At 45.4% G+C, this 70616-nt stretch overlaps 3 protein-coding genes and 1 non-coding gene across 5 annotated transcripts in view; 1 reads left to right on the top strand and 3 right to left on the bottom strand.

Annotated features, from left to right (window-relative positions):
* Positions 1-2597, top strand: part of ZBTB25 (zinc finger and BTB domain containing 25) — a 3443-nt gene extending 846 nt beyond the window's left edge. The window contains exons 1-2 of one of the 2 annotated variants that reach the window (XM_061998102.1): positions 42-125; positions 1035-2597. In XM_061998102.1, coding sequence (XP_061854086.1) covers positions 1099-2145 — 1047 coding nt within the window. In that variant the 5' untranslated portion in view covers positions 42-125; positions 1035-1098 and the 3' untranslated portion in view covers positions 2146-2597. Of the gene's footprint in view, positions 1-41; positions 126-1034 lie in introns of those variants that run through there. The other variant, XM_061998101.1, reaches the window with a different exon arrangement.
* An 11002-nt stretch (positions 2598-13599) lies between these two features.
* AKAP5 (A-kinase anchoring protein 5) lies at positions 13600-15287 on the bottom strand. Its single transcript, XM_010202817.2, has one exon. It carries the CDS (start codon positions 14983-14985, stop codon positions 13600-13602), a length of 1386 nt encoding a protein of 461 aa, XP_010201119.2. The 5' UTR covers positions 14986-15287.
* A 4347-nt stretch (positions 15288-19634) lies between these two features.
* MTHFD1 (methylenetetrahydrofolate dehydrogenase, cyclohydrolase and formyltetrahydrofolate synthetase 1) lies at positions 19635-61647 on the bottom strand. Its single transcript, XM_061997818.1, has 28 exons — positions 61502-61647; positions 53916-54000; positions 52572-52631; positions 51821-51874; positions 51323-51459; positions 50757-50857; positions 50305-50441; positions 48840-48951; positions 44887-45014; positions 44035-44132; positions 43171-43344; positions 42506-42642; positions 42168-42214; positions 39993-40100; positions 39817-39891; positions 37970-38072; positions 36742-36818; positions 35711-35851; positions 31056-31124; positions 30412-30523; positions 30083-30222; positions 29614-29655; positions 28512-28612; positions 27515-27692; positions 26326-26433; positions 25013-25165; positions 21086-21194; positions 19635-20931 (listed from the first exon to the last, which is right to left on the bottom strand). The coding sequence occupies exons 1-27, from the start codon at positions 61540-61542 to the stop codon at positions 21105-21107; spliced, it is 2808 nt and encodes a 935-aa protein (XP_061853802.1). The 5' UTR covers positions 61543-61647; the 3' UTR covers positions 19635-20931; positions 21086-21104.
* TRNAG-UCC (transfer RNA glycine (anticodon UCC)) lies at positions 33045-33116 on the bottom strand. Its single transcript has one exon. It is a non-coding gene; the product is annotated as a tRNA-Gly (tRNA).
* Positions 61648-70616: the final 8969 nt, after the last annotated feature.

The following is a 70616-nucleotide window of genomic DNA, read 5'->3' as shown; positions in this document are numbered from 1 at the left end:
GCTCTCTGAACGTTCCCAGTCCAGAGCGTACTGTCCTTTAAAACCACCCTCTTGGTCAGCATACACCAACATCAGGCTCCACGTTTCGGAGATGTGACGTTTCTGTGACCAGAGAAAATAAACGTGTAAGTACCACAGTCCTGCAGCAAGAACCACACAGGTTTGTGATCTAGGGACATCCGGGTACCCTTACACAGCGTGTCCATTAATTTGCATTGGCTTGTAGGCAAGCTGGCTGGGTAGAACTGTCCCATCTGGTAGAACCCACAGGCTTGAAGCGATTGAGAAGCCACGGGCTTATCGTAGTTCTTATACTTCAAAGTGTTAAGGCAGATAAGGGCTGAGACTGAGATCAATTTATTTCAAGGTGCTGTTCAGATGCTTGACTCATCTGGGTCAGGAGCGGTTCTGCAGGTATAAATATGGCTATGCCAAGATCTTGTAATCAATTAAACCCTTCTCCATTCCTCTTGCCTTTTTGAGGGTGGTCGTGGCCCTCGGCACCTTTGCAGCATAATCATTAGCCATTGTCTGCGTGGCGGTTTAGCTGGAAGTGAAGCAGTTAACTTCCTCCCCAAGAGATGTTATTTACTGACACTGAAGTGTAAAGCTCATAAAGATTACACTGTGAGGGCAGCTGAATTTGTTACTTAAACAGACAAATATTCTTTGCCTTGTGTGTTATTGGAGTGGCACACACCAGTGATTCCCGGCTTGCCAGGCACCACTATAGCCATTGGCTGTGAGTGCTGGGGTGAGCAGGAGCTGGCCTCTCACACCCACCCTGGCTGCATGCACGCACAGCCTTTGTAATCACAGGGATAGATCCACGCTTGGCCACTTTGCTGTGCATGTGCACAACAAAGGCATGTGCACTTCTGCAGGTCTCGGTGGGGGTTGCTGTTGGTGAACCAGGAGGCAGGCAGCAGCGCACAGGCTCCAGCAGCAAGCGTCAGTGCAGATGAGCGGGCGGGTAATGGATCAGGACTGTAATTCGGAGCCCTGTATGTACTTAATCATCTGTCTTGTTGCAGCGAGTGCATAAAGATTCAGCCTGCAGACATCCAGCCTGACATATTTAGTTACTTGTTGCATATCATGTACACTGGGAAAGGGCCAAAGCAGACTGTCAGCCAGAGCCGGCTGGAGGAGGGCATCCGCTTTCTCCATGCAGACCACCTCTCCCACATTGCCATCGAGATGAACCAAGTGTTCTCCCCAGAGCCCATCCAGTCTTCGAACTTGTACGGCATCCAGATCTCGACCACGCACAAGCCGGCCAAGGAGCACCTGGGAGCCAAGGAGGGGCTGTCCAAGGCAGGCAGCAGGTCGGCTCCCCAGGGCGACCACCCGCAGCTGCAGCTCTCCCTGGCCATCGGCCTAGACGATCCCTCCGCTCAGCCCGCTGCTCACGCCAAGCCGGCCGAGGAGCGGCCCAAGCTCTCCGTCTCCATAAAGCAGGAGCGGTGTGACTCGGAGCCTGCCGTGTCCCAGAGCTGCAGCCCTCCATCTCCAGAGGCAGCCAGCCCCAGCTTCACTAAGGGCAGCCTCAAGGTGCACCTGTGTCACTACTGCGGGGAGCGGTTTGACTCCCGGGGAGGGCTGCGGCAGCACTTGCACACCCATGTGTCGGGCTCGCTGCCCTTCGGCGTGCCGGCCTCCATCCTGGAGAGCAGCGACCTGGGGCAGGTGCAGCCTCTGGCCGAGGACAGGGGGGCTGCGGATGGCCACCGCTTTGGAGCCTTCCTCCTCAAGGAGGACGAGCATCAGCTGGAGCACCTGAGCTGCGGCGACCTGGAGCCTCTGCAGATCGGCCAGCTCTCCCTCATCTCCAAGGACCACGAACCGATGGAGCTGAACTGTAACTTTTCTTTCTCGAGAAAGAGAAAAGTCAGTTGCACCGTCTGCGGCCGCGCATTCTTCCGCAAGAGCCAGCTGCTGGAACACATGTACACTCACAGGGGCAAACAGCACAAGTACAGCCGCTGCCAGCGGCTCGAGAGCCCCACCACCCCCAGGTTCCATCCTTACTGTGACAGCGAGAGCGTGGGGAAGAGCTCCAGCTTGTCCCAAGACCACTTAGATGAATGTATACTGGAGTCAGATCTCATCCAAGAGAGCATTGATACTATCCTGGTAGAGTAGTTCTCCCCCTGTGTAGCCTGTAGATGCTAAAACTGGGTATTTGGACATTTTCCACCTAGTGAGCAGCTGCTCTCGGCAGCCACTTTCCTTCACCATTCCCACCACCTCTGAGATAACTGTGAAGAACCCTGTGCTTTGATTTGTGTACTTGCTTTTCTACTTAACTTTTAATCTCAAGCTATTGTCCATGCAAGTCCTTCTTGGAAGCCTCTGTGTAACTCACATTTTTCCTAAATGTAAACTCACTCCCCCCCTGCTTTACTAGAGGTGAAATTGTATCGCTGGGTGTGAGGCTTGAACGTTGTCTAATAACGCTGCGTGGTGCTTAGGACTGTTTGTATCCTGTAGAATTGCTCTTCTGGAACTAGATTGGGGCAAACGTAGAGGGAAATGTGGGTTGTGTTTCCCAAGCAGTTTGCTTTTCATTAAAATAAATATCTCGAGGAGATGAATCCTGAAGTTTGTGTTGTGCAGCTGCAGTTAATAAATCTCAGCATAAGTGCAGGAGCTGTAAGGCAGATCTCAAACTGGAACTGGTGGCATCGATGCAGGGGTGGCAACCTTCGCTTTGACAAGCCCTGCAGTCCTCACCAGCACAATCTTTTAAGTTTACTTTTAGACTCGAGAGGCTTGCCTGCCTTTTTCCTCTTTCCTGCCTCTCCCTTGTCAACCACTGCTTCATGTGCAGAGACAAATTCTGATGCCCCTCTCGGCACATCCTAACCTGAGTCTTGGCAGGATTCAATACCACACACAGGCTTTTCTCAGTGGAAATGATTTCTGTCCCTAAACAGCTTGGAGCAAACACGTCCTTAGATACTAGAGCTAAGAGCAAATATGGAATGTGTTATGACTTCTCTGCTTGTGGAGCTGCCATAAAACGGTTAAACCACAAGCTTCTTTGCCTTTTATTTATCATTACTTGAAATCTGAAGAGCAATCATTTATCCAAGGTTTAAAATTGTACACGTTCCCCTTGGCTTCATATTTTGTCCCTCTGTGGTTTTTCACCTGAGATCCCCCAGGCTTCCTACCACATGGTCTCCAACCCATCCCTCAAGAGATGCTCGTAATTGCACGGCCCCGAAGCAGCACGCAAAGTTTCTCTTCTAGCGCAGAGGTTTCACTTTCAGTGAAGAGCAAAAAGCCTTGTGAGCTGCTCCCGTAATCTCATTACCCAGTTTTTGAGAAGCTGGAGGCTCCCTGCCAGTCCTGGTGGGGTTGAGTCATTGCCTTTGGAAAGGAGGGGAGCCTAAACAATGGTGAGAACAGTTTACTGTCAAAGTGCCTGCTCCAAAGCTCTTTGTAGTCAGGACCCTTGAGCTGTCCTCATTGAACTGTCCTGGAGCAAGAGCTGCTGAATTAAAAGACCCATCTGAGGCTTTTTGTAAGGGCGGCTGCTGCTTCTCCTGGGCAGAGAGCTGCGCGCTCCAGGGGGTGGATTGGCCACTGAGAGCTGCCAAATTGTGTTTCAAGACAAAGGGGAAAAACAAACAGCCCCCAGAGCCTGGCTGGATGATGTTACACAATGGCTGCTGCGGTTCGGTGCGTGCGGGCCTCAGGGCTCCTCATGCTGCGGGTACTCGGAGAAGCTGCTCTGCTGTGGGTGCCTTTCAGCTCTGCTGGAAAAGAAGCTGCTCTGCTGTGGGTGCCTTTCAGCTCTGCTGGAAAAGAAGCTGCTCTGCTGTGGGTGCCTTTCAGCTCTGCTGGAAAAGAAGCTGCTCTGCTGTGGGTGCCTTTCAGCTCTGCTGGAAAAGAAGCTGCTCTGCTGTGGGTGCCTTTCAGCTCTGCTGGAAAAGAAGCTGCTCTGCGGTGGGTGCCTTTCAGCTCTGCTGGAAAAGCCTTTCTTGTAAAGCAGTGAGCAAACAAAATCCTGCTGCCATCCAGGCCTGCAGATGCGGCGTCTGAGCAGGGGGCCACTCACGCTGGGGATTTCCTATAAGAGACACTTGAGGGGTCTCCCCTCCCCGAGCTAAAAGTACCACCTAAATGACATCCAGCACAGCCTGGGGCAAATGCCCCGTGGCTTTCACTGAGCCCTGCTTCTGTGTTATTTTATGGCCATTCCCTGTTTGTGTGCAACACCTTACCAAGCAGGCTGGCCTCTCCTAGTGCTGCTGGCTTCATTTGAGTGCCTACATGGAACTGAAAAGGAGAGAGGAGCATCTGCTGGGTTGGATGTAGCTGTAGGGAAGAGCCAAGAGTGAGTTTTCACTGGACTATTCAGTCAGTAGACAAGCACCTTGGGACTTCAACTAGATGCCTAACTTGCCTGACCTAATTGATACTAAAAGTCAAAGGGTCCTTGATGTCTCTGCAGAGAGAACTGAGCAGTGGTACCAGAGCTCGATTTTGGGGACAGCAAGCAGCAGAGCCCGAAGATGTCTCTGGGACACGCTGTTTTTCTTCAGGTTTGTGAGCAGGATTGTCTTGGTTACTTCTTAGCCATTAAAAAAGGAGCTTTAATAAAGTAACTATGAACTTGGGTAGAAGACCAAGATGTTTATCAGCTATAGGTGTGTGTAGGAGTGACTCTGCTGTGGTGACTGCAGATACCTCAGCAAAGCTGAACTCACACTGAAGTGAGCACTGTGGTCATGTAACATATTCCATATGTCTGTGAAAAGGTACAACTGAAAGTGGGGCTTTTTTGGTATCATCACAGCCCTGTTCAGGGTATACTTTGGTTAAACTTTGCGGTACAGAACATCTGTGACACTTAAACATCTGCAAAAGGCATTTTTGGCATCACTTGCATTTTCATCAGTTTTCTGTTACAAGCATTAAAGTGTCATAATTAAAGCAGTACAAAAAAGCTTGGGGGACAGAAGCCATCAGCTCTGAGTTACGTTCGCTTGAAAACATCATTCTCTCCAAGTCTTACGAATAGAAAATGACTTTAGAAGACAGTTACATTTGCTAAGGGAGCCCAGCAGCTGCTCCTGGATACGTTTTAAGAAGTTTTATTGCTATGTGTAGAAGATGAATTACCGAGTGCTTAACCTTTCTGCCAGTGCCCCTGTGAAAATCAGCCTGCCTTGCACAGCTGGGCTTGGCAAATGCTCATTTCTTCTGGGTTGGTTTTTGTCATGAAAAGGTAAAAGGATTTGTCACAGCGTGTAGAATAATGACACTGGTGATTCCTTCATATCTCTATGATTGGCTGACAGATGCACACGGGCTTAGGCAAGGAAGGCCTTAGGGTGGAAATACCTGAAGGGTGTATACCCAGAGCTTTGCCCTGTGCTTTGTCGGGGGTCCCAGTGTCAGGGGTGCCTTGTCTGTGGGTTCTGCAGCTTCTGCTTTATGGAAACATGGGAAGGCTGGGGCTCAGACTCCTGCCAAAGCCCTGTAGCATGAGCAGACTCCTCAGCCAGCAGAAGTTTAGCTTCAGAAATGCCAGTAAGCGCTGCAGTGGCTGCCATCCCATGCATCTGGGTGCTGGCCTGCAGATTCACGGTCTCCACAACCAGAGCACGCTAAACAATTTCCAGAGAGGCATTCTGAAACATTTTTGGTGCTTTGATGTTGGACAGGACTGGTCCAACAGGAGCCATGTTTCTTGGGCTGCTTAAGGTGCAGTAAAGGGTATTCATCTCCCCCTTGCAGCATGAGGTCTAGGTATTTTACTGAGAAACTTGCTTTTCCCCACTTCCAGTGCTGGCTGGAGATGCCATTTGGTAGCACTTGTGCAATGAAAGTGTTAGACTGAGCTTCTGCTGCTTTACCAGTGCCAGAGGAGTGAGACATTGATGCCCGTTACTAGCACAAGTCATCCTTAAAAGGTGACCTGTCCCCTCTTAACATTCCCCTGCAAATGTTCAGGTTTTACCTCTCCCGCCTTGGATTTTTGGGTATCTAGGGCAGAGTGATGCTGTCACTTGCTGTTTGCTTGTGAGGTGATGCTGATGGCCAGGCCATGCTCACCTGATCTCCTCACAGGATAAAGGAAACACTTTTCAGCTCATTTTACCTTCTGCACAGACTGTGGTTACATGTATCTTCAGCCATCTGGCTACAGTAGCCACTCAGGCAGGTCCTTTGCTCACACAAGTGTCTGTCAAATCCCTGTGAAACCAGGCAGCAGCAGCTTGCAGGGGGTGTGGAGGGGCTGACAGCCCATCCCTGGGTACAGTGTCCCTCATCAGAGGGGACTGGGACGTTTCTGCACACTGCAAAGGTTAAAAGAGGAGAAGACACTTGCTGTCAGGATGTGAACCTGAAGCAGTGAGCACTGTAGTTAAAAGTAAATCCACTAAATACTGCTATCACAAGCTTTCTAGAAAAAAAAAAAGTGATGCTGATACTGAATAGCTGTCTACTAATCTGGAGACAGAAGGTATAAATCCTGTGTAAGCAAAGCCCTCGGAAGCACAGTGAGAAGTGACCTCAGCATATGCAATGCAGCATCAGTGAATGAGAACGTGGGCTAACAGTGGCCAAGGCAGGAGGCTGCTGCTTGGCTTGTCAAAGCCCTCCCACAGCAATCTGCCAACAGCAGGCCATGCCATACTACTGCAATCAGCTTCAGCTTCTCTGTTTATTAAACCCCAGCCTTTTCTTTCCCCTCCTGGCCACGGAATGCCAAAAAGGACTGCAATGGGGTGGCCTTCTCAGAAGTCCAGCTGTAGGAAAGTAGATTTTAAGCAGTAAGAAATAAGGAGGGAATAGATAATGAAGATGGGTCTGCCTGAAATGACATGCCAGTTAATTTACAGCAGGAGCTGTGTCAGGAGTCTCAGTTCCCCAAGACACAATCACAGCATTTACAGGATTTGCATGTTTCATTAAGAAAAAGCAATGCACAACTTCAAAGGCAGCCTAAGAAAGGAACTGTTCCCACTGAAGGTTCTAAATCAGATGCTGCACCCTCATAATACAGGTGTGACAAAGCTCTGCTGAATTAGTTTTCACCTGAGCTGAGATGCCCTTGGGAAGCTGAGCAGGGCTCTGGGCAGCATGGCAACCCATGTGTGGCTTTACCCTTTTTTACAGGGCAGTGGTACTAAAGGCTTCCAAGCAAAAGTTGGTCAGTGTTAACCCTCCTGGGACAAACAGCATAAGAAAATGTTGTGAAAAGCCCTCTGTCCCTCCTGGCACTGGATTTTCAACCCACCATTGCAGGATGTAAAGCCAGGTACAGGCACTGGGGCAGGGAAACCAGGGCTGTGATGCAGGAAAGGAGACTTCTCAGCAGGCAGAAGCATGATGCCAGCCATCAAGCCAGGCCTCTGTGGGGCCCATGCCAACATGGGGTGTCGTTGTCCAAGCCCCACAGCAACAAAGTACCAGGCAGCCACTCACTCACTCCTCCTCCCCACACCTCCTGTAGGATGGCAATTGGAAAAGAAAACCAAAACCTGTGGGTTAAGAACAAGTATAACAACTAAACTAAACTAAAATATAATAACAGTAGGGGGGAGTGAAGTATATCAATAGTAATTAAGAGAAATAAAACCTGGGAAACAGACAAGTGCTGCCCAGTGCAGTTGCTCCCCACCTGCTGACCGATGCCCAGGCAGTGATCTGCCCCTCCCAGCCAACCCCCCCAGTTTCTGCACTGGACATGACATCCTATGGTATGGTTTGGGTCAGCTCTTCTGGTCAGGTTCCCTCTCAGCTTCTTGTACAACCATTGGCCTCCTCACACCCCCAGCCCACTCCCTGGCAGGGCAGGGAGAGAAGCAGAAATGGCCTTGATGCTGTGCGAGCACTGCCCAGCAGTATCCAAAACATCCCTCTGTCACCTACGTTGTCTGCAGTGTAAACCCAAAATATAGCCCTGTAGCAGCTACCAGGAAGAAAACTAACTCTATCCCAGCTGATATCAGGGCACAGGGGTGGAGGCTGGTGCTCGGCATCACCCCCCTTTCCCCGCAGCCATGCCGAAGGGTCCCGTCGTGGCAGCAGTCGCCTCTGCCACCCCACAGCAACACCAGCCCCGACAGAGCAGGCACCAGAGCCTGTCATTAGGGCCCAGCATCCCCACCAGCCCCTGTTTATCCCAGTGGTGCGGTTGGGAGCCGCTTACTCATGGCTGTAATGAGCAGGGTGCAGGTGAGCGTTCCTGTTGTGCCTGTTGCACACGCCTGCCGGCCCCAGGCTGGCGAGCCGGCCAGCCCCCAGCCCGCTGCAGCCTGCCTGCAGCCTCATAGCTGCTCCCCAGAGCTCAGTGAGGTTGGGGCCGAGAGGCTTCCGTGGCCTCAGCCTTCCCTGCCTTGCTCCAGTGAGAGATGAGTAGATGGGAATTAGGTTGCAGGTTGCCTGGGCTGTGACGGCGTCCACCTGTGCCGCAGCCACAGAGCCCGACGGCTTCATGCAGCGGCAGCCCGGGGAGCTCTCAGCAGGCAGAATGTGGGTGGCAGAGGCTGCTGGCAGGAGCCAGGGGATGCATCGCTCCTCCTCCTCAGTGGGGATGCTCCAGAGCCCCGTAGGAGTGGGAGCATTTATGCTTCCCACCCAGCTGCCATCTCGTCAGCCTCACATCACACAGAGCTGTCACGGCACCGAGCTTTGACGCATCGGCACCCTCAGCCTTGTGGCTTCATGAAAATGGCAAATGGTGAGAGCAAATGTGACACCAATGACCAGCTTTGGGTCATAGACATGACACCTCTCCTGTCCCAAGATTTACCTTATTCTCTCTGTGACAATAGCAAAGTGATGCTCGGTATGTCTGTGCCCTGGTAAGGACTCGGTGCTGGAAAGGCACCACCTGAAAGGACAGCAGTGCCTGCAGAAGGGACCCTGCTGGGGCACCTACCTTGGTGGAGAGGATGGGTCTCCTCTTCCAGGATGCAGAAGTGTGAAAGGATGATTTGTGCTCAGTTTAAGTGAGGGACTGACAGGGTGACTGCCAGTCAGCTCTAGGTGCAGATGATACTTTCATCTTCGCAATCTGAATTGCAAAACGTGTTTTCCTAACATCTCCCACGCGTTTGTAGCCAGCATTTATGTAACAAAACCTATTTTAAAATGCTGGGTTTGGGTATTTTAGCTGAAACCTACTTTCCATCTAAATGGGCTTTCACCCCACTGCAGAAAAATTCCGTTATTTAGCACAGAAGAACTGCACTCCTCACAGTTCTCTGCAAGGAGAAACTTTTGCCTCCTAAGAAATGTTAACCTATATTGTTGCTTAAATAACTGTATAAGAAACAACTAATCCCTTGATTAGTTCTTTCCAAATCACATTGAATTTAAAGATTTCTAGCTGGTTGCAAATGAAAGTGTGTCATCATTTAATAGCACCCAATAAGAGCTAACAAAGAAGGTTTCTCTGGGAAATAAAGCTGCAGATGTAAAATGAAATTAAAGCCAATTATTTAAATCAATCTGTCCTCTTGGAACACTTCATCGTTTTGAGTCATTCCTGTTGAAACCCTGTGTCTATGACAAGCAAGATTAGGGCTTCAGTGCACTTAATGTACAAGCCCATCAGCAGGGCCTGGCTTCCACCCCTCCATCCTTCCATCCATCCACCCATCCCAGGCACAGACTCAATTTCTTATGTGCTTTTGTGAAAAGACTCTTGGGTTTTAATCTTTTATACGTAAGCACACATATGAAACTGCCCATCATTTGTACAGGGACAGCATCTTAAATTCAAACACTAGATTCCTGGCTGCTGTAGGTTTGGTCCTGTGAAGCTACAGTGACCTTTAGCAGCTGGAGCTCCGGCCCTGAGCAGCCTGTGTATTTCTCTTGGTGTCCCAGGGCAGGAAAGAAATGCAGTATCTGTTTGTGCCATCATTGTCTACCAGCACTTTCCACAAGGAACTTTTCAGTGGATACACTTGTTTTCTGCTGGGCTCAGTGTTGACATAACAGAAAAGCTTTTTATCCCCCTGGAAGCCTTCCTGAGCACAAGTTATACTATTTAAACACTCTTTGCTGCTAATATAAAAAAAGCTGTGGGAAATGAAAATACTAAAAATGACAAATGGCAAAGCAGGGACAGAGGACATGCTGAATACAGAGCCAAACTGCCCCCATTAAGGACAGCGCTGGAAACACCTGGAAGAAATGCAGCAGCACAGGCTGTAGGGTGAGCAGAAGAACCAAACAATTCATTGAGATGCTGCTGCAGAGCAATCACTTCCATAATTGAGAGGGACAGCAAGCAACAAACTCCTGAATACAGAGCCAGAGGGTGCAAGCCCAGGCTGAGTGGGACTACAACAAACCAAGGTTATGTATGGTTCTGGTTTATTACGGCTGTTGGTGAGGAATGTGGTCCTAAAGCCAGGCTGCCTTTCAGTGCTCTGGACAAACAGGTAGTCACTGGCCTGGTACTCCTTTACTATAATACATTTATCATTCCTTCTCCTAAAGAATTAATGTTTTATTCATATTCAACTCCCTAATTATAATGAAGGAGTAGAGAGTCTTAATTAAGTCATTAGTGGCTGTTGGGAGTCTGTGTTTTGTTCTGTAAACCTGGAGGAATAAATAGAATTAATACTATTAAAATGTATGACTTTTTATTCCCCCATATTTTCTGTATGTTGTAAAGTGCCTCGAGAAATGACATGAAAGATACCATGATGTGGAGCCCACCTGAGCCGTAACAGAAAGGGCTGAAACACTGAACTTACTGCTCCCCATCCCGAGGAGCCAGCAGCACCAAACCACATGCCTGGAAACAGCAACCTGGAGCCTTGGGAGCAGAAAACATGAACCAGGAGCTCAGAGAGAAACCAAACCACCCACGTGGGATCAGCCAGAGCTGTGCCTTTCCACACACGGTGGGGCTGGGTCCTGCTCAGGCTGCAGAGCCTCAAACACTTTCCTCTGGCACCTGATAGGGAATTGAACCGTTGGGGGCAGCAGGATGGCTTTTTTTAGCTGCTGGGGGTTTGTGAACCTTCACAAATACCTTGCAGCAGTCCCTAGGCAGCCAGGGCTCTGCAGTGGAAATGACTGGCCAGCAACTGAAAGGAAACCTCCTAAAAAGAGCACAGGTGTAGCAAGCCTCCCAGGAATTCAGGTCTGCTACCAAGATCTCCTTCTGCTCACCATACAGCTGGCTGAGAAAGCTGGACACAATGGAGCACCGCTGTGAGATTATCCTTTCATGTATAAAATCTCTGCCCACCCAATCACGAGGCGAGAAAAATAACAGGTACATTCAACTTTAATGAAATAATCATCAGTTATATGTACAGCTATAACAGAGGGAAACCAGCTACAGAAGGGATGCAAACACAATCCTGGATGTGGAGCAACAGTTGCGGGAGCCAGGCTGGACCAAAGCATTTCTGCCGTTCTCCTCCTCTTTTGAAGATGCGCTTTGTCTGAAAGGCAATACTGAAACACATGAAATCCTCCCAAAATGACTCAGTGGGCTGACAGATGCCAGCCTGGCCCCAGGGAGTCACCTTGTGTTTCTTTAGTAGAGCCTGGCCATCCTCCTCTGCAGCTGACAGCAGTAGGACCCCACAGGGATGCTCGACTGCGGTGCCCGGTGTGAGCCCATCGGCAGCGTCGTGTGGCTCTTGTTGGGGTGCTGCAGCTCCTCCAAAGGTACAGAGAAAAGTCCTTAAAGAGCCTCTTTCAAAACTATGGCAAAATACCTGGAAGGACCAGCATGAAGTCTGAAGCCATTAAAACTGTACACACGGGATTACTGATGTCTGACAACTCGTTAAATGAACTCACAGAAAGACTTTTTTTTTTTAACATCTGATTTTTCCTCACGTTTTGCTTGCACAGAAACAAGCCGTGGCACCCTCTGCTCTCAGTTCTCTCATAACAACGGAGGTGCTTTACCCAAGTTTAAGACGTGGGCGTGCACCAGGTGCTAGGAAAGTTTACAGCCCTTGTGTTTCAGCAGGAATCCAACCGCTAGGCTTGGGAAGGGAAATCTCAGCGCCCTGCCTGTGGTCAGTGAGCGATTGCCAAGGCGAGGCTGCTATTTCTGTATCAGCTGAGAAATAGGCAGGAGGATTTTCTCAGCCGGGCTGGCTGACTCGCCCGCAGCTGCACATAAATCCCAGCCACGCAGACGCAAACCCCAACTATTCAAAAGGCCCCTTTCTCTGGCTGGAGGCTGTGCTTGCACACACACGCCACGCTGGCGCAAACCCCCTCGGAGCAGGGCAGTTGGTGGGTTTTGATGGCGATTGGCCTGGCTAGGCATTTTCCAGCCATGTCCCCAGGCCCTCATCTCTAGATGTTTTTTTTCCCTGAGGACTTTGGTAAGAAGGCTCTGGCATTTCCCCACTTGTTTCAGAGCGAGAGACGTGGCACGCCAGAGCCAGGCAGCGCCCGGGAGCAGCAAACCGGGTGTAACACACGTTTCCCAAGGGATGCCCAGGCTGCTGATGCCAGGCAGGCTTTGCAGCCAGGCTGTGCAGGACAGGCTGTCCCCAGCACCTGGGGATGCCGACAGCGCTCACACCAAATCCTCTCCCCACTCTAAGTCCAGCGCTGGGAACACATTGCAGCCACCCAAATGATGTCGACACTGAGGCAATAGTTGAGTGCTTACACGCATGCAGCTCACTGCTATTTATAGCACATGCCATATATAAAAAATATGCTACATCTGAGGACATCTTCACCACCACAACGTGATTGGGATGGAAGAAGGCGAAGGAGAGGGGCTGCCCTCCTGCTCGGCCCGCTCAGCTGGTGCTGCTGGGAATTTTCCCCTTTGAGGTTAATGGTATGAGAACAGGCCTCTCCCCCGGCAAAGAGAGCGATGTTGTTTTCCTGGCACTTGTGCTGCCTGGGGTCAGTGAGGCGAGCAGCTGATGCTGTGCTTTAACATCTCTGGAAAGGCACAGGCTGCTTGTGACAGGAGAAGAGGCTGGGTGAAAAACGCTGCTCGCTACAACCATCCGGCTTCACGCGACCTGACAGCGGAAGTGACCGCCACTTCTGACATCCCTGTGTAGCGAGTACCTGTCTGCAATGCTAAACACCAGCCTCAGCCTCTCTGGCGTCGGTCGATGTCTCTATGTTAACGTTGAAGCCGACTCTCTCTCCCACATCTCTGCCAAACCCCAGGGCAAAGCTCCAGCTGCATCCAACACACCCCCAGTCTGGCCCAGCAGCGGGTGGGCCGCTTGTCACCTCTTGGGACCTTCTGCTGAGTGCACAGTACATACAGATCCACAGCACGAACAGCAGGGAAGCCTCACATGGACGACAGCAGAAATGTGGCCTTGATGCCAAGAAACGAAAAGCACAGTTGCTGCAACCCCACTGCTCTTCCCCAGCGAGGTCGATGGTGCTCTCTGAAGCCCCAGCCCCAGGGGACACGCCGTACGTAGCAGGGTCTGCCCCACATCCCAGGATCCGTTTCACACAGACACAAGACTGAACAGGCATGCAGGATTAACTACACCTCAGCCCCGGGAGCCCTTCAAGCTCTCCACGCACCCCCACAGGCCAAACGGAGCTTTAAATCACTCCCTGTACTCCTTCTCTTGGGGGGCACCGCTGCCATCACAGAAAACTGTTGTGTTTATTCTGTTCCAGGGCCATTTCGTTGACCAGCTGCTCTATGGACGACTGAATGGCCGCCTTCACGAGGGAAGAGGCGGTTTCTATGAGGAGCAATTCGTACTGCTCTCCAGTCCTGTGCCCCTGGTCACCCAGGCCTTTCTCCTCTGCCTGGGGTCCGCCACCAGCCTCGGGGCCTTCTTTTTTACCAACGTCAAAGCTCCCGCTTGATTTTTTGTTCCCTTTCTGCTTACTCCGGTGCAAAACCGGGGACGGCTCGTAGGCCTGGTCAGAGTCGGTGTTGTCAGAGTCCTCGGCCTCGGTGACAGTGATGACGATGCCGACGCTTGCGTTCGCTTCTAATGTCACCTGATGGCTGGAGCAGCCCTGCACGCTCACTGCATCGCCTTTAACCTGAACGAAGTCCATCACAGTCTCTTCGGCTTTGTGCTCCTCGGGAGGATTTACGCTCTTTTGTGACTTATCGCCTTCGGGCAGCTCTCGGCAGGTATTAGGGATTTCCTGCAGCTCAGTGGTTTCAGGGGTGCTGTCGGGTTGATCCTCGGGAAGGGGTGTTTCGGGAGCAACTTCCCTGCTTTCCTCATGGACTGGGGTTTGGGGCAGGCTCCCCTCCTGCAGCTTCTCCTGGGCTGTTTCATTAACCTCCTCGGAATCGGTTATCTCTGGCTGAGTGGTGCTCTCTGGATGTTCCTCTGCAGCAGGTGTGGGCTCTGTCAAGGGCTCACTCTTCCCAACAGAGCCGTCACTTTCCTTTGCTGTACCCTGGTCATCCTCCACAGCCACGGGGCTGAAGGATTCGGACTTGTCCGTCGGGGCCAAATCCTCCAGCTCTTCAGTAGCTTTACTCAAAACACCCATCACCTCGTTTGCTTGAACGCTGCCCTCCGACTCCTCCACTGCTTCGGAGGGGCTGGGTTTTTTCTTGCCTCTCGAGAACCGTACACAGGGCATCTTCACCCCAGAGCTCGGCCGTTTCTTTGGCAGGCCTTGGGCACAGCCCTCCTCAGTATCCACCTCCAGCTGCACTTGGCAATCGGAAGACGCCTTCTTCCGCGAGGAGGATTTCTGCCTTCTCCGAGGCCTCGTGAGGTTTCTGATGGCTGCCCAGGCTCCTTTGGAGGATTGTGGCTGGTTAGAAGCTTTTGCCTCCCCGTGGTCAGTGCTGACACCTTGGCTTTTCTCCTCCGAGGCTCCTTCACACGCATCCTTCACTGTCAGCCCCTTCTTACAGTGCTTCTTCCGCTTCTTAAAGCAGAGCATGGAAGGTTTTTCTGTCTGCTCCTCTGGTGGGGAGCAAGTCGCCCCTGTGCTGGGAGCCTCTGCCTCTCTTGGGTTCTCCATTTGGATTTCCTTAGCTGCCTTCACCATCTTTGCTCCCCTCCTTCGTTTGCGGTCTGTATGGCCGATTTTCTGGATTCCTGCATCAGACACAGGAACTGCAGAGATGCTCAAAGTGCATTTTTGCCTCCAATTGTTCTCAAGACAACGTCAGTTGCGTTTTAACGAGCGGATGTGGCAGCAAAGAGGAGTTCTGCTGAAGCTATCACATCTGCTTTATAACTCCTACTTTGGCTTATTGCTCACTTCATCTCTTCTCCGAGGAATCCTGAGTAGATGTGAAGTCGAATAGGCTTCTCCTGGGCTTTGCTGGCCACAGTCACTCACCTCCGGGACAACCCACTTCAAGTTGCTCTCAGTCTAACAGCACGACTACTTAATTGCCAGGCTGACATTACTTACTTATTTTTTCCCCCAAAGGATGACAAATCAAGCCAAGAGTTAACAATTTTTATTCACCCCACGGACCTGGCAAGAACTTGCACTTCCTTGAGCTCTCTGCGATTCCAGACTGCACAGGGAGCTTGATTGAAGCACCAGTAAAACCAGCGGCAGCCAGTGGCTGTTTCCTGCCCCCAGTGACAAGGTCAGATGCTGCTTTGTCTTGGCTTTGCTTTCTGCTTCAGTTCCCCTTGCAGGTTACGGGAGGTTTGCTGCGACGCATGGCCGACGCTTCCATCTTTTTATCTGTAACACAACAAAGAAATCATTAGACCCGTAGAGCAATTTATTTATCCTTTTAAGAAAGTATTTAAAAGTTTGGGTTGTTTTTTTTCACAAAGAACTATTTCCTTTTGGGAAGCAGGCCATGGCTGGAAAAGCAGTTCTACCTCTGGGTGCACCACGGCTGGCTTTTCCCCACTAATTAGCATCAATGCCCAAAGGCAAAATCAGGCCATCAAGACATCAACCCAGTGATGCTCCAGCACAGATTTATTTTGCCATTTTCTGTGGTAAAAAGGTGACTTTTCTCTTTCCATTTCAAACCATCCATATGATGGCAAACACATATTACACATGCACACGCATATATTTGCTTCTCCCACGGTTAGCTAAATCTTTTCCCCACCGCTCCATATGCACTCATAGTTCCAGCTAGGGAAATTACACCCTGAGACAGCAGATATTTTTATCTTTAATGCACCATATGACAATATGCAAAAGAAACACAGAATACAAAAAGCAGGCTTGTGGAATACAAAAGCCAAATCACATGGTAAAAAGGGAGCTTATTTATACTACGTGCATGCCTCCCATGGCAACCTCAATTAACACCGCGTGTGTTCATCGGGGAGATGATATCGTGAGATGTATGTCACACTTTAATCAAATTAAGTCAAATTAAAAAGCGCTGCCTTAAGCATCTCCAGAAACATTTCTGGACCCAAAGACGCCAAAACGTGTTACTGCAAACAGACCCAACTTCACCGGGATGGCTCGGGGACTCCAGGCAAGTCTCTTCACCCCGTTTTGCACTTTGCTGTTAAGTAGAAGGCTGGTGAGAGCGGGGCTGCGGCGGGGCGCGCTCCCCCCGGACACATTAGCGCTGATTTCTTTATGGGTTTTAATGACCACATTTTTTCCAGTGTCATTTTTTTTGAGGGGAGCACGATCCCGTGTGCCGCCCGGCCCCGCCGCAGCCTCCGCGGCCCCATAAGTTTGGGGACATTCGGGAGGGAGGATGTCGCCCCCGGCCCCGCCGCTCCCCTCCTCCCCGCAGCCCGGGTAAGCGCGGTCCTCCCCGAGCTGCGAACCCGTGCGAGCGGGGTGACGGGGGCGATGCTCCTCGGCGCCGCCGCCCCCGCCCGCCGCCCCCCGCCGCTGCGCGCCCGCGCCCTCACCTGCGCCCGCTCCGCTCCGCGCCCGCTCCGCCGTCTCCCGCCGCAGCCGCGCCCCCCGGGCCAGCGGGGAGGGCTCTGCCGCCCGCCCCGGCCCGCCCCGCCGGCCCCCGGCCCGCCCCCCGGCCCCCGCTCGCAGCCTCCCGACGGAAAGGGGAGGGGGCGCGGGACCACCCCGCGTGCGGGCAGCATCCCTCCTCCTGCGGGAACGCATCTCCGCCCTGCCCGCGGATCCGCAGCCTTTCCTTTCGCAAGGCGGCATCCCTGCTCCTGGGGCAGGAGCCCTCTCCCCTCTCATCTCCTCACAGGTCGTGCACAGCAGCAGACGCGCAAATCGCCAGCTATGCTCCAGGCGAAGGTCTCCCTCGGCGCCGAGCTGCGGTTCTCAGTTTGGGTTCCAATGGCACAGGGAGAGAGGGCACACACACCCCGGCGGAAGAGACCGCTGGCATCTGCGGATCCAGCTTTTGCCTGGCTCCGGGGGAAGGAAGGGGGGCTCGCTCCTGGCAGCTGGGCTTGTTCTTGGTCTTTTTTTTGTCCCACCAGGAACGTTTGCAGCTTTAAGCACACAGTTGGGGCTGCTGTGGGAGCTACACCTTCAAAGGTCGTGGCAAGGACCGTTCTTAGGCTTAAACTAACCCTTGCCCGAAACACCAGAGAAGTGCCTCTCTCGTATCAGCCTTTTTTCCTTCAGCTGAGAGCTGACTTTAAAAAAACTGCAACTCCAGCTGTTAGAGATTGATGTGAGGGCCTCCAGAAGAAGGACTTCCAAATGCCACCGATGAAACTACACATGAAACTATAGTTCTGACGCCTGAATGTCCCCATTCACCTCCACGGGGAGCTGCCTGACGCCCACAAACCTTTTAAGGACCTTAACTACTTCTCAGATTGTTTGCACATAAGAAGCCACACACAGAGCACACTTTGAACCTGCCAACAGCTTCCAGTGTAGGCCAGCCTTAGAAAAACACACATGGCCTCCCCCTCCCTTACCTTCTTTGCTGAAAAAAGGGTACAAAATGGGTTTGTTGGGCTGAAACATCAGGCAGGAGGGCAGAAACGGGGATTGAGCTACCACGAGAACTGCTGTTTCAAAAGCTCCCCTCTGAACCATGTTTGCTTGCTGCACTCAGGGTAACAACCCTCCTCTGGAAATCCCTCTTCTCCATGGCGTGGGCCAGAAGTTCTCATTACAGCCCCCTGCTGCATTACAGCCCAGCACGGCCCCTGTGTGTGAAGAAGCTTTCCCTCGTTGCAGTGGGAGGCAGGAGGGAGGAGAGAAGGGTGAGAAAAAGGGCTAAGGTGAGGAGGATAATGTGTGTGCTGCCTCAGGGCTGGCACAGCAGAGGCAGGCTGTCATCAATCCCCTTCAGAATCCAATTCTTCCTGCTGCTCCAGGGGAAGATGGCAGCACCAAAGGCTACGGTGCACGGGCAATAAATAACAGGGGCTATGGCAGTCAAAGGAGCTGGGCAGAAGATGGATAAGCTTGAAAGAAGAGCCAGGCCCAGCTGTAGGCTCTACTTTTCTTTCTAGGCCCACGCTGAAGCGCTGGTGACGTGCAGCAAGCCAGACACACCACACTTTCTCCTTTTGTCCCTGTCACTAAGTAAAGGAAAAAAACCCCTAACAGTCTGTGTTGTTTCTTAGCTAACACGATGCAGGACTCATTACGGCATGGCTGGGGAGCAGGCGGCTGCACTGCCAGCTTAGGGCTCTGGGCCTACAGACAACAAATTTGTACCTAATTAGTTTTTTCTCTAGGCAACAGGAAGAGAAGACAACCTTCGGATATTTAGTTAGAAGAAATTAAGTGTCCTTTGTGTCCTATTTGATAGGACAAGAAGTAGCTGGTGTTGTTAGCTGCAAAGGAGAGAGTTAAGAGAAAAACAACCTATTTCTGGATCAGCGCCGAAAGGTTGAGAGTAAGGATGCTGGAGGGCTGGCATCTGACAGGCTGAAAGCAGAGAGCAGAGGAAAACGTTCCCCACTAACCTCTAGAGATGCCTGGGGCTGTTTTTTGGCCCTAATATTTGTTGCCTCCAGCCCTGCCACGGCAGCAAACCCTGAGCAGCTGCATGATGGCCGAGCTGCTGCTTTGCCTCACTGAAGGAGGTGGACTAGCAACCCCTTGAACCATCTCTCTCAGGCACATGCCTATGATCTCATGCTAAACTAAAAGGAGGCTAATCTTAGCATAAATTTGCACTTCTCCCATCTTTCATAAGCATAAAATGAAGGTGGAACACAGAGCACTCGCAGGAAAGCAGTGTAGCAGGGAAGATTAATGTAGGAACTGACAGCAGACTTGGCAGCATCAGCTCTGGCAACCTGCTTCAAGGGAAGGCTGGGCCGAGGTACAGCGGGTGAGGAGGCACCTTCAGGCAGACAGAGGGGCTGGGGCAGCAACTGGGGAGCAGCCCTTCTGCCCCTCTGCCAGAAGCCCCCTGTGCTCCAGCCACCCTGGCTGCCAACTCATCCTCAGCCAAACACCAGCAAAAAGAAAATGTTAGGAGGCTGCGGCTGCATCTCAGCGGCTCGTGTGGTGACTGAAGCTGTTCTGGCTGCCTCTGTGAGAACCAGCTCATTTTAATATCATTATTCTCCCCTCATGAATAACTGGGGATATACAGATATCTCCTTCTCTATCTATACCCGGGATCTGTGTACTACAGCTGTGCCCTTACGCTGGTGCACACCTACGTCCCGATCCTCCCAGCTCTCACCAAAACCCGAGTGTTTTTAGATTCAGTTCTGCTGCCAGCAGATGGGCCTTGCAAGACTTAAAATTCAGATCTTTTGCAGCCAACCACAAGTGTCTCAAAATGCACAGAATAATTCAGGTAGTTTATTGCCTACAGATGACACACAACACCTAGGAAAGGAAACAAGACCAAACGCACGCACACGGTGGTGCATTGCAGGCGACTTATTGCTGCAATAATCACTCCTGCTTGTCAATACCAAGATTGCTGCTTTGTACAGTTAATCACACCAGTTCTGCTTCAGTAATCTCAGTGCATACATTAAAACCCCAAAAGCACTTGAAGTATTTACCGGTTTGTGTTAGTTAAAAAACTGGCAGCCATGATGTTTTTATGTCACAGGATGATTGTTTTTTGGCCTGCTCACAAAACCTGCTACAAGAGACTTGAGCACTACTCATGTCATCTCCTGTTCACCACAAAGGGACTGTAGGACACAAGGCTTGTCAACAGTGCAACCGTGGTCATGGTTGAGTGTAAAAATAGTTCAAAAGACACATTTGGTAGAAGTCACGGATAATGGCCCAAAGATCCAGTCCCTACAGATCTGATATCCACAGCTTCATAGAATGGTAGGGGTTGGAGGGGACCTTTAGAGATCATCCAATCCAACCCCTCTGCAGAAGCAGGTCCCACCTAGATCAGGTCACACAGGAACGTGTCCAGGTGAGTCTTGAAGACCTCCAAGGAAGGAGCCTCCTTGGTTTGATGTCTACTGACAGTAGAATATGGCACTCACAGACGAGCTTTCTAAACAGGGAACTGGATGTGGCTCAGGAGCCCACAGGAATAATGTGCAGTAGAAGCCAGGGTAAGCACTTCTGCAGAGAGATGAGAAGAGGGAAGGGGGATTCCGCTTTGCTCCCTCTTCTAAATGACACTGGTGCAGTTGCAGAGCCCAGTGGCCTCTCCCGTAGCGAGAGAAGTGGAATATCGAATTCAGTGCAGCAAACAGGAATATGCAGCTCACAAGACTTTCAAAGATAATATATGCTAAAAAAAACCCACCTATGGTTGAGACAATTAGGTCCCCAAGAGTGTTTCACACAGCTCCAGCTTTAGGATTTGTAATTATTAAAATCATGTTACTGAATCAAGAGAGGTCACTAAAGCCAAGCTTCTGTATTCTGCTTCAGCTACGATTAGGAAGCAGGAGGTCTGTAGAGGAAGTATGCATTAGATGCTCAGTGTCAACTAGCTTGGAACACAGCAGTTTAAAAATCATTACAGATTAAAAGTGGTCGATTCTTTAGCACCTCTCCTTCCAGTCCCTTCTTGCACTACACTCTCAGTCATCTTTGTTTTGACTTAAGAGAAGCACAACAGGGCATGGTTCCGTTTACGTGACTCATCAGGTGCTCTTCTGGCAGCTAAAAAGAAAAAGAAATTTAATTACTATTATATAGTTCTGCAGGCAACTTTCAGGCTGAATTATCACCAAATGCCATTTGGAAACATATGGTATAAATATGTGATTAACTCCATTCTCTTCAGATGAGAAATAAAGCTCAAGAAGGCACCTACCTCTGGTTAATAATTCCTTTCAAAAGAGCCCACTTACTGCTCCTGACACCGGGTCCAAGTCTATGTCATAGAAACAGGGTCTTGTAGGAAGTCCTGGCATGGTGCTCATCTGGACAACAAGAGATAAAATGTTAAAGTGGAAGCAGCATAGTTTCATGCAGAAGCTGTCACACAGTCCCAGCCAGTGCAGCTCCTTGCACACATACATACTAGTTGGATGTGTACCACTTTGAAGCATACTGTGACATTCAGCAACTCCTGGCTCAAGGAGACAGATCTGGGGTTTTTGGCTTTTTACAATGAGGATTTAGTTTGGCTTCTGCCTCTGCCCATGAGAGAGCCCAAGATCTAGCAAAGTGCTCTAGACATGCAGCTGACCAGGCATTTATGGACTTGGCTGTGGTGAGACAGCAATCACCTGTGGCAGTTTCTTGGTTATTAAAATGAGGAAACATGTTTTAATATGACTTTGCCAACTGTAAAGTCTCAGTTGATAAAAATTCCTTAAGAGTCTAGAAATGTGTAATAATTAGGAAGAATTGTTGTTCAGAAGAGTTTATTTTTTCATGAGATAAACTGAAATAGAGAGAGGACAGTTCTCCTGCCTGGAACTCCTCTGAGGTGTTCAAGTCAGAAGGGCTGTGCATTGGCAAAACAGCTCCCAGCACTACACCTACCTCAAGCCACTGTCCCACTGCCCAGTTCCAGAGCCACAGAACACAAAGCTGGTGGGATCTGCACTTGGCTTGAATTACTAATGCAGCTGGCAGGATTTCCCCTTCCCTAACTCAGCCAACGTGGGTGTTCTACAAAGGTGGGTGAGTCGTGACCCTGCTTGGCAGTTTGTGCCAGCAGTCATTCACCCCTTCAAGAAAAAGCTTTGAGGTCTCATTTTCTATCTGCAACATCCAGCCTCAGCTTTCACAATCAGTATTGTTATGCCTGTCTCCATTAGATTAAAGATCTCTCTGGCAACCTGGTATTTTCTCCCTGAGCAAGTATTTTGCACGCTAATCAAATTACCTCCCCATCTTCCTTTTGATAATAAGCTGAGCAGCAAGGAGGCAAAGCTTTGTTGGTTAGGCATTTTCTGCAGTTCTCAGAACTGTTCAAGGAGCTTTTGGAGTCTCATCCTATTTTCCCAAGCTGTTTACAAGTGCTAATGCCAGTCCAGCAACACACCACTGCAAACTTTGCATAGCTTACTTGGAGGTAAAAACCAAAAATCACTTAAAGCTTTCTCTTGGCAACGAATTCCAGGAGCTGCACGAGCTCTTTGTCAGAGCCACTGCTTTCCCAGACAGAGAATAGGGGGTCTACAGAGAATTAAGGGAGTTACAGAGAAGACCCTCATTCCTTGTCTTTCTGTTTAGCTGTGTAAATATTTTGCTCTCAAGAGGCAAGGTATTAAGAGACTCAAAATGCCCAGAAGGGTTTTCCTGTTCTCACCATAGTCACGCAGAGCAAGAAACCTCCTATTTATGTATGTGCCACTGAAGAATTGGAGCTTTACAGGTCTCTACCTACAGATTCAGAGGGCCACAGGAGAAGCTGGGATGGTCACATTCAATAGAGTGGTGGGGGCATATTGCTGAAGATGGGCCTGACTGTTTCTTGCACTTTCTATTTTGAAAGGAGTGGTCAATTTTCCTCTTTTCAGTACAGGATCATTTCCATTTAGGCTACTGATTCACTGTACAAGTGTCTACAGTGCTTAATGTGCTCAGCTACTTTCAGAACTGAATAAAGGAACTTTTCCTCCATTATCCTCCTGCCCTTCAATACCCCACGTGCTCAGCTAGAACACAGGGCAATTCACACTATTTACTTACATGACAAAATTAGACCACATGTTTATCATCAATCCTTTTGGCAAGACTTCCAACAAAACAAATCCCAACTGAACATGGATTATTTACTGCACTTGTGGAACTTCCTAAAATAAATACCATTCAGGAACTGAAAAAACAGAGCTGAATAAACAATTTGGTTTTACTTCATCAGCAGCACCAGGAAAGAAACCCAAGAGATTTGGGTCCTGTCATTTATTTCACTTCCATTACCTTCCATGCTCAAAGTTAAATCTAGGTAATTTCTGAAATTTTATTTCCTTTAAAGGCTCAAAGTACAACAGCTGCAGTTTTGAACCAGAAAGGGAAAAAACCCAACAATCAGAAGCTGAGGAAAAAACCAAGTGTGACACATCTTTGTGATTAACTTCAGACAACAAGAGTACTCATGCACCTGTGATTAATTTTACCTCAAATCTCTCATCAAAGCTTCTGCATGGAGCTACGTTTTTGCTGCATTTTCGGCTCACACTTCAATGGCTGCTGCCAAAGATTTATTCTGAGGCTAACACACCTCCTGCTGAATGGGTTTAAAATAGTGATGGGATTCAAAATGCCCTGGAATTGCTTCTCAAAAGGATGACCCTTCCCTGGCTTTGTAGACACCACAGAAGAGCGACTTTCACATCCCTAACCAAAGGGCTTACTGTTAATTCTGGCAGAATGAACACCGTGATTTACTACATGTCCAAGAAAACATTAGGAATCTGAGAAAGGAGCAGAAAAGAAAGACTCTAACTCCATAGAAACTGAAGGAATCAGAAAGAGAGCCAAAATGTTAGTTTTAACGTCTGAAAACATCTTTCTCTCGTGTAGCTTATTGATGCTGTGTATCCTTTCCAGCTCCAGTGCTTATAAAAAACACTAATAAATCATTGTTTGGATTAATTCTTTGCTTTCACAAGCAAGAACAAACATGCCATCTTACACTTTACACCAAAACACAAATTACTCTTTAAAAAGATGGATGAGTCAGGCTTTAATCAGGATGTGGTTATTTTATTTACACTGGCTAATCTAGAAACCCTTACCTATCTGTTTTCAAAAAAAACCCAAACCCAAAGATAACCAATACTTGGCTCTATCTAGCATTTGAAGGAAAAAGGGATCCAGCTCTTAAAATCAGCAAGTTTTCATCATGTGAGGTGTGCACCCTTAAAAAAATGTTGCTATGAAGACTTCAGAAGCAGGTTCAGGCACACACATGAGAAAAGAAAACAGCAGAGCTGCTTGCTGCAACTGCACAATCTCCTAAAAGAATCTAATATTTGCCCAGAAGAGATTCCTCAGGTCTGATTTCCAGTAGATCTTTTCATCCTGACATTCTTTCCTCAGATCCAAATCTGAATGTTAGTTGATTTTGCAGGCCCTCCTCATTCTGCCAGGCAATTCATAGCAAAGTCATTCCAGGATTCCATCTCCACTGTAGCTACTCTCTCAACTCTAAGCCGACACTATGCCAATCACGTTAAAGAACAGAAACTGCACACTCAAAGGCACAGTGAAATGGAATGGTGGAAGTGATGGAGGCTGAACAGCAAACAGATGGTCAGCAAAACCAAACCAAACGGGAGGGGAGACTGATAAGTGATTAATAGTTCAGGTCAGCTTCACGTTGGAGGTGTCTCATCAAAAGCTGTTTGCTTTGTAAGCTCTGGAGGAGTTGTCCTGTTCTACTCCGATCTGCAGGTGTCTACAGACTTGACCTGCAGCACTGCAAAGTGCTTTCACTGGGAATATAAAGTCACAAACAGCAATTAGGTGGGCTGAGGACTCCTCTCCTCCCCTCTAACAGAGGGCAGTTCCCAGAATCTATTAGCTACAGAGCTCACTCTTTCCTCCAGATCAAGGAAGACAGAGATGTGAGACCTGAGGATTACACTGCGGGCTTGAAAAGTATTCCAATGGTCAGATGGTCTGTTTCAGCTTCCTCCTGAAACAAAACCACTTAAGGGCATCTAAATACCCTGGACTATTAAAAAACCAACTGCTAATGACCAGGACTGTCCCAATTTAAGATACCTTTTGTAGTGCCTACTGGACTGCACCTGCAGTTTCTCCCTAGGCCCACACGTACCGTTCCAACCAGCGGATAGAGGAACCCAGCCCCAACGCTGGCCCGGATGTCTCGGATGGGCAGAACGAAACCTGTGGGTGCTCCTTTTCGTTCAGGGTCATGAGATAACGATAAGTGAGTTTTAGCCATGCAGATTGGCAGGTTTCCAAACCCCTGGGAAAGGCAATGAAATGAGATAGAGGGAGAAAGAGGAGAGAAATGAGTGAAAACCCCATCACTTTTCCTGTGCACAAAGGTAATTGCTCTAATCTGCTGTTCTCTGCAACAGAAGACATCATATCAAGACATTTGACTCCTCACCAACTGCTTCACCCACAGCTTGCCAGACCCATTGACAATTCTGCATTCCTATTCCTTCTCCCAAATTCTCTTCCTGCTCCCAGGACATCCAAATGACAAAAATAAGAAACGGTGTGGAAGTGTTAGATGCACAACCTTGGTAACAAACTTACTTTCTATCCTCTTCCCAAAAGTTTAAACAGCTCACATCTGAAGTGCTTGTTCAGCTGAGGCCAATTAGGAATGATTGATCAATATAATTACAGGTTGTGAGGAAGTGGCAATTACATGCCTACAGTTTTTTGATGAGGCTTGTAAAGGAACATACAAGAAACATGAAAGCAAGAAGCTAGTATTTGCCAGTAGTAAACGGATTGCACAAGCAAGAGCACACTGTAAAAAACAAACAACGGTTGGTTCTCACACTGCTCTTCGCTTCAAAGCCCTTCATTAATGCAGAAGCAGGTAAATTCCCACCAGTGTCACACCAGAGATGAGTAAAAGCAGCACAACCACCAGAAAGCACCAAATTCAACAACCAGACGCCAGGTTCAAGACTTAGAAAAACAGGATGTTTTTTTTTCCACAAGAACTATTGCATCACTTGTGGAACTCTGTCCACAGTGTAACTGAGACTCCTAAAAAATGCATATGGGTTCAAAAACTGATTAGACAACACAGGGGAACAAGGTAAAAGAAATCATCACAGACTATTTAGTACCAACATGACCACAATTCGGTTACCAAATTGCTAAAGGACTGGAGAGTGAAGTAGAGAAAGATCCCTGAATTCTCCTGTCTTTCTCTCTCAGGTTAGATGAGTTCTGTCTTCTCCCCTAAAAGCCAGGACCAGTTTCTCCCTTCCCGTACCACCTCCTCTTCCTCCTCTGCCACAGTAGCGTCTAATGAGTCCTGGACAAGGACATGTTTTGAGTGACAATTCCCTTCACACACAGTTTGAACATCCACCACTATTCAATAGAAATAGTTTAAATGAAAAGCACCACTGGCACCAGGTGATATGGAAAACTCACTTGCTTAGTGTACATGGCTACTTTCTCCTCTGCCTCTGGAAGTAGCTCAATGTCACTTGCCCCGTAGATCTTCTGTGCAATAAGCTTGATCTTATCTACAACAGGGAGCTGGAAAAAAGAGACAGGCAAGTCAGTGTGGCCAAACTACAAAGAGCTAGAACATCACAGCAGCTCCACAATCCCTCAGATGTGTTGTGCAATGCTCACCTGCAGATACATTCCCATTTGCTGTTAGAACAAAGCTATACAGTAATTTGAGGGTTTTCAAAACACATGTCACTTATCCTGTTGCAGTGGTTTCTTGTGGTAAGAGCAAAACTAGTTTACTACAGTGAGAAACACACATACACAGCAGTATTTCTGGTAAGTTGAGCTTACATGTTTATTATCTCCACTGCAAAAGAGGCATCTTTATTTTCCCTGAAGTTTAAGTCAAAAAGTAGACAAAAATAATTTGACAGAATACAAGTTATGGTTAAATAACAGCACAAATAAAGCAGGTTAGAAAGAAAAACTGAAAGCATCTATTATGTAGCTGAAGTAGATATAATGATAGCTCTGTACCTCATTAGGTTCTTGAATGGGTGCTTGCTATTAAAAGGAAGATTCAGGCTATAACCTGGGATCTAACAGTGACTTAATTACCTCTAAGTCATCCGTCAAATTTGCTTAGTGTGCAAAGTCATTACACATACTCTCTTCTGCCCCAACCTGTAGTGGGACATTACTTGTAGTGAACAATAAAAAAAGTCTAAACTAGTCCAATTCTGTTCCACAGAATCCCACCCTGAGCAACGGGTGCACTCAGAAGCTCTGCAGTGACGTAACAGGTTTGGTCAGCCTCGTTCCATTCCATGCTCTGACAGGAATGCAGGTGTCAAGTTCAAGAATTAAACTTTAACTACCCTGGAACATGGCTGACATGGCAGAAACCCGTTTGTCATCTCTAATAGAATCATGGCAGCACTGCTCAGTGGCAAAAGTAAACAATATTTCATTGGGTAGTCAAAACCAACAAGAACTGGCTAACTAGGTATTTGGGACTGGTGGAATAAATGTGTTTTACCACCAAATTTCTACTCAGTTTCTCAGAGCAGCCTTTCAGACAGCATTTGGCAACTTAAGCTGCTGGAACCAAATGATCTCCACCTTATGAGCAAAGTACTTCTGCAATACTGCACATTCTTACCTCCAGGTTATAGAGGAACCTGAAGTTGGTGGGTGTCTGCGATGCCCTCTGAACAGCTCGGGCCAGTGTAAGTGCTCCTTTACCTCCCTCTGCCCAGTGAGTGCACTCCACAGCATCGAATGCTCCTGCTTCCTTTGCCAGTTGTACTACAAGGGCCAGCTCAGCCTTTGTATCTGTTCTGTAAGGAGAAAAGTTTGCCTATTTGTACCAGAATGCACACATGGGAAATTACCTGGTTGCTCTAATCATTTTCCCTTTTGCCCAGATCCAAAAGCTGTTCAAAGAAAATTGCAGAATCCAGCCATCAGGAGGCTGCTGAAAGGTGAAGGAGGCTGTTCCACAGAGGAGCAGACAGTGACAGGTAGCTCTGGAACTACAGCTTTCCAGATTTTCAACTGTTTTGCCTAGTATTGGCAAACCCACAAAGGCACCACTAGTGCTCATTTAGTTGTGCTACATCACATACACACAATGAGCTCAAAACCAGCATCTCCCTAGATCAGCCAATATGCATGTACTTCAGATGACGGATCCTTAGCTGGTGTCAGCTTTAACATACCACTTCAGGCCCTCCTGCTTGTATACAAAGGCCACACACAGACACAATTTCCTGTGTAGTAGAAGGTGCAGAGCCCCTATCTCAGCAGGGCATAACTATTCCATGCAGCAGACCTGCCAATGGCACAGGCACCTCCTCATCTCTTACCAGTTTAAGATCCCACATGGTCACAGGCACCTTTTGTCCACAGGAATTTGGTCAGTCAGGGTGCAAGTCATGGTAGATAATAGTCATAAAATCCTAAACTAATTTAAACCAAGGAGTGCATTTGAAATGACCAAGCAGAGCTCCTCTATTTACTCAGCATCTTCCAACAATGCAAAACGCTACACACAATACATCAACAGTACTGAAAGCAAGAGTGTGTGGTGGATGCAGCATATCAAGTGTCACAACTTTATGCCCATGCATCACTTCCATGTCCCCAAGCTGACTTACTTGAAAGCATTGACAGCCACGACTACTGGGACACCGAACATCTGTGCATTTTGGATTTGCTTGTTCAGGTTACTACAGCCTTTTGCCAACAGTTCAAGATTCTGTAAAAAAGACAGCAAGCAGGAATCAGGTTTTATCAGGGGAAACTGAAACTTTTGTTCCAAACCCACTATGTCCACACCTATGTTAAAAAAGTCTAAGGGGGAATGAAACCACAAAGGCAAATCCCCAGCACTCCTTTCCGAATGGCCCAGACCAGGGCATGCTTTTGGATGGAAGACAGGAAAAGGAATGGCTGTTTCTAACAATCATTGGTTTCAGTTGCCAAGCCAAGGTAAGAAAAATCACTTTTAATTGTTTTTTTGTTAGTGAAGTAACACCTGTGCTCATTATCTTCCCACAGTAAAGCCCAGTTTCCCCCTATGACACATTCTTCTTAATGTATTAAATATCATTAGCAGTGAATTTTGTGACACTTGTTTGAAATGTGCAGCAACAGCTTTTGGTTTACATGCATTTGCATTTGGCAGCATCAGAGACTATTCATGGAAACCCAGATATTTCACCCCTTCCCATGCAAAGGACAATCCACAAGTGAAAAAGCTGCAGCAACATAAAGACAGACAGATTATTCAAAGCTGAGACTTCAGGTCCTTTTCCTCTCTGCTTGCAAAGGAGCTTGGGGGGGGAGAATAAAACCAAGAATTACTGCTGCTGAGAGTAATTAGAGAGGCACTCTGAATATTTTCAGAGACAGTATTTCAGCCAGGCAATTACTCCATGCTGAGAGGGTCAGGGGACACAGAGTGGATATTACTATGAAAAATTGAGCTCACAGACAATTGCATGAGCTCAGGAGAAACAAAAAGGCTCTGGATACTGGCAAGGTCAAGTACAATAAATGCTTGACAGAGCAGAGCCAAAGTAACACCATAAAAAAAGAAAGAAATAAAAGGAGAGAACTATTACAGCTTGTATGAGGAAGCATTTCCTTGTCAGCTAAAGAAACGACACACTAGCTATCCAGGCGTGCACTGCATGACAATATTGTGTCATGACTGCAGTTAGCTGGTCAACTGTGACAGCAGATAAAGCAGGTTACCTCTTCCATGTACTCCTTTGGCAAAGGTACTCCAGCAGTCACCTGGGGAAAAAAGAAGTGAAGAAAAAATAAGAAACTCGTAAGATTTTTATCCATGACAGGATTTCATGCTTGATTCCTGTTAAATGGCATCAAGATACAATATTCCACTCCAGGCTGGCCCTTGTTTTCTTAGCAAAAAAAAAACCCCAAAAGGAGGAATAAAAGATGGCAAGATGTACTCACAATACAACAAGTGACTGTGGTAATATCACAAGTGCCCCAGCATACAAGCACTTCAAAAGGACAATAGAACAAGCAGGTGTGTAGCTGTAACGTGCTACAGCGCAGCAGCTTACACGCAACAGGGACATACAGATTCCTTCTACAACTGCACACCTCAAGACAATTATGAACCCTACAGGGCTTTAAGTGACTGGATCAGAACAAGAGCCTCTCAGGTTTGAAGAACACCTTGCCAAGTACTTACTGCAGGCCCTCCTCCATGCATTTTCAGAGCTCGGACAGTAGCGACCAACACCACCACGTGAGGCCGGAGACCGGAATAGCGGCACTTAATATTAAAGAATTTCTCCATGCCTATGTCTGCACCGAATCCTGCTTCTGTGACTAGAGTAGGAATTAAAAGAAAAGAAGCTTGTGAGAGACTGCTGGGTGGAGGAATAATGCTCTGATTAGAATCAGAAGCTTCTTCCTGAGACAAAAAAACCCCCTAAAGACAGCCATGACAGAAAGAGGTAGATTCCTCTCCGCAAAGCAAACAGCAAGCAAACAAAACACCACACCCCACACACTTACCAACAAATCCCTCTTTACCCACAAGCTTCAGTGCTATTTTGTCTGCCAACACTGAAGAATTTCCATGTGCAATATTGGCAAAAGGTCCAGCGTGAACAAACACTGGTGTTCCCTAGAAAAAGGGGGAATATGAGAGAAAAAAATCAGAGGGTACAATTTAGCACATCTACAGCATTTCAGGAGCTAAGTACTATGGTACTTGAAGGTAAAGGAAAATGCTTTTAGAAGCTCTTAAAGCCTTCTGATCAAACAACTGTTATCAGTAATAAAGGACTTCAGGGCAAATGGGATTAGAACAATCTGCACAAGAACAGATATTAATCCCTTTAGAAAAAGGATGGCTAAATCCCAGCAACTCTGCTCTCTCTGCTGCTGTTCTCCTGCATAAACATCATTTAGATTCCCAAAACACCTCCTGACATTAAAGACAACAGAACAGAGAGAGAGCACAGTCTAGTGAGCTTCCTTGGATTCGTCCCATGTGTCAACAGCAAACCTAAAAAGAAGCTAGCCTTTTCCCTAGTCCAGAGCCTTAGGGAGGAAAGCACAGCACAACTCTAAGCCAAGTGAGCCCATGCTGATTGTGATAAATCAGCTGCTTCTTGGCGCTGAGAATGTACATATAGAAAATCATCTGTGCTCACCTCTAGTGTCTGCATGAGGTTTGGTTTAATAGCATCTTTCATCAAGACAGCCAGAGCACCAGTCACTCCCTAGAAAAGAAAGAGCAATCAGTTTTGAGATGTACTTAGACTTTGAGACAGGTCTTACGCAGTGTCAAAGGCTCTGCTTTTATCCTGATGAGCTTTTGGGATCAGAACCAGCAGTTGCTGTAGATATAACTAATTCTAGTCAGGGCAAGGCAGAATAATGACCTCTGTATGCTTGTAAGAGAATCTGTGATTTCTGCTGGGAGCAGGCTCTTGGTTGTGACCTTGCTTGGCCATCAGTTTGTAGCGAAGGCGTAAAGAACAGTTGCTGTGTCAGTGCTACAGAATCACAGAATGGTAGCAGATGGAATGGAGCATCCCAACCCCCTGCTAAAGTAGGATCACCTCAATCAGGTTGCACAGGAATGTGTCCAAGTGCACTCTTACAAATGCCAGAGAAAGGACACCTCACCCTCCCTGGGCAGCCTGTGCCAAGGCTCCCTCATCTGAACAGTGAAGTTTTTTCCTCATGTTTCAGTGGAATTTCCTGTGTTTCAGCTTGTGCCCATTACCCTTTGTCCTGTCACTGGGCACTACAGACAAAAGACTGGCTCCATCCTCTTGACACCCACCCTATAGGTATTTACCAGCATTGACAAGGTCCTCTCTCAGCCTTCTTCAGGCTAAACAGCCCCAAGTCTCACAGTCTTTCCTTGTTAAAAGTTATGTTCCAGTTGCTTGATAATCTTGGTGGCCCTGTGCCCTCTCCAGCAGTTCTCTATCACTCTTGAGCTGGGGAGCCCAGAACTGGACACAGAACTCCAGATGAGGCCTCACCAGGGCAATGTAGAGAGGGACCAGAACCTCCCTCGTCCTGCTGCCCACACTGATACATCCCAGGATGCCACTGGCCTTCTTGGCCATGAAGGCACATTTCTGGCTCATGTTCAGTTTATTATCAACCAGGACTCCCAGGTCTCTCTCTGCAGAGCTGCTCTCCAGCAGGTCCTGGTGCATGGGGTTGTTCCTTCCCAGATGCAGGACTCTGCACTTGTCCTTGTTGAACCTCATGAGGTTCCTCTCTGCCCAACTCTCAAGCTGGTCAAGATCCCGCTGAATGGCAGCACAGCCTCTGGGGAATCAGCCAGTGCTCCCAGTTTGGTGCCATCAGGGAACTTGCTGAGGGTACACTCTGTCCCCTCATCCAGGTAATTGATGAATATGTTGAACAAGACTGGCCCCAGAACCAATCCCTGTGGAACTCCACTGGCCACAGGCCTTCGGTTTGACTTGGCACCATTGCTCAACACCCTCTGGGCTCTCTCATTCAGCCCATTCTCAATCCAGCTCACTGTTCACTCATCTAACTCCCACTTTCTGAACTTCCCCCGAGGATGTTATGGGAGACTGTTAAAAGCCCTGGTGAAGTCAAGCTAGACGACACCTATTGCTCTCCCCTCCTCTAATCAGCCAGTCATGTCATCACAGAAGGCTATCACATTGATCAAGCAGGATTTCCCCTTGGTGAATCCACGTGCACTACTCCTGATAACCTTCTCCTCCTTCCTCCCCTTAGACATGACATCCAGCATGAGCTGTTCCATCACCTTTCCAGGGATGGAGGTGACACCGACTGGTCTGTAATTTCCCACATTTTCCTTCTTGCCCTTTTTGATGCCTGGAGTGACATCGGCCTTCCTTGAGTCCTCAGGCACCTCACCTGTGCTCTGTGACTGTTCAAAAATGATGGAGAGCCATTGGCAGTATGCATCCATACATTTATGGGCGTCCAGCTTGCCTAGTAGATCCCTAACCCAATCCTCCTCAACCAAGTGACAGTCTTCCTTTCTCCAGACTTTTTTTGCCTGTCTTCCAGGGACAGGGCTTCAAGGTGGCGCTCAGTAACTCCGCCTTCTCAGGCACATCTGGTCCAACCCCTGCGTTGAAGCAGGTTAACCCAGAGCAGGCTGCCAAAAATTTGCCTGCGTTGGCCGGGAATCGAACCCGGGTCAACTGCTTGGAAGGCAGCTATGCTCACCACTATACCACCAACGCTCCTGAGGGCAAGGCGGGCCGGCAGCAGTGACAGCCAAGCCCTCACGTATGGATTGGTTACTGGAGCCCATTCAGTGGCACAAAGCAATCTCCTTAGGTTTTGAAGATGGATTTGTCTCGGACTTTCCTTTTCCTTCCTCTTTTCAGCAACTAGGCTCTGTATATTGGCCTTAAAAATGTCACAGCAAGCTGCTACATCCTGTCCAAGGGTGTCGTGCAGAAATAACTTTTACAGTTAAAAGACCAGGCTGACGTGATGAAAGGCAAACGCTGCAGCCTGCCTTTTCCCTGAGGTGCAGCAATATACCCTGCTGAATTCTGTTTCTTGGAAAGTGAAAAGCTTGTGATTTCATCCACAACTGCTTTGGGAAGAGAAAATGAGGGTTTGGTCATCCTCGTGACCGACAGACTCCAATGGAAACCAAACTGGTTGTTATCCAATGCTTGCAAAAGTAACTAGAATTGCTGTCATGGGCACTGAGCCAAATGTTTGCAGCAGTTATGAAAACCCTGAACTGTGATTTCTTTTTGCTTTTAATTTCAATTGTATTGCAGCACTCAATTATATGAAAGTTGAAGGTTGTTTTTTTTTAAAGGCATTCACTGCTTTGTTTCATTAGTTTCAACCTTGCCACATGAAAGCTTATTTAACATTTAAAGGATAAGCTTTAAACTTCAGTCATCTCCAGAATAATGAAAACTACAGAGTAAGATTTCCATGGTGACATTTCAGGCTTGTGCCACTCAGCAGCACCTCAACACATCCCATCTCTAAAAACCTGTAGCCACTTTTTGATTCCACATTTTATCCCAGTTTCTTTGTGCTTCCTGGCAGCACACTCACGACCGGTTATGTCAGAGCTGAAGGACATAGACATCTCACTGTATCAGTCTGGTCTCCACAATCACATTTCTACCTGCATGAGAAGTCTGTAAAACAGTCCCAATGATGCAAGACAATGGTTGTCATCAGCGCAAACATTTAACATTCAAGAGAACTTGTTGGGACAGGTCTGATTCCATCCTCTATTCTGCAGTTGCAATGGACGAAATGAAATACATTGTATTTTTCAAAAAGAAAGGTTAAAAAACCTTGAGATGAATGACTTGGACTCTACAGGTAACTCAAAGCAATTCTCTACCCAAGCACCATCTGCCTCCACTGCTGATGGGCAGCAGGAGAGACTCCTGTTTTCAAGAACAGGGTTTAAGTCAGATACTTAAGGTTAAACTAGTAGCCTACCAGAACTAGGAATTAAAATCTCAAAGCTGCCTACAGAACCTTAGCACAGGCCCTCCCTCATTACCAACAAATGCCTCATTTAAGGACACTCACAGATAGATGGTTCCCAGCCTTGTCCTTTTCCTGCCAGGCCAGAGGCAGGCCACATGCTAATCTACTGTTTCATAGGCTTATCTTGAGAGGAAAACCAAACAAATAAAAAATCCCAAATGCACAAGAAAACAAAAACCTCAGAGCAAGATAAGAGCTGGGTAAGCCTTAGTGCTGCATCTCAACTTGCTGGGAACACAGGTCAGGATATTCACCCTGGGGATTCTTCTATCCCACTGGAAACGTTCATTCAGGAAATGCAACACTAACCTCACTAGCACCACATCATGCAAATTTGCAATACTCTTTGTCTTTTGAAAAGCAGACTCTACAGGACAGCAATAAGCATGAATTTTATATCTCTAATTGACTACTGCAACAGTCCTGAGCCTGTTCTCTGTCTTGAGGGCAAGTGGCAGGGATGCAGTTCACAAGCAGGGCTCCATTGCCCTTCCCTTCTCCAAACAGGACGGCCATGTTCAAACATTTATTGGAAGAAGTGTCTGGGGCACAGGCCATTGCCCTGAAACCATGCTGAAGCACCATTTGGGAGAATGCTAGCTAACACACTCCACAAACATGCCAAAAGCTGTACTAACAATTACTGTGAGGACAGCTTCAAGCCAGTACTGAGGCTTGCAACTGCTGCTTAGGAAACAGTATGCTTTATGTACTTGTAACAGACATCACCAGTGCTACTATATCCAGTGGAAATAAAGGACTTGTGACCCTAAAAGGCTGCCTCATGGAGACCTTGCACTTTTTACAAAGGGTTTGGCTTTTGTAGCATCCACAGACTCCCAGGATAAGGTATTCCATCACCTGAAACCAAACCTCTGTGATGCTTTGCTCCTGGCTCAATGTTTTCATTGCTCCTGAGAGTCTGAGAAGCAGGATGACAGCAGGATGCATTTTGAGTTGTTCTCATTTGTATGTATTTCTAATTTTGCTGTTTATCTAGAAGCTACCATGTATTTCCCTATTAATTTCTACAGTGCTAGCTTCAACCTGACACACAGCACACCACATCACACAGGACTCTGTCCCTGCCCAGGTCACATGCACCCAAGCAGTCTCTGGATAAGGTACCAGTCACACTGCAGTAAAAAACCCACTTTGTCAATTCCAGGGGCTAAGATTTCATCTTTGATCTTCCATATACTAAGGGTCTTGTCTGGACAGAACCATCTTTATGCTTTTCAATCCAAGGAATGTCAGAAGTAACAGGAAAAAGTGTTTAAGAAATGAATGAGTCTCTTACAAGGTCATCTGTTGTAACTGGTTCTCCTCTCTTGCTGGAAGCTACTACCATTCTGCCCAGTCGCTTTTTCATATCATCCAAGCCATCAGAGAGTGCTAGAACTGCCATGATTTCACTGCTCACCGTGATGTCAAACTGAGCCTGCAAGAGTGGAATAAAGAAGATGAAGTCATTGAGATCCCCGAGCAGCAATCCTTACCTCTGTTAAATTGTTGAAACAAGGCCAATCGTCACCATCATAACAAAAACCCCAAAAATCCAGACATACAAAAGAAATCCAAAGCATTACTTTCAGAATACGCTTTGTTTAATTTGGCCATTTAAAACATTTCTTTTTTCACTGCAAAATTAAATAAACCCTACTTATTCCACTGCTATTACATGACTCTCTCCTGGTACACACGTTAATGACTCATGTAAGAACACTTAACACTGACAAATTATACATCTGACTATCACTAAACAGTACAGTAAATGACAAAAAGTCCCTCATCCCAAAATCAGATTCTCTAGGAAATGAAGGGTAGAATTCATCTGACATAATGAGACATCTCCATTGAAAGTAAGCACTCCAGGGACATTTCAAGTCAATAGCAAGAGGCTTTTCTGAGCACAACTCTTTTGAACTATTAAGTTGACAGTTGCTTAAGGGATGAGAGGAGGCACAGCTCAGATTGCCTGTTTTACTTTATTGATTATATCATGAAACTAGACAACAGGCTCAGACACCACATCTAGTTTTGGCCAGATACATCCCACCCAAATCATTTGCAGTGGTGAAGATCAGCCATTGCCATGCCTCATACTCTTATTATGCCACAGTCATCTCAGTTTGAGTAGTCAACATTCAAGAGACAACAGGGAAGGAGGGAACAGACAAGGAAACTAAACACTGCACTGGTAGCAAATTTAACTGCTTGGTCGAAGGAGCTTTCTGCTTCTCTTGAGCAACGTACTGGTAATAGATGGAAGTATTAGGATTCTGTTTTTCAAAGTGCTCCTTAAACCATGGAAGAAAAGAGAACAATTACCGTTCGTGTGAAGCCTTTTTCTGTTGGAGACTGGCCAATGGTGATTTTCCTAAGGAACCTGTCATTGGTATCCAGCACTGCAAGGAATGCACAGAGAAAGATGAGAAGTCAGGTTGCAAGTCCTAAGTCACGTCTATGCTCTATTACAAACACTCAGCTAGATCACCTACCGAGAGAGGATGGCAGTCTGAGACACCATCCTCTCCTAAAGGATGGCAGGTGCTACTCAATTTTGGGGAAGAATCACACTGAATGTAAAGATGCTCAGTCACACGCAGACCTTGCACTGTGTCCAGACTTTACCTCCCTCTGAGTGTATTAACCACAAGTGCAAAGCCTTTCTGAAAAAGCACAGCTGCTAATATTATACCAATTGCTTTTTTAACCATCATTAGTCACTGTGAAATCAGGAAATTATTACAAAAAGAAATCAAATTATCATTTCATAAGTGATAAAATAGTCAGATTCTACCACTTGGTGAGAATAGTTGCACACAGCCCCATTAACTCAAATCACCTTGGCAATACAGACTATCAAATACTGGCTTAAATTTATTGTTTCTTATTATCTGCTTGAAACATTCTAAGTATTCTACCAAACATTTCCCATGAGGCAGGACTACTTCAGCCTCATTACAGGTTATGAAGCAAGTTTTGGAGAATACATTTCACATTGTATTTTAAGGAAAAAAAAAAAGCAATGCTCTTGAGGTCTAAAGCAGAAGAAACAAAAAAGAAGTCCATATTTCAAAATTCTTTTGCTAGTGAAATATTAAATCTGCCAGAATAGAGATTGATGTTACTTTCAGGTATCTTTAAAAACCTAGTGAAAATCTGGCCTTTATTTACTGTCAGTCCCCAACCGAGCAAGTGGTAAGATTAAAAGAGAGTTTAATCCCACCACAGAACTCTCTCCTTGCTCAGAGGGCTTTCTCAGTCAGGTAAAAAGGCTGTTGGCTACAGCTGCCAAACTCAACTCTCTGGGTGACTGACAAATCCAGAAATACAAACTGGCACCAATCAATGAAGTCTTAATCTCTGTGAATTCAGAGCAGATCCGAGCCCCTACAATCGACCTTTTACAAACAGGATCCCAGCTGCAGGCACCTATCCTACCAAACAGCCAGCTCTGCCCTTTTTCCCAGGAAACACAGTTCCTGCTGCATTTGAAAACCTCTCTTTTGACATATGTTTTATTAATAATTATTTGGTTTAATGGCTCTTGTACCTCTTTGCCATGTTATGGTCCCTGGGTCAATGTCCAGTCTCACAAATAAGTTCACTTCTTCCTTTGTCAAAGCCGTAGGATCAGTTTTGTTAATGCCCAATTTCTATGGGAGGAAAGGACAAGAAAAAAGGTGTAATGAAAGGATTCACAGAAAACAAACCCCTCAACCTTTCAGTAGAGCAATGAGCCTTCAGCAGCACCATCTGCATATTGAGCAATAAGGAGGAGCTGCCTTTTTAGTGCCTCTTCCCCTGAACTCCACAAGATGATCTGTATCAGCATCTGGAAGCTGAGCTTGCTGATGGACAGCTAGTTAAGGGCAAGGTAGATAGAGCTTCTGAGGGTAGGCTTTCACCAAGCTTTGTGCAAGGCATCTACAGAAAGAGTAAGAGAGTGAGCTTCACAGTTCCTCCCCTGCCCTGTTCTAATCATCAACCTCATGTGCTTCCAGCCATTTCTCACTCCTTTGCCTGGGGTCACTGCACACAGCCACATGTATTTAAACACACTGCCTCCTGCATGCTGGTTAAGCAGCACAAAGGAAGAATTAAACAACTCAAGGCTGGCATCCCAGAAAGCTGATCTTGAACATACTGAGAGGATGGGCAGTTTGCCAAGTTGCTTAATTGAGAGAAGAATTATCTCAAGAAGCCTGACACAAGCGTGAGCTTTGCAACGAGGAGAACAGTTCCGTTGATTTATGAACCAGCAAGATTTGTGTAATTAACTACACAGTTAAGTTGTATTTTTCTCCTGAAGAACAGCAATAAGAAGAAAGTCTGTTCTCTTCCTCCTCAAGCACATTATTTAGAAAACTAAACAACAAAAACAACAAAGAAGACAGAATCTTCTTTGGAGCATTAGCATCCCGTCCACATCTCAACATTTAATAACCAGAGAGTGGTTAGGGTAGGGTTCCCTCAGCAGTCTGTCAGGAACACTAAGCAATATGACACAGAGAGGTTCTTTGCTCAGCAGTGGAAGCAAATCACATGTTCTCTAATGGTTGAGACATTATAGCCAATTAATAAATCAAGAGTTTTAGCTTCCTACGTAGTCTGACTATTACTCCTGACTTCCCAACAGGCAACTGAGCCACCCTGAATACTGTACAGCTTTCTACTTTGAATGAATTTATCAAGTCCCAGGCTGTTTTCCTAGCCAGAAGGTCTAAACCCAGTGCTGAGCAAATGATTCCTCTGTTTATCCTCATTTTTGCAGGAATCAGACATGTGAGTTGGAGGATCAGAGGATCTGTGGGCGGCTCAGGGGTTGCTGCTCAGTAACAGGGCTACTTGTCTAACTGGGAAATCTTCACAGGGGAGAGGAGGAGTGGGTAATGTAGGAGACAGGTATTTTTTTCTATTGTCCTGTTTTCTCAATCTGGATAAGACAAAAAATTCTCTGTGTTCTCCTTCTGCTCAATTTTATACATTCCCTTTCTTTGTGTTGGATTATTGATCTAGCTGTCACATGGGAACTCTTCATCTCTAGCTGTAACTGGATGTAAAGTAGAGAGACTGGTTCTGGTCCTTTCTTAAACTCCATCAAGGACACTGAATTGACACTACCAGTAAAGAGCACTAATCCCTTTATCTCTTCCAACGGTGTTACTCATAGCATATACTATAAAGAGGGTTACATTTATGATTCTTCCCCTTAGGGTTGCATTTCACTGTTTTCTGTGCTGCAAGAAGCATAGAAGGTTTCACATTTTATGTAAAAAAACAAATACCATCAGAATGACCCAGATGACAACACAAGTGCTTCAGTAACATAGCTCTGCCTACGTAAAGGATGAGTAAATGGAACAGGATGAGAAACCAACACGAAACCAGCAAACCTACCTGTAACCTTCGGATCTGAATGTCTGAGAACTTCCTAACACCACTGATAGAAGGCACCAAACGATTGTAGAGAGCCTTGCAGAATGAAACAGGTAGTTAATTAGCACTGCTGGCACACCCAAAAAGTCTTTGGCAAAGTGAGCTGGGCTCAAACACATTGTAAGAAAGGACTGTACCTGGTCAGTCTGTGTTAGCTCATGGAACATACGTGCGTCAATAGCAGCAGCCACCAGGTTGTTGGCTGCAGTGATAGCATGGATGTCACCCGTGAGGTGAAGGTTAAACTAGAGGAGAGAAAACATATCAGTTACCTCATCTTGCTGCAATTTTCATTTATTTCAATTCATCGTAGACAGATGGAAAGAGAAGTATTAATAGCCATGTTAAAGTGGGTGAGGGTGGAGGGGGAGAGATTGCTCAGCGCAGTACAGGGAAGAGAGGAAAGAATTTCTCTCAAACAGAAAAATGCCTCCCCCACATTTATGTCATTTTACAAACTTCCAGAACGAAGCTTCCAAATAAAAAGTTTGGGTTTTTCTTTTTTTTTTTTTAATGAGAACAGTTATCACAGGCTTCTTGACACCTCAGAAGATCACTGTATGGCACATCTGCATCGCTCCTCCTTCACCTTCCTTCTGACCCACTCTCATCTGCACAACAGGTTTCACATGCACATTAGCTGCAGCTGCTGCTGCTCCCACAAAGATGCCTGAGCTAAAGTGAAACTACCAACCTCGTGTAGTGCTAGCAGTAGAGCTGTGGTTGCAGAGAGCTCTGCATAACCTAACCACTCACGCACACGGTATCGTAGGCAGGACTTGTAGGCCGTGTACTACACAGTGACACTGCTAGTAGCTCTCTGGGTTCTGTCTCATTAAAAGAGTTGGAGTGGGTTTGTCTGCGTGAGTTATGTGGCTGCACTGTAGCTATACTCACAAATGGCTTGGGGTGAATAGCTTAGGTGACACCTGCACAACAGCAGGGGAGTAAGAAGTGTGGTTAGAACGATCTTTTTCCTCTGTTGCAGAGCAGCGAAGGAGGAAGATGAAAAGGGGGCACTAAAAAGGGTGATATGACAGAAGACCTCACAATACCATTTTATCAAAGCCTTGTTACTCGTGGTCTCAAAAACCAGATAGTTAAGAGCAGAATTCAGCTAGTCACATGCTGATCACAAATCCTAATTAGTAAATGCTAGTTGTTGTCTCATTCTACACACATGAAACAAGAAGCAACCATTACTACCTTGGTTCTGCAGTATGAACTCAAAGTTTTTCACTTGCTTATCTTTTCCTAGGATGAAAGCTGCATGCAGAAATATTAAACGACGTACCAAGGTCATTACTGAAACTAGTGAGCCCAGATACTTCAGTTTTACACGACATGCATCGAATAAGACATCCCTGGAAAATTAGGTGTGTTTATACCACATGAGTCTTACTTAAACCAAGTCCCTTCAGCCAGGTTGGTTCCAAGAATGGGGCTGTTTCCCACTGCTACACACTGTCAAGAGTTTTGGCTTCTCTGATTAAAACTTCCAAAGAGAAGAACATTATTTTTCCTGTCACATCTCTCATTCACACGTGTTCTTGGCATCTGACTCAATCAATATTCTGCCTCATTAACATTTTTTTATCTTTTATGGGTTTGCTGCATCAATTGGAACAAACGGCCCTTTTGATCCTTTCTACTTTTCTTCCCAAAATTGCCCTGTGTCAATCTACAGAGCACGAGACAAAGGGAGAATTGTACTGACAATTACTTTGAGAGTTGAAAGAAGCGTGAGAGCAGGTGCTACACGTGCCTTTCAATTCCCTGCCCCCAGACCCAGGATTTCACTAGTTGCCAAGTCACATTAGAATCATGCTGCAGTGCCAGTCTCCCACAGGCATTACTGATTTCCAACTTCCCTTTTCCCACTTTATGTTAGTAACCTAAAACCCAAGTACAACAAAAGTAGCTCACAGAAAGAGTTGGTGACAACCACTGCTCACAGAACTACTTAATATGCTTCCAAAACGTATTAAGTCATTATTATCTTCATTTCAGTCCTGGGAAAAAGAGGCACAGGACGTACTTTGCTCAAGGGTACACAGCAACTCAAAGCAGAGTAGGGGAGGGAAGAGAGGAACTGGAAATTCCCAGTTCTATGAAGTTCCCTGATCATGCAGACACCTCTCTGGAACAAGCAAAGATGATGTGTTGGTTTTTTTCCCTAAAAAACTCCAACAAACTTTATTGAAATCAATCACCCACTTCTCAGGAACAAAAATATTCTAAGTTATCTGACTGCAGTATCTCTTCAAGGTCTGCAGGCTACATGTGCAATGAGGCATTGTATAAAGAATTACCTCGTCCATGGGGATAACTTGACAATAGCCACCACCTGCAGCTCCACCTACAGAGAGACAATAGTCAAATCATGCACATAAAGGTCTCCCTAGCCCAGAGTAGTATTACATGTATTTGCTTCAGGGCTTTAAGAAGGCGGCTTCTATCGAGCAGCTTAATTTAAATCCCAGCACAGTACTTGACAACACTGAAGAACTTAAAATTCCATTTCTTTTAAGAGAGAAAAACCTTGGGTAAGTGGGAATTATGTAAAGTTACAATGCAGCAGGAAAAAAATAATCTCTGAAGGCCATCTTTCCCCATTTAGTCCAATTGCAAGCAACAGAACAGCTCACACCTTTTATACCAAAGGTTGGCCCCTGGGAAGGCTGCCGAACACAGGCAAAGACATTCTGGTGAAGGTGTGCTCCTAAGGCTTGAGCAAGACCGACAGTGGTGGTGCTCTTCCCCTCTCCCAGGGGAGTAGGAGTTATCCTGTGGTGAAAAAGCAGAACAGACACAACTAAACCCTTGCAGTGGGTGACACTGAAAACACAAGGCTTTAACAGTCACGAGGTGATTGCAGTTTAAGCCAAATCAAGTTCCGGATTCTCAGACTTCAGCTAATCCCCATCAGTTCAAAACTGGAATGAGACTGGCAAATTATCACATACCTGCCAAAGACCTCCCTCTGAAACAACTTGCTAGTTACTGCTGAAGGCAGTCTACTACATTAGGAGAACTTTGGCTATGATATAGTCTGCCCTTTATAACTCTGACCTGCAGGCCAGACCAATTCATCTCCAGAAGAGAAACATTAAACTCTATTCCCACTCTTTGCCACAAGAGATGAATCTATTTCCTAAACCACTATGTTTTCCCAGTGTGATTTAGTAGTCCCCAGTGCACCCTATACAGCCACCATACCAAAACACAAGACAATGAGAAGTCATGCTAGTCAACTTTATGTTTTTTTCACCTTGCCATCACATTAAGTGATGCCTCAGTTAAGGAAATACCTACCCAGTAACAACAACGTATTTGCCATCTGGCTGGTTCTTCAGTCGTTTCAGAGCTGAAAGATGGACCTTGGCTTTAGTTTGGCCATAGAGCTCCACCTCATCAGGCAGCAGGCCAACTTCCTCTGCAACTTGATCAATGGGCTTGGGTGTGCAAGACTGTGATATTTCAATGTCACTTAAAAGAGAGCAAGGTCAATTTGTGAGTCAAAGACTTCTCACAAGTTCCCTGCTTCTGGACAGTATAAACTACAAACAGCTAATCTGTATTTCAAAGAGTAAACTTTAACCCCTTCTAGTTAAATTAATCTCACCAATATTTGCTACATTAGAATAGACACATTCTCAGAGTTACTTTTATTTAAAAAAAACAAAACACCACCAATAAAGAAACCCAACAACAAAACACACCAACTCTCCCCCACCCCTCCTACTCTGAGAATGCCATTTTGTAGGCAATGAGTTATGCTTCCTTATGGCATTTTGTACATTTCCACCTGTTCCTCGGGGACTTGACACCAACAACTCCTACTTCAAGATGCTAAGTTTTTGCCATATGAGACTGAAAACTTTCCAATACACAAGTGTCTCACTATTTGCCATATCAGAAGCTATCTAGCTGGCCTAAAGAGTCTGTGGAAGTCCATGTTTACATCTATTATCAGGATGATACAAGTGTACACCTCAACATATGTCACAGCAAGGTTAGTTCTGCTCCCATAGGAAGGCCTCAGAGTCCTTTCTCTCTAACTCTCTGAACTTCAATGCCAACTAAAGTCTACATACGTGTATTCCCTGTATTATGCAATTCTTGGGAACAGAAGTGAATACCATACTGCATGAATACTGCTTCATTTGAAAGCATTACCTTGGAACAGGCACCTTGAGGGTAAGCTGGTTGTATTGGATGTTCCATTTTCCAGGCTGGAATTTCTCCAGAAAACGCTGTGCACTTTCCACTGTGCTCTATAAAATGAGTGTGAGAATGCATTATAGCAACCAGGACTGTATGAACCATGCTGGTTAACAAAGAGAATAAGAAAGGTTTGCCCTCCCATGTCTCAGTTTGGGATTATCACAAAGTGCTTTAGGGAATTTTCTAGCAATCCAAAATGAGATTCTGCTCCTAGTTTTCTTAAGAAGAAAAAACCCCACCACATCCATCTACTTATGTATCTTCCAGTGTGCTGGTTTTTTTGGGGGGGTGTTCTGTGCCAGTAGAGATTTTTAAGCAAAGTAGGAAATAAAAGGAGCTAGCTAACCATAGAATGGTAGGGGTTGGAAGGGACCTTTAGAGATCATCTGGTCCAAACCCCCCTACAGAAGCAGGTCTACCTAGACCAGGTTGCATAGGAATGTGGCTTATACAGTTACTGTTCTCTCTTTCATTCAGTTGTCTTACAGACAGTTTTGGAATTACAGCCAAAGCATTTTATGACAAGCTTGTTTATCACTGCTTAAAAAGAGATCACACTCAAAAAACACTAAAACGAAACCAAAAAAACAAACTCAACCCAAAAAACCTCTCTCCTAACATTTCCTTGGGGTTCATCATCATCTTCAGTTAACTGAACACAAAGCTGGAAATCCTAACTGGATCTCTGTAAGAGCAAGAAGGAAGTAGCAGTTGCTTTGGTAATGGGCTGAATGGTCAACAGCAACAGATCCCAAAAGGCAACGTATAGCAGATGACCATCAGTCTCACAGTTTACCCACATACCTGCATTAACATGGCCACAGTCATAGGCCCAACGCCACCAGGAACTGGGGTGATGTAGGAAGCTTTTTCCCTCGCTGTACTGTATACCACATCTCCCACAACTCTTTTGCCACTGGCCTTTGTGCTGTCTGAGGATTTAAGGAAAATTAAGTTGTACATCATGTTTCACCAAAATGACACAAGAGGCAGCACTGACTGAAGCTAGAGGTGTTCTCCTCTGCTGGAGTAGAGTACAAAAAAGGAGTACTCAGGAAGCTGTAAAGAAAGATAAAAAGGTAAAACAATGTCACATCATGAGGCTGCTACCATACTTCACTCAGAGTGTAGCTCATTCAGTATATCGCAGAATGAGAGGGGTTGGAAGGGACCTTTAGAGATCATCCTGTCCAATCCCCCTGCTAAAGCAGGTTCACCTTGATCAAGCGGCACAGGAACATGATCACGTGGGTTTGGAAACCTTCAGAGAAGAAGCCTCCACACCCTCCCTGGGCAGCCTGGGCCAGGGCTCCCTCACCTCAACAGCAAACGAAGTTTTTCCTCATGTTCCAGTGGAATCTCCTGTGTTCCAGCTTGTGCCCATTACCCCTTGTCCTGTCACTGGACACTACAGAACGAAGACTGGTCCCATTCCCTCAACATCTGCCCTTTAGGTATTGATAAGTGCTCATGAAGTTCTCTGTCCCTCTTTGAGCTGGAGAGCCCAGAACTGGACACACTAGCCCATTAAACTTCATTTATCCTCAGTCAGCTAGATCTCCCTTTCCTGCAGGATGTGTGTATTTACCCAGGGGCATATGGCCCTCAGGGCAGTCTGAAGATGACTCCAAAACACACAGGTTAACCAAAGCACAGACCAAATCTTACATCTGTGCAATAATAAAATACAAATGGGACATATAATGGAGACATTATCTGAACCATGCTCCCACAGCTCCTGCTGTAGTGCTCTGAAGGATTAGTACAGCTTCCAATCTGAAGGAGATATAAACCAATGGTCTAGAAGTGAGAAGAATGGCTGACTTGTTCCAAAAGCCCAGGTTTACATTTGTTTTGCTGCATTTTGGAGGACATCTAAGCCTTACTATTGAATATAATCACCTCCAGTTACAGAAACTGAAGGTGGAAAGCGCTGAGCTTTTCAGTTACTCATTGCTTCTCTAATGATGGACTGGCAAATAACACAGTTCAGAGAGATCAGAGTCTGGTCAAAACAAACCTCATCAGTGACTTAAGAGAGTAAGAATAATCTCCTTTCTCTCTGGCAAAAAAAAAAAAGCAAACCCACAACCTTGCTGTATTCTGCTGCACTATATGACCTGACAATTTAGAAGCAGATACATCACTTCTTTTCCAGTGGTGACCTTCATGCTCCCCCATAAAGAGAGAAAGAGACAAAATGCATTAGGAAAATCGGCACAGTCACCTAAGGAACTCAGGAACTATAGATACAGAATATAAAAAACCAGAAAAATTAAGTTTCTCCTGAGTGGCAGATCCTCATTTCAGATATGAGGACTTCTGAGATCCTTTAAACAGTTTAAAAAACTTGTAGATAAAGATTTTTAACATTGTTACATTGAAATATTACATTGCACACAATAACTGTATGTTTGAACAGAGCAAAATCAATAGCTTTAACATACATTTGGTGAGGGGGAGGAATGGAAGAGAAACCAAACTCCTAAACAGCTGATTATGTTCAAACCAAAGAAGGAACAAAAGCTGCTCCTGCCAACGCTAATTTTTAGCTGCATTGTTGCTGGCAATTAGAAGCTTGGATGTTTTGTTCTGTTTGTGTTTTAAGCAACATTTCTTCTCCCTAAAGTTCAAAGCTTGAAAAACGTCACAGCTGTTAAACAATGTTTCTACAGCCACTGTTAGCTTTGCTGCCTGAACTGCAAACCAGTCTGGCCTTCCAGCTTAGAGACAGTTTAATTAGGGTTGCAAAAGGCAAATAAGATAATCACATCTTCTTCAGGGATGCCAAACAGGCTTACCAGCCACCGTGGCCAGGAAGACTCCAGGTCCAAGAATGAAGAAAACAAGTTAGGAATTAGGCACTGCAAACACAAACAGCCTAATCTGTTACACCAACACAGGGATAAGCAGAAGCCAAAACCAATCTCCAGTGCCTGCATCTGCACCTCAGGCTGAGCACTGCAGAGCACAACCTAAGAGCTACTCAATTACCTTTAAACCAGTTTTTTGAAGGGAAGCTCACACACAACACTTTCCACCTCTCCCCATAATTTCACCTTCATCACCCCACTCTTAACAAACTCAAATTCATTACAGAGAGTATCAGTGATACTACCACCATTCCCAGTGCCTATGTTTTCTATGGTCCTCCCACTGCAACTCTCATCTACACTTAGGAAACATCTAGCTGGGTGCATTTACAAGCTATATTAAGATGTATGGCAACTGTGTGGTTTCTTCCCCTGTCACCTTCAAAGCACTATCCCAGCTACCAGCAATATTCTATCTGTGTAGTGATGTAGCTGGAGAGGCAGGCAAACTAGCTGCCATTCTTTCTGTAACATTGCATTTCCCACTATTCTGGCACTCATTTCCCAAAAGATTAATGTGAAAACTTTTCCACAAGCTATCAGAAGGGAAGAAAGAGGCAGGAAAAGTCAGCATCTCCAGAAAAAAAACACAGAAAACCCTAAAATTCTGTGGCACTTAACCTTTTGAAATCTGCCCATTTCCATAGTACTCTATCCAACCCTGATTACCCCAGTCTCATAATGCCAGGAAGCATTACTGCCCTGTAACACCAACTAGGTTGGCTGTACAAGAAGCTCAGATCTCTGTGTACTGCCTGAGACAGACTTAATTGCAATGAAACAGGGATGTGTCCTCAGACAAGCAGTTCACATCAAGTGTGAAAAAAGCTCTTACCATCCTATGTCAGAAACACAATGGTAGTTTTATTTGCAGTGTGTTAAGTAGGAGAGACTCCAAGTCATTCTGTTTCATGCAAATCAGCAGTGACCCTGTGGGTTTTGGCAAATGGCCCAACTTTGAGTAGCTTGGCACAAATACATCAAGCAACAAACAGCAACAGCAGATGACTTTTCAATTTTAATTAGGCAGGGGACTCATGTTTTTAAATGCAACTCAGTGTCATCTTTGAGGAACAAGACTGCTGAACATAAATTTCTTTACATTCCACTAAATAATGGCAACAAAATGACTGATTAATTATGAAAACTATCTTTTAAAAGCCTTGTGGGTGTAGCAAAGAGATAGTTGGATGGTGACTAATTTTCTGTATCATTCAATATCTGCAATTTGGATTTAAAATGAGATGAAAACAGAAGTTGCCAGACTGTCTGTTCCTCCTTTATAGGGAATGAATAGTTAAGTGAAACCCTACCCTAAAATGCATTCTGTTCAAGTACTTTATTCCATGCCAGAGTCACTGTCACCAATACTCTTCCAAAAGCTGCTTTGTTTCAAGAAAACAGCCACTCAAGACTGAGAGGTTAATAATGTCACCCAACAAATTCACAGCTACTTTAAGAGCCTGCTTGCCATTTCTGTATTGCAAACAGAACAGCTTAATTAGATCAGACTGCAATGTAATGACAGCAAAGTGCATGCTCAAAAGTGACAACAACGGCAAGACTTCACTATGTAGCTGTGGCAAACTACATGGATGTCCTGTTGTAATATCTCTTAAGCCTCCTCTTTCCTCTAGTCATCATCAGCCCTGCTGAAGGCAGAAATAAAACTGCCACTGATCTGCTTTAGGACAATAATTCAGGTCAATTTTTCTTTCATCCTGGCATCTTCAGAGGTTGCCATCATTATCTAAGGCAGACTTATAAGAGAAAGAAGTCCTAATTGACTAGAAACACCGAGGAAACAGTATCCAGTTCTTACTTAGCAACTGCCATTTACATACAAATAAACACCTCCCTACTCTTTATACTTTACCCACGCACCTGGCACATGGTTAATTCCACAGTCTATTACGATTGCACCAGGTTTGATCCATTCACCTTTCACCACTTCAGCTTTGCCTGCTGCAACCACCAGGATATCAGCTTTGCCAACCTACAAAACAAGCCAAACGAACATCTCAGTATCACACTGGTAGTGGAAAAAATGCAATTTAGATAAGCTTCAACTGCAGGGAAACTGTGTGCTCACTCATTGCCATTGGAGGGATGGAAGGGCACCATCAGCAGTTAAAGGTAGCTTACAGCTCCTTGGCAAGCACAAATTCCTGCAGCCAGAAATGATTTTCACACTCCTACCCCTGAACTGTTGCTAGTCAACACTTCACAACCTCCTTTGAACTCCTCCATGATTCCCAAGTGGATCACAGAGATTACTTTTGGATAAAAATTAAAGCCTTCTGTATATTCTTATCTTCCTCCCTTCAAATTCAGCTGCTCTTTTCCATGCTGGAAATATAGCCAGCACTCATCAGATAGCAGCCAAGAACAACCTTTGCACAGAACTCTCTTGTGGCAGCACTGCCATGTGGTTTTTAAGTCCAGGACTGTACAACATGCAACTCCAGTGAAAGTTGACTGTAATTCAGCACTAATACTTGTAAAATTTCACAGATCTGGCCACAAAGGTGGTCCTAGACATTCTGACTAGAGCTCATTATCAGTTCTTGCACTGCTTCATTCATACTTGCTTAAGAAGCTGCTATCCCACGGATTGTTGTCTTTTAATCTTCAAGAGAGACAAACTATTTCTAAGACTTCATTAAGAATTAACACTTCATTTGTTAATCAATCTAACGACAGTCTTATTGAACAGCAACTTAACATCATGAAGCACTGCAGTGTTTTTGATCTTCTTTGTGAGATATATTCAAACACACCTACCCTCTTTTCAGCTTTAATACTTGCCTACAGAGCCTGGCAGTGACGGTTGCTCTACAAAATCCAAGTAGGTGGCAGCACAGCAACACACTATTTCTGTCACTCTAATTGCTAAAGAGGAAAGTGGTACCAACTTCCAGTCACAGAAAATAGATTGGGAAAAAAATCCAAACTGGAAAAAAGATTTAGTCTAGCATTTCCCAGACATTCAAGCCAAAGATCAGTCGGCCTTTTGGGAAAAAAAATATGAATATATGCTGTCTTGCAGGCCGCTACTTGGAGATTAGGAAGAGATTATTAAATTCTCAGTATCTGCCCAAAGAAAACAAAACTAGTAACTTCATTGTTGTAATTAAAATCCTCTAATTAACAGCCAAAAATTATCAGGATCCTTCCAGCAGAACTATTTATACAATCATCCAATGAACAGGACTTGAAAACTGTTTCAGATGAAGGACAACCCAGAAGGACAACTTAAGAGTAGCAATACACCGAGTAGCATCATACAGCAGGCAACACTGGCTGGCAGCAGATACATCCATCCTCATGCATCTATCCTGTTCCTTACCTCCTCAGCCAGTGTGGTAGTCTTTGAATGGCAAGTGGTTACTGTAGCATGGTTCCAGAGCAGCAGGTCATGCATGGGAGCACCGACGATCTTGCTGCGACCAATCACTACAGCTCTTTTCCCTGCAACCTGGACACCTGCAGCACACAACGTTGGGAGAAAGTGAGAATAGGTCACTGTGCATTCCAGTACAAACTAACTCCACCACCTCTGGAGTCTTTTGGTTGGTTTAAGTTGGCTCTGGTACTCTAGGAAGCTATTTTTATCCTGGGTTGTGTGTGACAGGGAACTGGAGTCGGGAAGGAGGAAGGAACACTATAACTAGTTCTTTTCCCATCTGAAAAAGCAGAGATGAGATGTGGCATCTCAACAAAAGTCTTGCAAGGTGTGCAATTTCTCCTCTTGTTGAAGGAGAAATCTGCACTCATGAACAATGGATGGAACCACCTTACCTGTCTGCCTGATCAGTTCCATGCATCCTTTTGGTGTACAGGGAATAAAGCAGTCTGCAAGGTCCCCTCTAGAGAGTTTCCCAGCGTTGATGCTACTTAAGCTGTATTTTGAAAGAATAAAAGGCCAAATAAGACTTCACCCTTCACATTCACTATTCAAAAGAAAAGTTTCTTTCTGCAGCAGCTGTCATGCTACCCATGGGGGAGATTAGTTCATAGAATCATAGAATGGTAGGGGTTGGAAGGAACCTTTAGAGATCATCTAGTCCAACCCTCCTGCAGAAGCAGGATCACCTAGATCAGGTCACATAGCAACATGTCCAGGCAGGTCTTGAAGACCTCCAAGGAAGGAGACTCCACAAGCCCTCTGGGCAGCCTGTGCCAGGGGTCCCTCACCTCACAGTAAAATAGTTTTTTCTTATATTTAAGTGGAATTTTTTGTGTTCCAGCTTTGTCCCATCACCCCTTGTCCTGTTGCTGGCTACTATAGAAAAAAGGGATGTTCCAACCTCCTGACACCCACCCTTTAGATATTTATAAATGTTCATAAGATCTCTGTAGTTTACCCATCTACATCCTTCTCAGGTGCAACAGCATTGGTTATTTTTTCTGTATTGATGGGCTTATCAGAGTCCAGTGGCAGCTGCACTATAAAGCCATGAACAGCAGGGTCTTTATTCAAAGAGGCAATGCACTTGAGGACCTACAACAAGAAAAAGACCAAAAACCCAATGGCTGATAAGTTGAAAGATGACTGATGCAAAGAAAAAAATAGCACAGTCCTATCTAGATGAAACAGACACACACAATATATTTAGTTCTTCCACGCAAGAGTATAAGTGACTCATTCTAGAAAAACGGACCTGTTAACATCTTTAAATTTTACATTGTGGTGGTTTAGTTTTCCTTTAAAAATCATTTAAAAACCCCACCTCAGCAGGTTCCAATTCTTTTTTCATGAGGTAATATCAGTCCTTTTTCTTTTTTTTTTTTTTTTAATAAAAGGACAGGGCAAATATAAGTTGACCTCAAAACCAAAATGATGTCTTGGCTATATTACTTACCTCAGATTCTGTTGCTATGTTTGGCAGTTTTATGTGATTGGCACTGATCCCAATCTGCAAATGAGAATACCAACAAACCATTTGATTTCTGAACTGACATCAGAGATTGATCTGGTTATTCTCTCAGCCCAGCCACAGCTACATTCTGTCATATCTCCCAGGTCTATCTCCTGTTCTCGTGGCTGCACTCCTACGATGTGGAAATAGCATCAATGAAAGAAGAAGAAATATTAGTGCTTTGCCTACTTAGATTGGTCCACACTTCAGCTATCCTAATCACCTTTTGATGTGAACAACATCATCTTGACATAACAGCTTGTCCGCTTGACGTGCCAGCAGAGAAGATGCCAGGTATCACCTGTGGAAACAGGGACTCATCCTATATTGTCAGCCTTGCTGTAGCATGTAATGTACCTCTTGGTGAGAAATGCAAGGTAACTACAGGTAGAAGACATTCAGGCAAGGAAAGTCCACAGCCACAGGTCAGGAAAGATGAGAGCACTAGCACTTTAGACACATGTAATCTAGGAGATGACCACACAATACATGGCGCCAGCCCATGCTGTTGCACCCTCTTAGGCTCTCAGGTTACACACCTAAATTGTTCCCTTACAACAAAGAATTCAGGACAATATTGGTTTCCCCAGTATTGGCAAAGCTTAGACAAAATTATTTTGATTTGCACCTGGTTTTTACATATACAGATTTGACCTGATGGGTAAAAAGAAAAACTTAAGAGTTTGGGCATTACCTCAGCAGCAGCCTTCAGCTTCATATTAATGTAGAGGTTCGAATCATCTCGATTTCCAACCTAAGGTTGAAAAGACAGTTGAGTCACACTGTAGAGACCCAGTCACAGGTTGAGATGGGCTTAACCTTTAGCTTCCTTTGAGTTACACTAAGGAAGCAGAGGGTATTCCTGAATAAAACACATTGATAGAGGCTAGAAGTAGCCAGACCTAATAGGAAAGCGTTCTTTCAAGTAAGAGGCAGCTAAAGACAAATCATCTGATCTCCAGGACAAGCACTATTTACACCTGTAGATAAAAAAACCTTGGAAACGCAGTGCTCTGCAAAGCAGAAAATACCACCTGCTGTCTCAGAGAAAGTTAAATCTCTAGCTAATTAACATGATCAGCAGGTGCTGATAACATCCAATTATCTGATTAAGGCTTTCAGAAAAGTTGGGCCTCTGATACCCAGGAATCTTAATTTTATGCACATACATGTGCCTTGATGTAGAGATTTCCTCTACTGCTGCTTTGTGGCTGGAGAACTTTCCTGCTAAAGAAAAGCGAGCAGAACAAGAACAAAGTGATGCACAAAGAGAAAGCAGCACATGGAACAAATGCCTGTAGCTTTTGGCAGTATTGGGTGATTACAGCACAACTCTACTTCAGCAGAATGCTTGCAACAGCCAGTATGTTTTGTTAAAGGGAGTACTTGTAATAATAAGAAATATGACAGACAAATAAGGAAAAGCTGATAAGCAAACTCCTGCTTTTTTTCCTCCACAAGCATTTCTGTGTGGACTCTAGCACTCCCACTTCTGACAAGACATCATATCCAGCAAGGAGATTTTGTTCCATATCCTGCACTTGACGTCTTCTTGGCTAAATGTGGTTTTTGTTGGTTACCCCCAACCACTCTCCTTGTCTCTCCATGTTCTGATATAACAGCAAACAAAATCCCTTAATAAACACCCCATTCCAAAGATTTTTTGTACAAGCACACCTCTCAAAGCTCACAGGCTTTTGGGTTCACACAAATGCAGACAACTGGAATACAGTCTATAAGCACCGCTTTCTCTTAATAGGCAAGAAACCTGCCTTCATCACTTCACAAACATAATGCTCAAATAGAGAGCTGTAAGGGCTTCATGAAACAAAAAAACCCCAAGGAACCAACCCAAAAACCCCAACATGTTTCTGGGACCCAGTACTTAGGGACACCACAGAACTGTGTTACCATCCCACAGGAAACTGTTGTTCTGTTCCTTATGAAATGTTACCATTTGCAAGGCAGCTTGGATGAAACTCATCAGCACTGCAAAGCAACACAGCTTTTCTGTAGATGTCATTAAAGAAAACAATACCTGCAAAATTGCGAGTCCTGGTCTGAAGCCTGGAAACTTCTCTTTCATCTCAATAACTTGCTTTTTCAGTCTCTCTCTTACTTGTCTGGAAAGCGAAAAAAACCAACAAAACAAACCAAGGTAGAAGTTAATCAAGGGACTGAATTCTCATACGATAAGTCGGGGGTTGAAAAGATCACAACTAAGCAGACTGGTAAACAAGTACTTATATCTTGAGTATATTAAGTCCTAGCAATCTCCAAAGAAGATTAATGTCCATAAAACACACAGATACTTTGGAAGTTTCATTCAAACTTCTTGAAAAACATTTGTGGGGTTTTCTAGGTTTTTTTCTTGCAGTCCAGATTGTGCTTCTTTACCATCCTCTTCAGAGTCTCACAGGATAAACAAAAGCAAAAAAAGAGAGTACAAAATTCGGCATGGAAGCTCTTGGGATTTCAAGCTCTCTATCAAAAAATAAATCCTCTTTCTACATATGCCATACCAAATCTACCTGTCTTCCACAGGCACCAGTTAACACTGTCACATGTACTGTGCTGATAAAGGATGATGAAGCTGCAACTCTGGAAACTAGCTAAAGAAACAGGAGTTATACCTCTGGTACTTCCTTTCTACTTTCTGCCTGCTTAGCCTAACCCAGGCTGGGTAGGCTGCAGGCTTACCCTCACCCTCCTGCCTCCAGTCTGCTCCTGTGATTGCCAACCCACATGTAAGAAAATGCCCTCAATCCAAGAGCTTCCAAACAAGGCAAAGGTTTTTCCATGGCAGCAAGAAGGAGAATGGGAGGTAGCCAGAGGTGAAGCAGTGAGGAAAGTTAGCTAAGCCCTCAGGTCAGGTCAGCTCTTGGTGAAGACAAGTTTAAGGATACAATTATTAAACCAAAACTTGGAAATGGAAGCATGGGAGGATTCACTGATGAGTTAGTCTAGCTCAGACGTCAACTCATACCCAGTTTACTGTGCAATGTTTTTAGAGGTAATGAGTAGCCATCACCAATAAATCAGCCTCACTCAGCTCAAAAAACACTGTCACTAGTCTTGCATTTCTCTCTAATTTCTCAGTCACTGTCTGGCCTCATGTGTATGATCCTTCACTTGGGAAGGTGGTGAAGAGGTCCTGGTGGCAGGCCCAACATGCTCATTCAAAATTGATATTCTGCCAAAAGCCCAGGTGCAGCCTCAGCCCTGCTGCTCTGCCTCCTCACAACAGGCAGTCAGGATTCAGAGGGGACCGACCAGTCATCTAGTGGGCTCACAGCACTGGAAGGAGGCTGTAGCACTTCATTACAGATACAGGAGATGCTCAGAGGCCAATGTTAGGTGAGCAAAGCTCATGGAGCACTAGAGGCTTGACAGCTCTGTCCACCTCCACATAGTCTCCAGCTTGTGTCCTACTCACTATTCTCAGAGAGAAGAGAAGGTGCTACCATCATGCTTGGCAAATCTGCCCTGCTCTAAACAACCTATTGTTTAAAACACAGATGGTCTCCTTGTGCTCATCTACTCTCAAATTAGTATCAAAAGGTCTGCCACTTCCCAAGTGGGACCAGACATCCCAGACTGAAGGAGAGGCTGTTGGTGACAGTTCATCAAAAATGTTAACAGCAAGGGTGAGGGAACAGAGTAATAAGCTGATGCCAGCTGGGAGTCTGCAATTCCTGCCATACAGGGACATTCCAGGATGACAGAGAGCCAGTGTACCCTGCAACTATGATCTCCAAATAAGAAAGAGAAATGGGTGCAGTGCATGGTTCTGCTGCAGCACAGTAGCACCAATCCCAGATTACAGTTGCACCTAGCCCAGCAAGAAGGAGCCCTGAGGCTGTCTGAAGTACCATCCTGGGGGAACCACACAGTTTCCTGCTCCATCCCAAAATATGCACCTCTCCTGTTGCATCCCAAATCACACAGTCAGAGCTCTGCTGCACCTGAGGAGTGGGGTCAGAGTATTTAGAGATGTTTATGTCTGACCAAGCTGTTGAAAGCATCTTAAGCTTCAGTAAAAGAGGTTGTTCTCAATTTTACTTAAATAATAGTTCCTTAGCTTCCTTTAGCTATCACCTCTGTAAGACTTGACACAAAGACTGGCTTGCTATGATACTTGTTTTCTGAACTCAGTCTTGTCCCAGCAAGTCTTCATGCTCAAGTGACAAAAGTTCATCTGCTGGGTGGCAATATCACCAACTGCCTTTCCTCACATTCCAGTTGTAAACCCCTGGAGAAAGCATCAAATCTACAGCTGCAGACTTATCAGGGCCTGAGCTCATGAGCTGCCTGTAACAACGATGCAATGATCTCAAGGAGCATCAGAAAGCGATTGTGCATGGCCTGTGAGTGGGTCAGCTCTCTAAGAGAGCTATTTCTGAGACGAGCCTCCAGTGCTCCAGTAAGGAAAGAAAGCACAGCACTGGTTTGTGGCCTGCAAACAAACAAAAAAAGCAGATAAACATATCAGAACTTATGATGCAGTAAAGTCCTCATAAGGGACAGTCAACTGGAAACTCTCCAGTGTGGACTTTACTCAAGAGTCTAGTTTCCCCCTGTCAGGCAGGACTGTGGCAGGCTTTCACCCCCAGCAGCCACAACTGCTCATGTATGATATTGCTTCCATTTTCCATAATTAGGCACTAGCTCACTTCTCCTTCAAACACAGAAGGGTATAGGAGCTTTGAATCAACAAATCATTTGTTAGACAGCCACCTAGTGTTAAGCAACACTGCTCTCAAGTCACCACAAAAGCCAGAGGTGCAAAAGTTTGAGAGAAAATTAAGGAAAAAAACCTCCCAAACAACTCCTTGTTTTACCTCTGCAGATTTAGAAATCTGCACCAGTCTTTGAAGCCAGTAGCTATTTAGTGAAACTGTTTGCAACATTTTATGGTTGATTTCAGGTCTTCAAAAACATTTTTGTTAGCTGTATGGAAACACACTTGTAAATCTTCAAACATACATTTGCAAGTGCATACAGCTGCTTCTCCAAAAGCCTTCCCTCTGACCTAAGACCCTGCTCTTCCATAAACATAAACTGCAAACAGGGTCCAAGGTCCACACAGGTTAAGGACAGCCACAGGGCTCTAAGCACACAAAGCAAAATCCAGTTCTGAAGATTAAAAATACTGCTAACCTTTTTGTCTCTAGACTGCAAGAGTGAGACAAATTTAAACTTATTAAGCAAAGGACAAACCACACTTCTCCAGCTCTGCTGCAGAGAGACACACAGTTCCCATGCTAGTGCCTCCTCACTATGGGATTGTGTACATGCAATGGCTGTGGCATGAGCACACATCACCATACTGAAGAGGACCCCAGATTGTGTTTCTATCACTTCTCTGGGTAATACAGCCCACCCATATTCTAGGTGAATACTTCCAAACATGTGACCTGGCAGACACTTCCTTCACAGCAATGATGCTTTTGAAGAGGCCTGCCTTTAAAGAGTAGGGTTTGACTGCACTGCCTGGGCCACAGATTTCACAGAAAGCTCTAGAAATGTGCACCAGAAATGCTCTTGCTGCAGCCCTCTGGAAATGGCTGTATAAGACTCATGGTTCTCCCCAGGTCCTGCACAATCTTGATCAGGGCTGGTGTCCTTGTGACCATTGCTCCACAGAGCCTGGAAGCACTGCCAGTGCTTATTCTCTGTTGCCCACATGACAAGAAAATCATAGAATGACAAAATCTCAAGGGCTGGAAGGGATCTCAAAGATCATCCAGTACAATCCCCCTGCCAGAGCAGGACCACCTATAGCAGGTCACACAGGAACTCATCCAGGTGGGTTTTGAACGTCTCCAGGGAAGGAGACTCAACAACCCATCTGAGCAGCCCCTTCCAGTGCTCCCTCACCTGAACACTGAAGAAATTTTTCCTTGTGTTTCTTTGGAACCTCTTATATTCCATCTTACACCCTGTCCTATCATTGAACATCACTGAGCACAGCCTGGCTCCATCCTCCTGACACCTGCCCTTTACATATTTGTAAACATTAATGAGGTCACTCCTCAGTCTCCTCTTCTCCAAGCTGAAGAGCCCCAGCTCCTTCAGCCTTTCATCATAAGGGAGATGCTCCACTCCATCATCTTTGTGGCCCTGTGCTGAACTCTCTCCAGCAGCTCCCTGTCCTTCTTGAACTGAGAGGCCCAGAATTGGACACAATATTCCAGATACAGTCTCACAAGGGCAGAGTAGAGGGAGAGGAGAACCTCTCTCAACCTACCAAGACACAATCTTCCTGTTCTCTAGTTTTGTATCTCCATACTGCAAACCTCCACGGCACCATGTCTGACCTAGCAGGAAAACTGCTTTATCTTCAGGTACTGCGAAAAGGCTGCAAGGAAGAATACCACAGAACACCCTACTGGCACTCCAAAGCTAAGACAGAAAGGAGTCTCTCCTGGGTGTAGTCACAATTGGCTGTCCCAATGAAGTGGCAGTGGAGTGGGAGCTGCCTTGGGAAAGTCTACCTGAATCACAGAATCTCAAGGGCTGGAGGGGACCTTAAAAGACCATCTACTCCAACCCCCCACCAGAAAACTTCTCAAACATGGCCACCTGTCAACAGAACAACAGAATTTAAGTTTCACATAAAGCTGAGTCTTTAAAACTTACACAGAACAGTCTACCACAGACACATGAACTGGCACGACCAGCTTCCCATGCTGCTATGTCAATCACACTGATCAGCTCTGCATCCCAAAACAGGTACCACATACAACACCCAAGCACAAGGTGATTTAATGGCAGGACAAAACTGATCTAGGTGAACCTGGTTCTGCAGGGGGGGATGGACTAGATGATCTCTGGAGGTCCCTTCCAACTCTACTGTTCTATGATGAACAGAAACAGGTAAGGATCTAAACCACATCTGTGGGTCTGCAAGCACTTCAGACAGGCTGTATCTACAATAGTCTCTCTTTACAAAGAATGCTATTAAGATTTTCTGCCTCCCACGAAGAGGACATAGCAGTCCCCTACACATTCTTTTCCACTCCCCCTTTCCATGTAAACCTGGTGCTGATGTGACAGCACTGTGGCCCTGCTGTCCACTAGACAATGTTTTCTCCTACCTTATAGGCCTCTTTAGAGTTGGGTCCCTTTTTAAGTTCTGTGTCTGTACAGCACCTAACACAAAGTGGTCCTGCTCATATTTGCAGCTGCTCAGTGAGTTTATTTTCTAGGTGTGAACTAGCTTTAACTGCACATCACATTTTCCATATTTATAAAAACAAAGAAGCGTTCTCTCTCATTTATTCTCTTTACGTGTTTCACAAAAAAAATACTGCCACGATCTACCTGATTTTTATTTAAGTAACTGACTTAAATGACTGTGATACAGGTATTCTTTTCACCTCCATTTGGGGAAGGGGTATTTTGTGGTGGGAGAAGATAGATAATAATACTCAGGAATTTTGATTTAAAACACATCCAGAAGCTCAGAATTGTGTAACTGTAACACTACTTGACTGATTTGCCTCATCTGTTAATATCTCACTGACAAACACTTTTCTCCACTAAAGGATAAAGAAACAAAAAACGCCCCCTAAAAGACAGTAACTTAAAAGACTTTTGCAGTTGAGTCAAGTCAGAAACACTCCCTTTCTACAAGATGCAATTCAGTTGAAAATTTCCTAGAAATACCACATGCCTATTGCTGCTTCTGCTGCCAGACTCTTGGCCTGAGTGTGGACTCTCAACAGGGAGGATCCTCTGGAGAAGCAGTACTCTAGAGGGTCTGAAGAAAGGGACAGGTATCTGCAGGGTGGACTACCTACTTCCTCATACTTCCTCCAAGTACTCCACTAGGAAAAAGCAGACGTAAGACTCATTGCTGTGGAGCACATGATGGCTGTGCTGTTCCGGACATCAATACAGCAGAAAAAAAGTTAATGGAAGGAGGAAAGCTATACAGCTTTTCCATTTTGTGTTGTCTTTGGAAGACAGGCTCCAGCCAAACACCTTATAGACGTGCTGGAAACCAAGAAATCCTTTTTTCTGGTATGTGTCTATTAAAAGCTTATGCCTCTTCCCAGGTATTTGCACAACAATACATGGGTCTTCATCTCTGTAAACAGCTGCTGAAGTAACACAGAAAACAAACAAATTAAAAATACCTCCAGTGTTATCTATACATCTGTTACCTATACATGAAAATAAGAGAACACAATATGTATTGCAAAGGAAGCTACAGGTTTTAAGGTGAATGCTCATAATTCCTCTAGAACACATTCATGGTGGTCAAGCTAGCATCTCTCTAGATTTCTAGTCTCTCTAAAATGGCAATAAACATTTAGCTAGAAAGCATGTACAACACATTAGGGCACTTTCTACGCCAGAAAAAGGAACCCCTGCAGTAGGGAGATGATTACCACTAGCACCACATATATGACATGCAGAGTGTGCTGACTTCAAGGCTACTGAAAACATAAGGTCTAAGGAAGTACAGAAGAATGAGAGCCTGAAGTTCTAGAGTGGTACTGGCCCAAAAATTACCCTGTAAAAAAAAAAATACAACTAGCTTTTCATCATGGATATTGATATTCAAGACACATTAGGCCTACTTTTCAGAAATGCACTATTGAAGATGTATCGTACACAGCAACACCTAATGTCAGCTCTAACAACTTCTCAGAGATTAGACCTTTTAAAATTTACACTTTCTGTCCAGATTCCCTTGTTATAGGGAGACACTGAATGAACTTAGCTAAGGCAAACCACATTTGCACAGTGTGTCATGACAAAGTGTTATCCTTTGCTAAACTCTCTGTAAGGTTAGTGAGATTTGTTTAGCTTTCTTACCAGATGTGTATGTATAGTAGCAGTAGGAAAAATAAACAAACTAAAAGACACAATGTAGGTTCACCTATACCCAGGGCTTGCCAGCTGAGTACAAGCTGAAAAACTGAAGGCAGCTTTTTCCTTTAAGGACTGAGAAGTCTTTTGAACAGCTGGATGCTTGTGGATGTTCACCTTAACATTATCCCATGCATGGATTCATTTTTCTTTAAAAAGGAGTGATCAATACTTATACAAGTATCAACAAAGACACCATACCTAAAGCACAGGTTCCAAACTCATGCTTGCAAAGCATCCCAAGACCAACACATAAATATGAAAGATATGGAAGCCAGGCACCTAACACCTATATGGGCACAAGCCACTCTGCACAGATGTGGCCACCAAGCACACACACTGGCTGGGTTTCTGGGGGGCAATGCTGATGCAACAGTACTTTCGGTTCCTCTGAAGATCTTTAATACCACCATCATTTAGTAACTCCCACAGTTTCCAGCCAGGAAGAAAACCTTCGAAGGCAACGCAGTGGAAATGCTTTAGGGTGTCTTCAAACCTCCTTCGTCCCGGCAGAGCCAGAGCAAAGCCCACTACAGCCCCCGTCACCTCAACCAGAAGGGTTGGTCCCCAGGGGCAACCCCCAGCTCAACAGCCGCCCCAGTTTCCTTCTGAATCGCGGATATCCCGAAGGGTAACAAACCCGCCGCTCCGCACAGGCTCTGCCCGCCCGAGGAAACCTTTGCCCCGCGCGGCGCCGGGCGCATGGCGGGAAGGGCGAGCGGACAGACCCCAGGTACGTACGCGGAGACTAATTTGCCGCTGAGGACCTCGGCGGGGGCCATGGCGAGGGCAGAAAGGCAGCTGCGGAGCGCGGCGGGACTCCCGGGTCGTCTGCGCGGTGAGTTACCTCCACCACTGCCCTACTCTGCTCCCCACGTGGCCTCAAACTTTCGGCCGCCGCCAGCGCCACCGCGCAAGCGCTGCCCCCGCCCCGGAGGAGGGAGGAGAGGGGCATGGAGGAGCGGCTGTCGCTGCCCCGTGCCCTGGGGGCGTGTCTCCTCCCCTGCCCCTCCCGCCGCCCTGAGCCCGCCCGGCGCTGAGGGGAGCGGGGCTGAGCAGCGCGGCGAAATGGCCGCTAAAACGCCTCCGGGGCGGAGCTGCCAGGCCCGGCCTCTCCGGGTGCGCGGCGCTGCTGCCCAAGGCCCATAGGAGTTGTCAAGAGTGCAAAAGAGCATCATAACTGTTGCCTCAAAGGGCTGTACTAATCTGGTGAAGGCTGATGAAGCTTCTTGCCAAATCCATGCAGTTGTCCCTTGTTACATAACCAAAGCCTTGCCTTAATCTGCAGGGCAGCACAGACATTTTGGGACCTTGCTTTCAGTGGTTTTCTCACACATACAACTCTGGTTTTGCCAGAGCTGGAGATGGGGAAAGCAGTTAAATGTCACTGAGGCAGACTTGCTCAGGCAGATAACACCATGACAGAGAAGTTACGGAGCTCATCAGTATTCCCTGCTAATTATGTAGCACATGGTTAGAGAGTGGGTCCAGGGTTCAAGAAAGTGCTGATAAAAAGGTCTGTCAAATTGTGACTGATGATAGGGTGGGCCCACAGCATTTGGTTGCTGTTGTTCTAGCAGCAGATCAGTACTCTTACTGTTTTGGGACCACATCTGCCACATGTGGTGGCAATACAGCAAAAAAATGGGATAACCTCACTGCAAATTAGCAAGCTATGGAGAATAAGGGTTGGATGCTCAAACAGCAGCGTTCCTGCTGAGAATTTGAGAATTAAAAAGGCTATGATAAATGCTTTCACATAGATACTTGCTTTACATAGAATGCATATGTTTGAAAAAAAATCAAATGTGTTTTCCAAAGTTTGTTGAGAAGGCAGTCAGTCCTGCTACTCCATAATATAATCAGTTCAGAGCAGCATTTGATTGATAATAAACTAACCATGAGCCAGCAATGTGCCCTCGTGGCCAAGAAGCCAATGGCATCCTGGGATGCATCAAAAAGAATGTGGGCAGCAGGTCAAGGGAGGTTCTTCTCCCCCTCTACTCTGCCCTGCTGAGGCCTCATCTGGAGTCCTGTGTCCAGTTCTGGGCTCCTCGCTCAAGAGGGACAGGGAAGTGCTGGAGAGAGTCCAGCACAGGCCCACCAAGATGATCAGGGGACTGGAGCATCTTCATTAAGAGGAAAGGATGCGGGAAATGGGGCTGTTTAGTCTGGAGAAGAGGAGACTGAGGGGGGATCTTATTAACATTTACAAATATCTTAATGGTGCGTGACAGGAGGTTGGGGCATCCCTTTTTTGATGGTATCTAGCAACAGGACAAGGGGTAATGGGATGAAGCTGGAACACAAAAAGTTCCATTTAAATATAGGAAAAACTGTTTTACTGTTCAGGTGAGGGAGCCCTGGCACAGGCTGCCCAGGGAGGGTGTGGAGTCTCCTTCCTTGGAGGTCTTCAAGACTCACCTGGACATGTTCCTATGCAGCCTGATCTAGGTGGACCTGCTTCTGTAGGGGGATTGGACTAGATGATGTCTAAAGGTCCCTTCCAACCCCTACCATTCTGTGATTCTATGATTCTATGTTTTGGGGAATCCTCAGGTTTTGAGAAGGGAGAAGCACAGGCCTTGCAGTGTCCACCTAGGACTCAAAACTGCGAGAACAGAAATATATGAGCCCTTCTGTTTCAGAAGCTTTACAATTGCTTCTCTGGTATTTTTGGATGGGAATACAAACTCAAAATTTCTCTGAGGATAAGGCTTTTCTTCTTTGCATTTCCTTTCATAGGCTAACAAGTGACATTCTGCTTTCTTTGGTATAGAGGGAAGAGCTTGTTATCTTGAGTGATTAATCTATCTTAAGTTAACAACATGTTGTAATTGTAGGATTAAAGGTCATAAATCTATCTTTAAAAGTGACTTTGCAAAAGATAGAAAACTTTGCAGTGTATATCTTTTATGTGCTAACTAGTAAAAGTTACAAAGAGCTTTTTTTCTTGTGTCGTTATTTATTCCCTGTATTTCCTGGAATGCTCTGACACCCGCTTGCAGCATTATACAATCAAACCTGAAATTATGCAATTAACTGAGAGAAGGGATTTTTCTAAGGCTGCTTAAAATTCTGTGCCTTACATGTTTCTTCTGTTGCCTTTATCTAAGGCCTGAATGAACTCTTGGGGTTTAAAACTCCCATGTTTTAAAAAAATGCAAAAGACAGACTCCTTCAGTCAGAATTTATTGTAGAGTCTAAAAAACAGGAAAGAAAATAAAAAGAATTCCAGACAACTGCTATTATTTCATTATTTTTGACCGAGATTCTTATTTTTTGGAAGGAACAGACTCATGAATTTTCAGTCCTTATGCCAGAAAATCAGACTAGCAAACCTTTTATCATAGCAGAAAGTTCTTTTGTATCTATAATTTGTCTCATGTGGCAGCCAGGTACTACAACTGAGGCTGTTACTCAGAAATTGTGTATATCATGTCTTTATGTAAGAACCCATTCATTAACATTTATTCTTAATTGCCGTTCTGAGATTGAAATACTGGAGATGGGATGGAAAAGGAATAGAAAAGATGTTATGTGATGAGAAATGGCTGAACAGACCCTTCTGCTCGGTTCATATCAGAGACAAATCTATCTCTGAAATACGGTAAAACAAGCTAAAGCTACTGTTCACTTATAGGAGATCTCAGTGGCAAAGGAAACAAACATTGTGGAAATGTTTAAAAGGTTGACAGCAACGACTGATATTTTATGCTTTCAGTACAATTTTTTTTACCATAGTGATGCAAAAGAATGAGAAAAATTCCCTAATTCCATGATGAGACAGGTCTGAGCATAGTCTGTTGATTTATTTTATAATGGCTGTTAGTATGAAGAAGGTTTAAACCAGTTACTTCAGTGTAGACTGAAGCCTCAGAATGAGATTCGTCTCTGCTCTGAATGTTGCCTCAGAACAATTCTGCCTCACCTCCCTCTGTCAGGCATCCTGGGGTTTGATTTGGCAACTCCCACAGTTTACCTTTGCATCCACCTCCTCTTACCCAACAATGTCAAAAGTCATGGAGGTTGCTTTTGAAAAAAGCCACAAAGTTCTGCAAAATGAATGCCAGCAAGACTTTCAATGTTACTGATGAGCTAACAGCTGTGCCTCTGAGTACAAGGTCCCAGAAGCTGCAATTCATTACAAGAAACTAACTGCAAATCATGGATTCATAGAATCATTGCCGTAGGAAAAGACCTTGAAGTTTATTCAGTCCAACCACGAAGCTCACAGTGCCAGGCCCATCACTAACCCATGTCCCTCAGCACCTCAGCTACGTGTCTTTTAAATATCTCCAGGGATAAGGACTCCACCACCTCCCTGGGCAGCCTGGGCCAGTGTCTAACAAACCTCTCAGGGAAAACATTCTTCCTAATCTACAATCTAAACCTCTCCTGGCACAGCTTGAGCCCATTTGCTGTCCTCCTATCATTCATTACTGGAGGGGTCAACCCCTTACCTCCTGTTTGGTAGTTGCAGAGAGTGATCATGTCTGCCCTCAGCCTCCTCTTCTCCAGGCTAAACATCCCCAGCTCCCTCAGCTGCTCGTCATCAGACTTATTCTCCAGACTCTTCACCAGCTTTGTTGCCCATCTCTGGACATGCTCCAGCATCTCAATGTCCTTCTTGTAGTGAGGGGCCTCATCAGAGTCTGAATCATCAGACTAAGGAAGAACATTAGGCTTTGCTCCATCCGTTAAGTAAGACAGTAAGGATAGAACATTGTCTCCAATAAAGAAGGAGGAACAGAAAAGATAGATGAGCTTCATAAACCTTAGTCAGATAAGAGGTTTTGAGAAAGCCTGTTTGCTGGAGCACACAAGAAAAACAGTATTACCCTTTGGTTCTTCAAATGCTTAGAGGGAACCTTTCCTGCTTAGAGATACCTCGCTGACCAAAGCAGGGTTGGTTAAATGAATGATGTTTCTCTAGAATGTACCTTACCTACCACAGCAGAGATCACAGCTCTGTAATAGGATAACAGTGACACATTTAAATACATGCTATTGATCAGCTCTCCCTTTGATCAGAAGATGACTGAACTTTGACGTCAGGCTTCAGATTGACCTCAATGCTTTGAAACTGCTCTTGCAGCTAAGCTGTGTTAATAAAATACTAGATTGCATGAGCTAACATTTGTTCCATCATAAAGTGTTTCCCAAGTTCAGTTATCCCCTAATCTGTTTAGCTGTCTCATGTGTCCTGTCCATTTTTTGACATGTCACAGAAATGACAAATTGGTGTTGCAGCCAGCTGTTGGGCAGTCACTGCAAAGGCAGCTGTCCTGAGTTATGGTGGTATTTGCTCACAAGACTTTCTCCTCGAGGTTCCCGGTCCAATACTAAACATGGACTTGGAGTGCTCCTCATCCACATCAGTACAAAGGCAGACAGAAGGATTAAATCACTTGCAAGAGCAATTTTAACTGCAGTGAAATGATTTCTGATAAAGCAAATGAAGAACTTTCATTCTAGGTTTTTCTGGCAGGGAGGTAAAGCTGGTTGTGTTCAACAGAGTGGCAGTAACAAACAGGCCTCTGGAGTGCTTTTCTGAGCCCTGTCTCAACCTCGCCATTCACTTGCCTACCATACAGGAGTTTTATATGGACCATAGTTTATCTGTCACTCCAAAGACAGCAATGACCAGCTCAGACTATCTCCAAATTCCCACTAGCGGTACTATGCCAGTGTCACAAATTTGTCCATACTGGAGTGAATTTTCCATTGGCTGCTTTGCTTGTTGCTCTTTTAGTTAACTTCCTTTAGATTCATCACCTTTGCATGGAGATCTTCTAACACTTTGGACAGGGATCCTACAGAGGAAAGATGTCCTGTTAACAGTTTGAAGAATTTTGTGTCACACGTGATTCCACTGAGAACAATGCCAGAGTGCTTGATAAATATAGGCTTTAGGTTGTTCTGACTCTTTGATATTAAGAGGTAATTCAGAACAAATAAGTAGTCTTCTCTCTCGTATAATAACCATTCCTAGTACTTCTACAGCGTGTTGTGGCTTTCCCTGCAATAAACAACAGCCTAATTTGCTATCTCAGCCTGCTTGTTACCTTTCCAGATAAGATGACTGAGAAAGAAGGATTGACTGGTTGCTTAAAGCAAAATATAGACCATAAGCAATGGAGCTGTGATTAACTAGCTTGTAATTTCCAACTCCTTATTCTCTTTGGCTAATCATTTTTAGGTGATGTCTTGTGGCCAGAGGACTTTCTTCCTTTTTTTTCCCAACTGCTAAATTTCAGCAGCATTAGGAATTAGGAGCTTTGTTAAAAGATCTGGTGAATGGGGCAAATAATTTTTCTCCTTTGTAGATATTTTTATTCCCAATCCCTCTCATTTTCTGTAATTTTTACTAGTTACAGGATGATGGAGGTTTTGTCCTACAGCCAGCCCATGTGGCTTTCAGAGGAATGCTGAGAAGCTGCTTTCCTGTCTGTCCTGGGATCTGAAGAGGGATGCCTTGACATTTTAAGCAGGACTCTGTGGCAATTTGGATTCTTTTCTTGAGAAAAGCCCAATTATGATACAGCACACATGCCATCCTTCACTCAGGAAGGTGACCTTCACTTAAGCACCATGAGTGCTCATGACAGAGAAGTATTGCATCTTCATGTGAGGGGTGGTTTCTAAAGCCTGAAGTCTTGTATTCATTGTTTGGGAAATAGAGTGACACGTAGGCAAATAAATCAGCAAATTTCATTTTCAAAGAGAAGAATGTAACAGTTGCAACATTTATATTGATCTGTATTCGGTATTCAACTATCTTCACCCATTCCAGAGAGAAGAGAGGATGAGATATCATTGGGTTACACACGAGCAGAGGAGAAACAATGGTTTGCTTCATGCTTTTAATATTACCTGGTGTTGGTGATGGGAAGAGTCAACTCCATGTACACACATACATGTATCAGTGACAGCATATATACACACAGACTTGCTCCTGCAAGTAGGAGAACCCTGAATATGAAGGAAACAATTTACTGAAAAATCAGTGTCAATTGGTATACTTTCAGGAGACACAGTGCCTTTCAAGGCAGATGTAAAATGTAGTGCTTGATTACACATAAATACAAGCCTGTTCCCATATTTGCTTAGCACTTTCTTATGAGAGGACATTTCGTGTTTGAAATATTCAGATTAATGGCAAATTTATGGCAATTTGACTTGAAATGTGATTACTAAGTAGTGTGTCTGTAGAGCAGGGATGGACCAAGTATGCTGTGACTTAGGACTCTGAAGAAAATTTATTTTTCTTTAGCTGAGCCTTGGGAAAAATCAACATACCAGAAAGCTGCACACAACCTCCATGCACAGTTATACTGAGTGCCCAGAAATGGCTTTAAATTCAAAGGACTGGGCCTTGAGGGTGGAGAGTATGAAAGAAGCCTTTCCTGCTACATCCATCTGTTTTGTGTGGCACTGCCATAGGGTGGTTTGTGCTCCCCTTTCACCTAGTGTGGCTGCAATACCATTCCATCTCCTGCATCCCACAGAGGTACACAGCTCTGCAGGAATAAGACTGTCTCAGATTGGGTCAGATAGGACAGGAGCAATTGTTTCTGTTGTGTAGGAACACTTTTCTGGTTTTGGAAAGCACTTTTTAATATGTTTTTTGCTCTCAAGCAATTCTTGTTTAGGTGGATCTAAGCGCTGTTGAAATCAGTGAGGTTATTTCTATGTCTGTTGGTTCAGGAAATTTGTCAGGCAATCTACACCACTTTACACATGTATTTCTCTTCAGATATGGCATTGTTGTTCATCATCACTGACATTAGCAACATTAATGGCATTTGTAAGAGAAGAGAAACCACCATCCTCATCGAGGCCCATGCCTTAGGTTTTGCTGGAAAAGGATGATGTCAATGGCATTAACATAAATATTTCAATTGATTTTATCTAGAGACATTTTTATTTGTAGCAATAACAGAGTCAGGCCTTTTAAACAGCATATGTAACTATGCCACTGCTGTATGGCATGGCTGGATTGGTGGGAGTAGGGGAAAGCTATCTCTGCACACTTAGGAGTAGCCTGTCCTCTCCTGTGGCATTGGCATCTCCCACAGTCATAGCTAAAGGATCAGAAATTCAACCCAAAACTGACTCTTTGCTGGAACTGAATTGATCAATCTGCCAATAATTTAAGATGTTAATAACACAGGAAAGGATGTATTTTGTATGCTTTCAAATGGTATGCTCACAAATGGCATCCTTTTCAGTTGGTGTAAGCTAGATGCAAGGGCCACCTTGCTGAAGTATTCCTCCTCTCTTCCTGGCGCCATTTTGTAAGCGGGCTTGTCTTTGCCTGAAAGAGAATTCTCTGGTGCAGTTGTTCAAACCGGATCTTTCTTTAATTCAACAGCAACGTCCAGAGATAGAGCTTTCAGGAAAACAGAAATGAAGTAAGATAACACTGTTTCTAATGTTGAAAGAGTGGGGTCTGGCAAGGTGGACAGGCAGGTGTCATGGCCGCCACAGAGAGGAAGGGAGGAGCACAGGCTCTGAGGTTGATGTGGCTGCTGAAATGAAAATCCACATGTAGTAGATGACAGAGAGTCTCTTGCAGCCCATGGGGAAACTGTAGGATGGAACCGGGGTGTGAATCCTGAGTCATCTCAAGTCTGTGTGGCTGCAGGCGTGAGTCTAGGCACGGGTCTGCATTGCCCTCAGCTTGTATCTCAAGAGCTTCCCCACCTTACTGCATCCAATGTGAAGCATTTCACAATTATCTTTTAAATATAATAACTTATGCTGGTAGTGCTTAATGTGATATTTTATCTAATTTAGGTGGGATCATTACAAGAGGAAGAATATCTCTGTTATTAGCCAAAATTGTTTATAAGTGCAAACAGGCACTCATGCTTTCCTTTAGTCTATGTGATTTGCTGTTTTCAATTGCCCTGGCATTGCTCAATGAGCAGGAAAAACAGTTAGAATACAGAGCTTGGCTTTTGTCCTGGCTGTTTCCTGCCAGTACTCTTATCAGAGATTATGCAGGCTTAGACTTGGAAGATTTACATCATGTTGTAACAGAAGGCTTCTATGAAGGAGCCTGGCCAACTTCTCTGCTTACCATTGGGCATATGACATCCCATGAAGGCCCTGGAAAGGCAGATATGGAGGAGTCTGGTGGGCAGCTGGTGTCCTGTCAGACTGTACTACAGGGTAGGTGTGGCAGAGCCTCTGTGCTGAGCATCTGGAAAGCTCTAACTGTCCCATATATTGCCATGACATAAACATGTGCTTCTGAGCTTGGACTCATAACCAGGCAGCTTGACTGCAAGACGAATTTGGGCTTAAAACTGAGCAGGCTAACTTAATTAGAGTCAACGAGCAGTGCACAGGTCCTTACCAGACTTCACAGCTCATGGTCCCTTGTACTAATCACTGCAGACATAGCACTCCTGGTCAAGAGAAAATGTACGTTGTGTGAGTCTGTCTGTCACTGTACCCATGGCATCAAAATTTGCTGCAGAGAGACACCAACTTGAATATTTGTCCAATGGGATGCAGTCAAATATATAAGTGCAATCTCTAACTGCTGGCATGGGTGAATCTGTGTTCTCAACGGGTGAAGCCAGTGTTAGACCCATAGGTTTAAGGAATTAGGATGGGAGACCTTCTTTCCTATCCATGTACATAATTGTTTGCAGTTCTATCTAGCTTATTTCAGCCCTTCACAGCTTAAGCTCCAGGTAGTTGTGTAAAACTAGCATAACAAATATATTAAAAATTTCTTCATAGTCATTTTTGGGTTGGAAGAATGAAAAGCCTGGGGGCAAATGGCTACTTTTCATGTCTAAACTTTGTTGCATCTTTGGAGACAAGGTAGTTGTGTTGG

This window comes from Colius striatus, chromosome 6 (assembly GCF_028858725.1).
Source record: "Colius striatus isolate bColStr4 chromosome 6, bColStr4.1.hap1, whole genome shotgun sequence".
Lineage (NCBI taxonomy): Eukaryota > Metazoa > Chordata > Aves > Coliiformes > Coliidae > Colius > Colius striatus.
Note: the sequence above shows the minus strand (reverse complement) of the source record. Positions and strands in the feature narration are given on the sequence as shown.

What these genes read in the sequence shown, in the direction of transcription:
- AKAP5 (XM_010202817.2), bottom strand. Translation starts at nt 14,985, where the DNA reads ATGGTGAAGGCAGCTAAGGAAATCCAAATGGAGAACCCAAGAGAGGCA.
- MTHFD1 (XM_061997818.1), bottom strand. Translation starts at nt 61,542, where the DNA reads ATGGCCCCCGCCGAGGTCCTCAGCGGCAAATTAGTCTCCGC. An exon ending in AGCTGAAGGCTGCTGCTGAG is followed by an intron (nt 51,875 to 52,571) that starts GTAATGCCCAAA and finishes TCTCATTTGCAG; the next exon opens with ATTGGGATCAGTGCCAATCA. An exon ending in ACCTCATGCAGACACTAGAG is followed by an intron (nt 30,524 to 31,055) that starts GTGAGCACAGAT and finishes CCCTTTTTCTAG; the next exon opens with GGAACACCAGTGTTTGTTCA.